Genomic DNA, 72,089 nt, shown 5'->3' with positions numbered 1-72,089 from the left:
ACATGGGAAATAGCTGACATGCTCAAAATATCCAAATCAACTGCTGAAAATCATTTGCACCAGCTTGGTTATGTTAATCACTTTGATGTTTGGGTTCCACGTAAGTTAAGCAGAAAAAGCCTTCCTGACCGACCGTACTTCCGCATGTGATTCTCTACTTAAACATAATGAAAATGTTCCGTTTTTATTTTTTAATTATTACTTTAAAATTTATTTTATTTATTTATTTTTGGCTGCACTGGGTCTTTGTTGCTGCGTGCAGGCTTTCTCTAGTTGTGGTGAGCAGGGGCTACTCTTAGTTGCAGTGTGCGGGCTCTAGGTGCACGGGCTTCAGTTGTGCAATCAAATCGAGACATTGAGAACATTCAATGTTATACCACATGGGAAATAGCTGACATGCTCAAAATATCCAAATCAACTGCTGAAAATCATTTGCACCAGCTTGGTTATGTTAATCACTTTGATGTTTGGGTTCCACGTAAGTTAAGCAGAAAAAGCCTTCCTGACCGACCGTACTTCCGCATGTGATTCTCTACTTAAACATAATGAAAATGTTCCGTTTTTATTTTTTAATTATTACTTTAAAATTTATTTTATTTATTTATTTTTGGCTGCACTGGGTCTTTGTTGCTGCGTGCAGGCTTTCTCTAGTTGTGGTGAGCAGGGGCTACTCTTAGTTGCAGTGTGCGGGCTCTAGGTGCACGGGCTTCAGTTGTTGTGGCTCGCGGGCTCTAGAGGGCAGGCTCAGTAGTTGTGGCACACGGGCTTAGTTGCTCCATGGCATGTTGGATCTTCCCGGACCAGGGCTCGAACCCGTGTCCCCTGCACTGGCAGGCGGATTCTTAACCACTGTACCACCAGGGAAGTCCGACACGTTCTGTTTTTAAAACAAATTGTGACAGGTGATGAAAAGTGGGTACTGTACAATAATGTGGAACGGAAGAGATCATGGGGCAAGCGAAATGAACCACTACCAACCACAACAAAGGCCTGTCTTCATCCAAAGAAGTTGATGTTGTGTATATGGTAGGATTGGAAGGGAGCCCTCTATTATGAGCTCCTTCCGGAAAACCAAACCATTAATTCCAACAAGTACTGCTCCCAATTAGACCAACTGAAAGCAGCACTCGACGAAAAGCATCTGGAATTAGTCAACAGGAAACGCATAACCTTCCACCAGGATAATGCAAGACCACATGTTTCTTTGATGACCAGGCAAAAACTGCTACAGCTTGACTGGGAAGTTCTGATTCATCCACTGTATTCACTAGACATTGCAACTTCAGATTTCCATTTATTTAGGTCTTTACAAAATTCTCTTAATGGAAAAAATTTCAATTCCCTGGAAGACTGTAAAAGGCACCTAGAACAGTTTTTTGCTCAAAAAGCTAAGAAGTTTTGGGAAGATGGAATTATGAAGTTGCCTAAAAAATGGCAGAAGGTAGTGGAACAAAAGGGTGGATACGTTGTTCAATAAAGTTCTTGGTGAAAATGAAAAATGTGTCTTTTATTTTTACTTAAAAACCAAAGGCACTTTTTGGCCAACCCAATAATAGCTGATTAAATGATAAAATGGTTTCTTTGCTAAGTATGATCCTGAAAGAAAGTTAACTACTAGTGCTAGAGATGGAAATAAGGAGAAGCTTAAAAGGTGTTGAAAAGTGATGAATCTTGATGAGAAAGCAGAATAACTAAAAATAGTAGTTAATATTGACTGAAACTCTACCAAGTTTATTATATGCTTTTCAAAAGTTTACTCTTCATAATAATCTTATAAGTAAATACTACTGCTATTCTTGTTTCATAAACACTGGATCTGAGACTTAGGTAATTTAACAAATATTCCACTTAATCTACCCTACAGTGGACACACGAATAAAGTTTTGGTATATACAGAATTCTGCAATGACTGGGATCCATAAGGCAAACAAACAAGCCTACAATATATTTGGTAGAAATAAGTTAGAAACAAGAAAGGGCAGTAAATAAGACTCCTTTAACCAAAAGTTCTAGCCTGTGCAAAATCTATCCAGAGATCAAAAACCAGTAAAAGCTAATGACAGCAAGGAATTGAGCTATACCAATTTATAAGAGATTAAATAATCTGGTGGTATTTGCAAGCTTATGAAGTTCTTGGGTTCTCTAAAAATTATGAGTTTACTACAGTTATTTCTATCTATCCAAGTGAGCAAGAAAGATGATGACCATGCAAGATCGTGTATCTTATTCTCAGTCATGTGCACACATTCAAGTCCCTTACCTGCCTTGAGAGCCAGATGTGGAGGAAGAGGTCCTCCCATGGTTGATGGTAAACCTCCACCAGTATCTGCTGTGCTGTCAGGTGCATCAGTAATTGGGGGCGGAGGGGGTGCTACCTGCAAGAGGAAAAGTCAAGGCAGTGTCAGTAATTTTGCCTTCAGAGACTATTAAATTCTTTTATTCTTAGAGGAGGTCCACGTGTCACTCCTCCTTTCCTCATATTAACATCTTTGTTTTTTCAGTATTATAAAACTATTATGCTCTCATTTCAGGCACAAAAGGATAGGGTAGTAAAATATTCATAATTTTCCATCTGGAGATTACATAATTATGTAGATGAATACAGTTTTTCCACAAAAAGTGGGATCTTTTTTCCACACAAAGTTTATGCTGTATAGTTAATTTACCTTTTCCACTTAATATCTTTTTAAAAATAAAATATTTATTTATTTATTTGGCTGTGTCAGGTCTCAGTTGCGGCACATGGGCTTCTCTCTAGTTGTGGTGCTCGGGCTCTAGAGCGCGCAGGCTCAGTAGTTGTGGAATGCATGGGCTTAGCTGCCCCGCAGCACGGGGGATCTTAGTTCCCCCACCAGGGATCAAACCCGCATCCCCTGCACTGGAAGGCAGATTCTGAACCACTGGACCACCAGGGAAGTCCCTCCACTTAGTATCTTTATAAATATGTTCAACTTCCAAGAAGCATCTGTTAAGAGATGTCTACGTGGTAGACATTGTTATGGGTACTGAGAATAAAATAATGAACCAACCAGATGTTCTGTAGTTACAGAGCTATATTCAAACAGCTATATTCTAATTCTGTATTCTTACAGAGCTAAATAAACAACAAATAAATACACAGTATGTCAAGTATAATACAATACTACCAGAAAAGAAAAATAGGGACTGTGGGAGATCACAGTCTCCATGTTAACAGACATTCAGATTGTAGCCAATCTTAAATCATAAAACAGCATTGCCGTAAACTCTTTGTACTCTGGCTTATTTCTTTTGGGAAAAATTCACGAAAGGGAACTTCCTGGGTTAAAAGGCATCAAGATTTTAAAAAGCACCATAGCGCTCTACAGAAAGGCTGACTTCCAAGCTTGCACTCTATATGAGAACATACTTCCCCACAGCCTCACCAATCCTCGGAATTACAGCATACGTCTTACATCTTTACCAGTATTAGTTTTGTTTTGCTGTTATGGAGACCGGTTATTTTCATTTACATTTTCTTTGCCCATTACTCTATCTGGATAATTCATCATTCCCACTAATTTCTAAGAATTTAATATTTCAGTGCTATTCACTGTGTCATACAAGTTGCAAAATAATTTGTCCTTTTCCTTTTAACTTTGTTAAACGCTGCTTAACATTATTTTGCTTTTGTTTCCACAGTCAAATCTAGTTTCTGCTGTGACACCTCAGTAAAATGGCCTTTCCTATCCTGAGACCTGTTCTACGTTATTTGCATACACACATAGGCACATGTATGCATATACCATCCCGCCCCATCTTGAAACTAATATCATGCAAATTTAGTTACTGCAAACTAAAAATAATTAAAAATCTTTATTAATATATAGTAGGAATAGCTAATACTTTTAACTTCTTCAAATTCTTCAGTAATAATTTTTCCTAATTACCCTTTTCATCTAATTTACCAAATATTATGTTAAATTTACAGAACTTACTCAGGGAGAACAGACTTCCCGACAATGAGCTGGCTGCTGTCTTACAATAACACCCCCACTGGCTGACATCTTCCAGTAACATGTGTGCCCAAATATGTGGCTCTACATTTCATCACTCCTCTATCTGTTGAGACAGTTCGCCACAGATATCTCATGCTTCTTCAAGTTTTATTTAAACATTTTTTCAAGGATGCTTGGAGAGCAAATAAACCTGCAAGAAGAAGACAATATCTTCCTCCAGGGTAGGAGGCAGGTTTGTTTCCTAACAAGGATGATAAAGACAGCTGGCAGGTTTGCCAGCAGCCCCCCAACACTGGGGGCTTTCCTAAGCTCAGGTGCCTCAGCTGTGATACAGACCCACTGTGTACTCAGCATCCACCTGGACCTACTCCACACCGTCCCCCAAGGGGTTCAGGGACAAGGGGGAACTGAGGCAAACATGAAGAGTATGGTGCCTACTATCCCATGAGTAACATCCTTTGTCTCTGACTCAGAAGTCTTGTGTCTTCTGCCAGTATCTATGAAACTGTGGCAGTCTGAATTGTTAGCTTGCAAGTATGGTAAAATCTCAGACTCCTTAAGAGTTCTTGATGCTATCCTTCAGTGAAAATCCATTGCACTGTTGTTACAGGTCCTACAAACTACATACGTACAAGTTCTTTATAATTTTTACTATTATAGTAAGATATTTGTCAAATTAAATTCTTTATAATATTTACACCTCATTTCTTTCTACATATTCCTTTTTATTTACTGCATTACACTGAGCAATGGTGGTGACAGTGGACACCTTGGTCTTGTTTTAACTTTACAGAACTTCCCCTAGCGCAGGGCATCTCCAACTATCTGCGATGAAGAACTGGCTTTGAGTTTTTTCCCCTAATCCACTGGGAACAATATTTTTGTAAAGTATACCAAAAATAAATTCCTAGAAATATGAAATAGAAAAACATAATTTTCTAATTATTAGATTCAACAAATACAAGTTTACTGTCAAATCATTAAGTATTTCTAAATTCTTACTCATTTCTGTATTTACCTCCTCACAAACTGTAACAAACACCTTGAGCAGCACTTTGTTTTTAGTACAGTGTTCACTATTATTTTTAGATGATACCTTTTAGCATGTCTAGGAAGTATTTTTCTACTCCATTTCCTAAGTACCTTATTAGTAATAAGCACTTAATTCTGTCAAATGTGTTTTTTAAAACCTCTATTAAGTTGATCACTGAGTAGATATTTCTTCTAGACTCATCAATATGATATAGTAAAAAAGTCGAATTACAGGGTTCTGACTCAGATCTGCTAGAGGTGTCATAAGATATGGTATGTGCACCAAATTACTTTTCTCAAATATGAAACATGCTGCATTCTCAAACCCAGCTAACCACGTGAGTTTTTGATAAAGGACTGTGAATCTACTTACTTTTTTCTTAATTAGACGTGGGATGGACTGTTTATCTTTTACAAAGAACATCAAAAATTTTTACTTATCACTTTTATTAATACTTTTTACCTTTCTAATTTCAGCCATTTCTGATTTTGCCTTTATTAATTTCTTCCTGTTTCATCTGGTGTATTTTTCTGAACTGAAACTTATTAACCCATTCATTTAAAAAACTATTCCTTGTATAAAAATAAAAGCATTCGATGATGTTCCTTTGAATAGAATATTCCTCTGGCACTCCAGTTTTGATAGACAATGTTATCTAAACAGTCTGTAATTATAATTTTAAATTTTTCACTTAGAACTAAGAATTCAAATTTCCAAGTGTCTGGAATTTTTTGGTCCCTTTGCCACTGTCTCCCATTACCATCTTGGTTTTACCAATACATACATTAGCATTTCTAACGCTAGACAGACTGATACACTGTGAATTGATGTTTCTTTGTCTTTGCTGCTTCCTTCCTTAAAGTTTGCTCTGATATTAATATTGCTACTCCTACTTTATTTTGTACTTCGTTTGCCTGGTACAGCTTTATTTATGTCTTTATTTTTAATCTTTTTGACTGAAAGATTTCTTTATACAGATAGCATAGGGCTTGAGGCAAAGTACAGCCTGCTCCTGGGACACCGTTAATAGCCAGGTCCCAGCAAAAAACCAGTGAGCAGCACTGGTGCCACAATGTTTACTTGTCTTTCCTCTTTCCACCACCTTGCCCACTCCAGGGCCACAATTCCATTCTACCTCACTCTCTATCTACATCAACTTAAGAAAAAATTTCTTCAAGATTGAGGTTTTTTTCAGTGGGACAACTTCCTACTTTCCAGTGATGGGGAGTATTATGGATTAAACGCCTGTGTCTCCCCGAAGTTCATATATTGAAATCCTAAGCTCCAATGTGATAGTACCAGGAGTCGGGGCCTATGGGAGGTGATAAGGCCATCAGAGTGGGGCCCTCCTGAAAGGGTACAGTGCCCTTATTTAAAAAAAAAAAAAAAAAAAAAAAAAAAAGCAAAGCAGAGCTCTTTCACCAAACACTGAATCAGACAGAACCTTTCTCTTAACACTTCCCAGCTTACGTGTAAGTGTGATAAATAAGCCACTCAGTCTATGGTACTTTGTTATAGTAGCACTAAGACAGGGAACGATTTCCTTTTTTACATTTACTGATCAATTAAGATTAAGATGCAGAAAAGGGTATTAAAAGGCGTGTCATCGTGCATAAACTTGGCTCTGCCCTAAGGAAGGTTTAACGACATGAGAAAATGTTTATTATATTAAGATAAGCGAAAAAACGAGGTTATAAAATAGTATACGCAATTTGTATTCTATCATGTTAAAATGCACATTTAAATATCTAAATAAAAACACAGATTTTAGCGACACTGGCAATATTATGGTTTATTTATGTTGTCTTTTTTTACAGTCTTTATGTTTTCTAAAATTTCTGCAATGAACATGTATTAAACACTGTAAAAAATGTTATTTTTTTAATTCTAGAACTAATAGTAAAACATGAACTACCAATAGATAAGCAAATAGACAATTCAAAGAAGGAAGTTAGAAATAAGTCTACTTATTAATAACGAAAGAAACACAAATTAATACACTATCATTTTTTCTCTCTTAAATAATTTTTAAAAAGACTACCAAAACTACTAAATCTGTTGATATAGGTGATACACTGAAATGTACAATGGTTCAAGCATTCTGATAATCTTGCAATATTACATTAAGAATTCAACACAGACTCACCTACAGATTAATGTGACCAACCCCCCACCCAACACAGATGACAAAATAGGTTCATTATTTCAGAGGGCATATTGTTCCTATGAATAAATCAAACAAAATCCCCATCAAAAACCAAAAAGATTTTCATCTAATAGAAGGAAGCAAGGCCAGAAAAACTGTTCACTGTACATAATTTAAAAATTCAAGTTTAGGAAAAGAGACAAGTTGTACAGGGAAGTTTCATAAATTCTCACTGCAGTCACTTTTTTGGGGAAATGCCTGTTTGTTTAAAGTTGATCTATTGAGGTGAAAGGTTTTGTTCAAGATGAAGAAATATACAGCTCCATGTCAAGTGTTATCAAAAGATTATGGTTTAGTCTAAGTAAAAGTTAAGGACTGATGCATTCATTACAAAAAAGATTCAAAAGATTCAATTCAATGCCAAGCTTACAGAGTAGTATGAACAAAGGATGGGGTAACCATGGTATGGAATACTTCAGGGTTTAGGACCATACCCTACTAAGTGAGGGAATGACAGAACACAAAATTAAGGAGCAGTCGGAGAGACAGGAAGAAAATCATGAAGACTGGGTAATAGAGAAGACAAAGGAAGAGTGTGTTGAGATGGTGGATGTGAAAAATAAAGCTGAACACCGATTAGGTAAAAAAAAGCAGGCGGGGGGAGTATTCAGTTTACATTAAGTACATTTTTTTTTGGTATGGCAGAAAATACCACACGCAAAAACAAAGATATAAAGGACAAACTGGAAAAGAAAATATTTGTAACATATCACAGATAAAGGATTACTATTGCTAATATGCAGATAACTTAAAAAATAACAGAAAAATGGGTAAAATATATGAACAAGTTCATTGAAAAAGAAATGCAAACGGCCCTTAAATGCCAAAAGATCTTCAACTTCACTCAAAATAAAAGGAAGGCAAATTAAAGGTATACTGAGATATCTACCACAGGCTGACAAAAATAGAGCAGTGGTGAGGTGGTAGACTGAGGTTTCTCTACCCTGACACTACTGACATTTTGGACAATTAATTCTTTGTTGTGGGGGATTGTCCCTGGCCTCTACCCACTAGATGCCAGTAGCAGCCCACCCCTGTCCCCTTGGTCAAAAATGTTATCTATATATTGCCAATGACATCCCACCCCGGTGGGGGGCAGCTGCCCCTGTTGAGAACCACTGGAAATGACTGAAATGGTGAAAATTGCAAAATAATACAATTCCTATCCTATGGAGAGAGAAAACTGTAATAGCTTGCAAAATCACATGGGCATATATCCTTTGATCCAGCAATTCCATTTCAAGGAATCTCTCCCACAGACAGATTAGCAAAAATACAAAAATTCATATGCATACATATGCATAATACATGGGCTATTCATGTCAGCACTGTAAGTAACAGTAAAAAATTAGTACAAAATTCCACCAACAGAGGCTAGTTGAATAAACTATGGTACTATGGAAGTGAAAAACAGGTAGGTAAAGAAAAAGAAAAGTGTACACAATAAGATAGTGTTAATTTAAGAAAGAGTTGGGGTAAGGGACATTAATATATACACATTTTTTTTTTTTTGCTTATAGTTAGAAAAAGGTTGACCAAAATCTATAACAAAAACAAAAAACTGGAAGACAGGAAAAAGGATGGAGGTGGCAGGAACAGAAGCCAGACTTTTCTAAATATACTTCTTTTGTTAATTTAACATCAAAACTATGTAACTATTTAATTCAGTTCTCCAATTTTAAAAGGGTGATCCCTAAAAATCAAAAGCAAAATGAAACAGATGAACCTGAGTATAGAGATGACAGTATGATCACAAACAGGAATCATTTCAAACTTTAAAGTGCAGTAATTTGTATGTCTATAGTAGGATACACCCTAAATATGAAAAGAATTACAAAAAATGTTAAACTTTTCAGTAATCGTATTATTGGTGGTAGCAGTGGAATTTATAGTGTGAGACCGTTGTACATGTATTATTGAATAAAGCAACAGAGTTATTATGTTGCGGCACTGCAAGGAACCATGGTTTTTGGATTGGGGGAAAATGGACATACAGATCTACACTAAAGTTAAGCAAAAGCCCTGCAATTCTGAATTTAAACTGGAAGCATCAGGTTGAACTCAAAATATACCTTGTCTTGGAAAAATTTTTCCCAAGCTGTGTACACTGAAAAAGCTAAAACAATGACCAATTTAGTAGTAACTTCTGGCACTCAGTTTGTGGCCTCTAAAAATCAACCCCCAGTGAAAAGAACCAGGGATCTTAAGAAATGGCTGATTTCAGATCTGAGATAGGAAAATTCAAGTTGAGCCAAACATATGGTATGCCACAAAGCATGAAAGTGATCAAAGACTAAGGGGTAAGGTTAAATGAACTTAGAAATCAATGTGAAAAGGGTCCTACTGGTCCAAAATGGGACAACTTAAAATAAACATCAACAATAAAAATAATGGATTAAAATGTTATATATTTGAATCAATGAGTTCATAATAATTTTGGGAAAAAACCTAGCTGGTAACCTTTGGAAGATGCTAGGGACAAACTTATTCCTTTTAATTGCTAAAGGGAAAGAATCAAAACATTTATCTTGCTTTTTCTGTATAAATTATACCTCAGAGTGACTAAATTATTGATTAGGAGAGGTTCTGTTTTTGTTTTTTTAAGGCGGTTTCTTGTTATAAAAGTATTCCAGCTAAAAATCAAAGGAATGTGCTAATGAAATAAATCTACACGGTGATATCAATGGCTGCTAACGTCATATTATGCACCTCCTCCTGATGGAAGTACAGACCATCATCTTTGGAAATTTCTTGTTCCTGCCCCTCTACCCTAATCAAATCTGAATCTGATCAAGTCTCTAATCTAACTACCAAATATGGGAAATAGAGGAACAGAGAAACATGTTTTATGATACCAGAGGGATATAGCTGCAAAATCTAAACTGTGGGAAACTAAAGAATAAATAACATGCTTTCTTCAACAAATTCCAAAGAAAAATTAGAGACAAAGGAAGAGGGAGAGAATCTAATGATTAAAAGACTAGATATCAATCAATTGTAGTATATGGACATCATTTGGAACATGATTTAAATAACCTATTAAAAATGGATTTATGAAATAATCAAGAAAATCTGAAGACTGAGGGTATTTGGGAATATTAAGAAACTATTCTTCAATTTTTTTTTTTTTAGGTTTGATAATAGAATTGCTATGTTTTTTAAAGGATTATCTTTTAGGGATACAAACTGAAACAGTAACAGATGAATGACAGGATGTTTGGGATTTGCTACAAAATAATCCAGAAGGAAGAAGATAGATAGAAATTATAGAGATGAATCATGACTGGCCATGCTGAGAAGTGTTGCAACTGGATTATGGGAACAAAGGGGTTCATATCATTCCTATACTTGCTTTGATACACATTTGACATTTTCCACAATAAAAAATTTAAGTAAACAGGTCATTTTCGCAAGTGCATTCTGTTGAGTGAAAAGGCAAGTGAAGTGACACAAACAGGGTTTGGCAGGGATGGGGAGGTGAAATAAAGATGATATTTAAAAGTAAAGACTGGCTTGTGATATAATATTTTTCCAAATTCATCCATTCATCATTCATTCATTCATCTAACCAAAAAATATTAAATGCCTGCTACATGGGCCAGGAACTATTCTAGATGCTAGAGACACAGCAATGAACTAAAAACAGACAAAAAAAATCCTCTGCTCTCATGAATTTAATACTAATATGAGGATCTAGGGGAAAAAATTAGGTTAGAAGCGGGTTTTTCAATCTCAGTATAACTGACATTTTGGACTGGATAATTCTTTGTTGTAGGATGCTCTCCTGTGCACTGTAGGATATTTGGCAGCACCCCTGGCCTCTACCTACTAGATGTCAGAGTCACCACCACTCCCTTCCAGTTCTAACAACAAAAATGTCTCCACAAATTGCCAAACATCCCTGCGGGACAAGATGACTTACAGTTGAGAAGCAGCGGGCTAGAAGTTAGTAAGTTCTATGAAGAAAAATGCAACAGTGAAAGGAAATAAGAAGTACCAGGGTAACAGCTGATTTGCAATTTTAAACAGGATGGCTGGGGAAGAGCACTACAGGCAGAAAGAATAGTTAAGTACAAAAGTCTTGAGGTGGAAAAGATGCCGGCATATTTGAGGAACTGCAAGAAGGCCAGTGTAGCTGGAAGAAGTGAGGGAGAAAGCAGAAAATGCATATTCAGAGCATTTAATGGGAAAAATCTGAATGTGCTAAAATGCTAACAAAAAAAAACTGAAAGTAGGATATTGTTTATGGTATGACCAAGTAAGCTCCTACTAGACTGACTCCTGCAGATAACATGAGCTCTAGGAAAATGAAAACAAGAACTAAAACACCCTAAAACCCCCTCGACTATACACAGGCACTAAAAAGTAAACAAAAGCTGGCAGATTCTGGAAGGAACTTGAAATGAGAAAGCAAGAAATAGCAAGGGTATAATTCCTGTTTATTATGCCTTTTAGCTATAGGGAAGACCATGTGAGGCAGCTAAAGCTCAATAGAAAACCCAGTCTTCCTGGCCTGACATATCAGAGGATAAGAATTTGGGGAAACCAAAGCTGCTAAAAAGTGGGAAAGGAATCCTGGAAAAGAAAGGAGGAATCTCAAATTCTGTATATAAACTCTCCCCAAATCTCTGGCTAACCCCTGAACTACATATACACAGGAAAGACTCCAAGCCTCCTAGCGTAGGATCAGAAAACTGAAGTGAGATTTGAGCTATCACTCAAAAGATAGTGTTTGCAGTTTGAGTCCAACTAAATTAATTGCTTAACAACACAATAACAAAATAAATACTCTTTGGAAGAATAACATTATTTAGAGTCTCTACAGCATAATATTCACAATGCCCAGGATATAATCTAAAATTACTTGACATACAAAGAGGAGAAGTCTCAAGAGAAAGCACAATCAACAGAGCCCAAACCTGAGATGGCCCGATGTTAGAATTAGCAGTCAAGGATTTTAAAGCAGCTATTGTAACTATGGTCAATGACATAAAGGAAATTCACAGTCATATTATGAACATATGCTTATAATGAATGAAAAGGTAACAAATGCTACCAGAAAAATGAAATCTGTTAAAAAAAAAAAAAGGTGATAATTCTAGAAATGAAAAAATATCTGAAAAAAAAAATCACTGATGGACTTAACAGCAAAATGGAACTGAGAAAGCAATCACTGAACCTGAATACACTGATTATCTTCAACATATATTGAGCATACATATATATGAAATCATCTAATCTGAAGAGTAGACAGAAAGGAGGAGAAAAAAGAAGAGAGCCTCCAGGACCTTTGGGATAATATAGAAAGTTTAACATACACGTTAACATAAGAGTCCCAGAAAAAGAAGACAAAAAAATGAGGCAGAAAAAAAATTTTTTTAAATAATAGCCAAAAGCTTCCCAAATTGGGTGAAAGACATAAATTTACAGATTCAAGAATTTCAGCAAACCCCAAGCAGGATAAGTACAAAGAAAACCATGCCTAGTTATATCACAGTGAAACTGCTAGAAACCAAAGATAAAAAAATGAAAGCAACCAAAGAAAACATTACATATAGGGGGAAATGAATTGATTACTGCTGACTTCTCATCAGACAACAATGGAAGTAAGACAACAACAGAACGTTATCTTTAAAGTGCTGAAAGAAAAGAAAACTGGCACCTCAGAATTGTATATCCAGTGCAAATATTCAAGAAAGAAGGTAAAATAAAAATATTTTTACATAAAAGAATTAAAGAGAATTTGCCACAGGCAGACCTACACTACAAGAGGGAGGAAGAGGCTAAAAGAAACAGAATAGGTCATAACAGATGGAGCAAAGGCCAATAGCTTCAAACATTTGAAAGATATTTGCAACATTCTTTTCATAGCCAGAAAGAGTCTTCAAGGTCATCTTGTCCAACCCCTTCATTTTATAGATGGTTCAACCAATCTAATTAAAAATCCTGTAGTTGGGGCTTCCCTGCTGGCGCAGCGGTTGCGCGTCCGCCTGCCGATGCAGGGGAACCGGGTTCGCGCCCCAGTCTGGGAGGATCCCACATGCCGCGGAGCGGCTGGGCCCGTGAGCCATGGCCGCTGAGCCTGCGCGTCCGGAGCCTGTCCTCCGCAACGGGAGAGGCCACAGCAGAGGGAGGCCCGCATACCCCCCAAAAAAAAAAAAAAAAAAAAAAAAAATCCTGTAGTTATCTAGTGGTACAAGTAGACTAGAAAGTAAGACTCAATTTCTGGGTAAAAGCAATGGAAGGAAAAAAAAACCCGTATTTTTACCTTTATAAGCAAGTCAGAATACAAAAACTCAGTGAAAAGTGTTTAAATTGATAGATTATTCCTAAAGGTTTCATAAAAACTGGATCTTTCATCTACTACCTAAGGCATCTACTTAAATCATAATGTGAATCTTTTTATAATATCAACAATACCTGAATTTTTGTGAAAATTCAAGTTTTCATTTTTTAATTAAATGACAAAGTTTATTTCTTAAAAACTGTACTAGAAAGGGGTTTTTGCTGCATACTCCCAATATAATTAAAATGATCATGGTATCGAAAATACAAGAATGATAATCCATTGCACCAAATACTATTTTGTCTCTACTATCTAAGGGAATGTCAATGGGAGGAAACGTATCTTAAAATGTTACTGACTTTGGGACTTCCCTGGTGGTCCAGTGGTTAAGACTCCAAGACCCAATGTAGGGGGCCCGGGTTCGATCCCTGGTCAGGGAACTAGATCCCGCATGCCCAACTAAGGATCCTGCATGTTGCAACTAAAGATCCCACGTGCTGCAACTAAGACCCGCACAGCCAATTAAGAAATATTTAAAGAAAAAAGTTACTGATTTTTATATTCTGTTTACAATGTTATCTTTGTAAGTACACAAAACACAATAGGCTCTGAAAAATCAGTTTTGAATGAATGAAATATATAAAACCTTAAGACATACAGATTAAAGGGATCTCCACAAGTCAGGTACATAATGAGAATAAAATCCAAATCTTCAGGAAATCATCCTAGTTCTCTGAGAAAACAAAATGCCAAGGTTCACTCTGGAACACATTAGTATACTATTTGAAAACAACACTGAAAAATTATCACCCTGGGCCTCCATACATACTGGATTAGCATAACCTTATAACATATGTCTCAAGTGCTTGGCCACACTTACCCCAACAGCTGGGACTTCTTCACTCTTTACTTCATTTATTCGAACCAAATAGTTAACAAAGTCTCTGGCAGCATTGCTCTGTGCATCCTTTTTATTGGTGGAATTACCCATGCCAGTGTAATTATATCCTTCCACTCGAACCTTTAACAGTCAAGAAAAAAATACCTTGAGAGACTGACTTGCGTAATTCTGGTATTTAAAAAATTCAAAATTCACTAGTCCATTAAGTGACTACAGTTAACTGTTGGAAATATACTCTATAAACACACTGAAAATAACAAACTTAAGAGAATTCACCAGTTGTCTTATTAAAAAAAAAGCTTAATTCGTGTTGTCTAGTAATAAACTAATCCAAAAACAAGAATGTTAACTTATGTGGCTCAGATATTCTCTTCTCACGTGACAGAATGTTCCAGTCTATGGCCATTACCACCCTGAATGTGCCCAATCTCGTCTCATGTAACAGAATGTTCCACATTAAAATCTGACTTTATAAGACCCAAGAACAAGCTCTCTATTTGTATTTATTTTAAAGTACTCTGACTTGAAGCAATCAAGAATTGACCTACTTTCCATGGAAGCAACCTAAATACCCATTGAGAGACAAATGGATAAAGAAAATGCTGAGTGCGGCAACAAAGACCCAACTCAGCCAAAAATTAAATAAATAAATAAATAAATAAGTAGACAGTCCTCTGTGACTATGAATGGATAGACAAATGGATAAAGAAGATATGGTACATATATACAATGGAATATTACTCAGCCATAAAAAGGAATGAAATTGGGTCATTTGTAGAGATGTGGATGGATCTAGAGACTGTCATACAGAGTGAAGTAAGTGAGAAAGAGAAAAACAAATATCGCATATTAACACATATATGCAGAACCTAGAAAAATGGTACAGAAGAACCGGTTTGCCGGGCAGAAACAGAGACACAGATGTAGAGAACAAACGTACGGACGCCAAGGGGGGAAAGTGGGGAGGGGCGTGGTGGTGGTGGGATGAATTGGGAGATTGGGATTGACATGTAAAGAACCTGCTGTATAAAAAAATAAATAAAATTCAAAAAAAGGAATTGATATACTTTCTACTGGAATTAGTAAAACTACAAACAGCTGGTCCAACTTTTCTAATCTGCACTACTGGTACTGTGGAAGCTGTGGAAGAGTCACGTTCTAATTAGAATAACTTACCTATCAGATTTTTTTTTTTTTTTGGCGGTACACGGGCCTCTCACTGTTGTGGCCTCTCCTCCGGATGCGCAGGCCCAGCGGCCATGGCTCACGGGCCTAGCCGCTCCGTGGCATGTGGGATCTTCCCGGACCGGGGCACGAACCCGTGTCCCCTGCATCAGCAGGCGGACTCTCAACCACTGCACCACCAGGGAAGCCCTATCAGACTGTTTTAAAAGTAATGCTCAGGGAATTCTCTGGAGGTCCAGTGTTTAGGACTCTACACTATCACTGCCAGGGGGCCCAGGTTTAATCCCTGGTCGGGGAACTAAGATCCCACAAACTGCGTGGTGCAGCCACAAAACCCAAAGAACAGAAATGCTCACTTAAAAATGATTCATAATGAAGTAGACATAACAGGCAAGTCACAGTAAAGAAGATTCCCCAATGTACAACACATTAACATTTTCAAACAGAAAACACTGTTCTTTTAATAATAAAATAAGCCTCAAAAGTCACATAAATGTAAATTGTATTTTTTTAGTACCTCACACATGAATTTCTGCCTGTTTTTGTTCCCCACTGCTCTAATTTCATAGGTTGGGGTCATCTTCCTTTTGCCACACCAGGCATACAGAAAATTTTTAACATCACCCATGATTCAAGTGTCTTCTTCAGACCTAAGAAACAAGTTAGTTAAAAACAGCATTATTTATAAGAACAAGCAATGGAAATTACCAACCTGGAATTTACTGAAAATCTAGGTTAAGTACAGAATATTCTATCATGCTGCTATTAACACTGCCTATGAAGAAATTTTAATGACATAATTGTAAAGTCTATGACACATTATAAGAAAAAGCAGGATACTGAAGTATGATCTGAACTACACAAAAAGTATACATACGTAAATCAAGCAGGAAAAGACATATCCCCCTAAGTGTTATATTCAGGTAGCTACAAGTGGTTTTTATCTTTTCTTGAAACACATTTTATGTAACATCCTACTTTTTACAAGAGGCACTTTGTGTGTTTTAACTAATTTAATCCTTACAACAATGGATTATACACAGTAGATCCTACTATATCATTTTTTTACAGAGGAAGAAACTAGGGCATAGAAAGTTTTAGTAACTTTTCTAAGTTATCCACTATGGAGGCCTAAATTCAAACCCAAACTACTATATTAAGAAATGGTCATCAATCATTTTGTATATAAATCCAATAGTTTATCCTCATTTGGATTATGTCTCGTAACAGACTGCCTTCAAAGTTGTAGGCAATATATTATGTTAGTAAGTCCAAATACAGCACTTAAACTGGAAACAGTAATCAATGAACTTAAATATTCTGTGCCAAATCTCTCCTTTAGGCCTTGTTATTCATAAAAATTTGAGATTATGTCTTCTTGAAGTGCAACATACCATACTTGTTGGCACTCTCCCTCTACTCCAGGTTATAAGATAGCAAAAGATATGGAGCCTGAGTTACAAGCAAGGTATCTGAGACTAAATTAAAAATCAGAGAAAATATGCTACGAATTTAGTTTGCTGTGATGTGAGAAGAAACCCCACTGCTAGCATTCTGTCTTCTGTTAATGTTTAGTGTATTTTGCTAGCACCTAAGTCTTGTGTCATCCAACCTGACCCTAGTATAAAAAATTTATTCTGTAGTCAGAGGTTAACCCTGGGGACATTCTATTAATGAACGCTGATGATGTTTATCTACAAATTCCAACCATGAATAATTAAAAAACAAGCCCTCAGTGTGAATGAGTAGCATGAAATATGAAGGACTACACTATCAAATTCCTTCCTCCCTCGGTAGTCTCATCTAACTCCATAATATTAAATATCAACTATATACTAATGATGCCCAAATATATATTGAAAGTTCAGTTTTTTCTCTTTAAGCTCCAAAATGAAGCTCATCCAACTGCAGCACTAACGGACCCATCTGAATGCTAACTTGGGATCTCAGTTAAAGCAGAATTTTAAATTTCCTCCCAAACTTGTTCCTCTTCCCGCCAATCCCAGTGTTCCCATCTCCCTAAATGGCACCGCCATCCACCAAATTACTCACGTCACCATTTGGGAATTTCCCAGTCCCTCAAGATCCTCCATAGCTATCCCTTGTAGAGCCCTTATTATGTGCCAGTCGGTATCCTTAAAGGAGCATCTATGTGAACTATTTTACTTAACCCTTACAACACTGTATAGATAAACATTACTACTATTCCCTTTTTACAGGTGAGTAAACTGAGCCAAAGAATAACCTGCCCCGGGAGACAGAGCTCCTAACTGGGGGACCCAGAATTCCAAGCCAGGTAGTCCTGATCTACTACTGATTTACTGCGCACTTCTGCCTCCAAAACATGTCTCCAATCCATTCGCTTCTCTACCTTCTCCCTGCTACCACTACTGCCCACCTGGAGTACGGCAAGAACGTCCTAAATGATTCCCATTTCCACCCTGGCTACCACTAAATCCATTCTTCTCTTAAATTCTCACCACACTCCAGTCACATGGCCTCCTTTCAGTTTCTTTCGGATCCCTGCCAGTAAACACTAACTAATCCCTTCTGCCTCGGCAGTTCTGCTTTTCCTACGCGTCTTCATAGCTGATGCATTCTCCGTCCGATGGCCGAGAGGCTCAGAGATCTACCTCCTCCGAAAAGCCTGCCCTTGCCACCCTATCTAAAGTAGCTCCCTCACTTTACACTAATTCCTCATGATCTTTTTAGCGAAACCTGCAGACATCTGTTTCCTTACTGCCACCCCCGCGCCACGACCGCAACCTCTGGGAGGGAAGGGCAAGGACTGTGCCTATCCTGTTTACTCTCTGTCCACAGCAGCCGCAGGACAGCACCCAGTATTTGTGGCATAGGCCCTAGGCGTGGGTGGCGCCTCGGCGGGCTCACCCTCGGACGATTCACCCCCTTTCACTCTGCGGCGACAGCGACAGCGCCACCGCGGCAAGGCGGAGGAGGAAGTGGGGTCTGGAGGCTCCGGAGACGGGACCGTGACCAGCTGCGCGGAGAACCCGGGAACACCTCGCGGCCCCGAACAGCGCAAGCGCGGCGCGGCTAGCAGCACGCAACGCGCAATCCGGGAAACCGGCGGGGCGGCTCCCCCTCCCCCTCCCCGCCCCCGCCGCCCGCGCCTGGCAACAAAGCCCGGCGGTAGAGCCGCGAGGCCCACGCGGGGCCCACCGGGTGACAAGGACGCCTTTCCCTTACCGGCGTCCGCTTCCTGGTACCTGAGAGCACAGCCCTCTTAGGACCGTCCGTGGCTTCGGGCTTAGCGACGGACAAACAGCGAACGCAAAGCCGCACGCACAGAATCGGAAGCTGCAGCAGCGGCGGCGGCGGCGGCGAAATGGCTCCGATCGCGGCGCCAAGGAGGGCGGGGTCAGAGCGCTAAGCATGCGCAGAAAGCGAGCTTGGGACAATAGGCGCCCAGAGGGAGGGGCGGGGCTGCAGCTACCAAGCGGCGAGTAGCGTCTCGTCGCCTGCGACATCCACTGCGCCTGGCCCCGGGCGCCCCAGCCCTGCTTCCTCCTGTAGTGCAATTCCTACTTTTGAAAGTTTTTTGCGAGTTGGGAACCTGTAGCATCTTAATGCAGCAAAATGTTTTGCAGCTTCTGTCATAGGGACCTGTGGTAGATGAGGTGCCCTTCGAAGCCAGAACTGGAAATATCAGGTGCTAACTTTATAGGGTTGTTGAGGCAATTAAACAGGATGGCATGTTAAGGGAGCTTATCATGTGTATGTGGCACACAATAAGTGTTCGGTAGGTGGTGGTGTAGTGAGTCAGATACTCTAACGTGAACGTCTCCTGAAAGACAAGCTCAGTGAAGGCAGGAACCCTGCCTGGCTAGCTCGCTGCAGTGCTTGGTACATCCAGTGCTCAGTAAAAACTAGTTTAATGAATAGACAAAAACTGCAAGGTTGTTTTTGCTCACATTGGATAGCCTCTTGTCTTCAGTCTTTGGAATAATTTGGATTCTTAACTATTGTAGTAGTCACTGTTAAGTTTTTGAACTCTAGTGCTTCCCACGGAGGCAACAATAGAAAATATTTCAAACTGGGGTTGTTCCACAGAATCCAGACTAATCAATTATCTGGCCCCATCATACCTACCATCCTTATATTTCACTTCTTTCGCTACGTTTTTTCCCAACTCTTCTAGTTTACTGTGATTAATCCCTTTAAAACTCTGTTGCTCCTATGATCAGAATAACAGCATTCTCAAGCATTACTCATTCTTTTATTTTCTCCATGTGTTTGCTCTCTTCAACTAGGAACAAAATCATTCGGGGAAACAGGTTAATCTTTTGTTTCTTTGTCCCTTCCAGGGTGCTTAAAGCAGCAGGTTTTTTTTTTTTTTTTATGATGAGTGAAACCCAACTAGCAATTGCAAGTGTTTTGTAGTAGATAATGAACACAGCATTTTTATTACCAACTTTTTGAATTCATTGTCTGGTAGACTGATTATATGTTTCATTATTTTTTCTGGGGTTTTCCCTTGCTCTTTCAATTGAGAGTAGTTCCTCTGTCTTTTCATTTTACTTAACTTTCTCTGTCTCTATGAATTTAGGTGAAACAGTTAACTGTTGTAGTCTTGAATAGGTGTTTTTATGTGGGAGCATCCCTATGCAGACTGTGTGCCCAATATGTCTGGTGGGAGGACTGGATTTCATGTGGACACCAGCCACATCTTTTCTCAGGGTGTGCTGGCCACTATCACCTTCATAGGGGGTGTGACTGGTGCTGGAGGAGCTAGATCCTGTGCCCGGTGTGAGGTGGGACTTCCTCTCTGTTCAGTGGCTGTCACCACACTGTCAGGGGTGGGGTCTGCTCCGAGTTGCTGGAGCGGAAGCCCTGAGGGTCGGACTCAGGCTGGCTTTGTTCTCTTTAAGTGTATGTTTTTACTCCTCCCCACACTGAAGTCTTTGTCTCAAAGGAGGGGAGTGGTTAAATAAATGGGGCTCGTGTGCTTACAGATGTTCAATGTGCTGCCTTTGTAGGCATCTACAGCTCTGCTCAGAAGCAGCCCAAAGTCATGTCTTTTCCCCAGTTGTGGCCATCCCACATCTAATGCAAAGTTACGGTATGGAGTGGTCGGGGCCAGCGCGTTCGCCAGGCTGGGACTGAGGGTCATAGTGGTTTAAGTGGCTGGGCTGCCAAGAGAAGTCTGGACTGCTTCTGTGGTGCTGTTTGAGTGAGTGCCAACAATGGCCACTGCTGCCCCTCCTGGACCACACCCCAGGCCCCTGGGTTACTTATGCATCCCTAGATCAAGTCTTTTCCCAGGTCCTGGCTGCCCTAGGTCCATTGCCAAGCTGTGGTGTGGAATAAGTGGGGCCAGGGTGTTCTCTTAGCTCAGACTGGGGAGCATAGCAAGGAGGCAGCCGCTAGGGCAGACCTCTCTCCACCGTGTCTGATGGCAAACCAGCACCTGCGCACTCACGAGTGGAGTCTAGGCTCCTCCAGCCTTTTTATCTGTCCCAGTGGTCCTCCAAGCAGCCAAAGGGGCTTATCCTTCTGCGTAGGGCCCCAGGACTGGCATGCCCAGTGTGTGTCTCGACCTGATCACTCCTCAGGGCTAGTGTCCACCTGTGCGATCTCCCTTTTCCTTAGTCCCCTCCCAAAGTCACAGGTCCCCACCCGATGCCTTTCTTCCCATCCTACTGTAACAGGGAAGAGCCAACCCTGACTCCATGTGGGATCTGCTTCTTTAACCTCTGCTTTTTGTTGCCAATTGTTCACTAAAAGGGTAATGGCCTGCCTCAGGGAACCCTGCCCCTCTGCCTGTTAAACCGAAGTGCCTTTGTTTAGGGAAACATCCCGACCCTGTCCACCTGTGAATGGCTGCTAGAAAGAAGAAATTAACGCATCCCCTCCCCAAGGCTGGCCATTCCAGGGGATATTTGCAAAACTTATGGCCTTTTTACTTTACTTCCTCACCTCCTCCCCCTCTCTGTTCTATAAAAGAAACTGGCATCCAGACCCCGATAAGATGTTTTTTTGAGACACTAGTCTGCCAGCTTTCCGAATAAAGTCGTATTCCTTGCCTCAGCACCTCATCTCCCGATTTATTGCCGTGTCGTGTGACAAGCCGAGCGAGCTTGGACTCGGTAACACTACCTGATTACATGGGAATCTTTCTTGCAGCCTTAGTTGCACAGGAGTTCTTCCGCCAGTTTCTGGTTAGTTTTCTGTGAGACTTGTTCCACATGTAGATGTGTTTTTGATGTATTTGTAGGGGGAGGTAAGCTCCACATCCTCTTACTCTGCCATCTTGATCCTCATCCCATGGTGGGAATATCTAACCATAGAAATAGGCAAATGCTACAAGTCTGGGCCCTTTCCCCCGCATCCTCTGCCAGAGCCAGTTGTTAACCATTTACCAGCTCACCACTGGCCTTGGTCTGGGCAGGTCCTTCAGCTGCCCTGGGTTTAGTCTTCCCTTCCCTTGAGCCAGGGGTGCGGTGGATGCTGGTCTTCCAGCTCCAGCCTCCTGCCCCGCAGCCTGGGAAGTCGATGGTGAGTTGTGCTGCTTCTGAGCTGCCCTAGAGTCTGTGTCCTGAGCAACACGGTGGTTGGGTATGGAACCTACATAGTACCCAACTGCTGAGGTTCCAGGGCTTTCCACACTTCAAAGAGGACTTCAGCGGTGGCTGGGAGACCCTGGTCCTTTGGGGCTGGTGACATTTGCCAGCTGCCCATTTTCCTCTGAGCTTTGCATTCTCCTCTAAGGATAAGACTCCTGAAGCAAATCTTCTCTGAGCATCACCACCCCTCACATTTGAGGACTTTGGAGTTCCTCCGAGCACAGCTCTGCTCTCATGTCTCCGATCAGTCCGTCTCAGACTCCTATGCAACTTCCTCTATAAGCACACCAGATGCCAGGCTTGCCCAGGTTCTGTTCTTAGCACTCTATATATGCTCTGCCTGGACAATCTTATTCTTCCCATGGTTTCAACTACCATCTATGTGTTGATACCCTCTAAACCTCTATCTCCTATCCAAACTTTTTGAACTTCAGATCAATATATATAAACGCTTGGTGGGCCTCTCTACATGATGTCCCACAGGCTTTGATTCCTGGGTGTCAATTCTGATTCTTTTATTATTGTGGTAGGCAACCTTCAACATGGCCAACAATGATCCTCTCCTCCTGGAATTCATTCCCTGTGTAGTCCCATCCTACAATGTCCTACGGTTGTCCTTTTTGACTAATAGCATACAGAAGGGGATGGTAGGCTACTTCTGAGATTGCTTTAAAAGACTGTGGCTTCTATTTTGAGCTCTGGCTCTCTTGTGTGCCATCTCTCTCTCTCTCTCTCGGATCTCTCAGATCTCCCTTTCTGGGCGAAGAAAGCTGCCATAATATTGTGAGAAACTGAAGCCTCTGGCCAAGAGCCAGCAAGGAACAGAGGCCTGCCCACAACTATAGGTAAGTGAATCTAGAAGCAGATTCTCCAGCTCCAATTGAACCTTGAGATGAGTAAAGCTCTAGCCAATAGCTTGACGGCAACCTTGTGACAAACTCTGTGCCACAACCACCCAGTTAAGCTGCTCCTCGTTCCTAACCCTCAGAAATTGTGTGAATTCATAAATGTTTCCAGGTTTAAGCTGCTAAGTTTAGGGGTGATTTGTTACATGAAATAAAGAACAAATGCAAGTACAATCGTCCATCGGTATCCACAGGGGGATTGGTCCCAGGACCCTTGCACGTACCAGACTATGCAGATGCTCAAGTTCCTTAAATAAAATGGCATAGTGTTTGCATATAACCTATAGGATATCCTTCTGTATACTTTAAATCATCTCTAGATTTCTTATAATACCTACAATGTAAATGTTATGTAAATAGTTACCAGTATGTGGCATATTCAAGTTTTGCTTTTAGGAACCTTTTGGAATTTTTTTTTTTTTTGTAATATTTTCCTTCTGTAGTTGGTTGAATTCTTGGATGTGGAACCCACGCATACAGAGGGCCAACTGTGTCTTCCATATCTAGGTTCTGTTGATTCTTTCTAAATATTTTTCGTTCCATTTACCTGTTCCCAGTCTGTCTTCCAATCTACTCATCACACTGCTTCAAGAGTGACATTTTTAAAACAAAAAGTCATGTCACATACCTTCCTATCCCACACACACATAAATACTTCAAATCTTTCAATGATGGTGACTTTTTTCATCTATGCCTCTTTGATCTTCTTGTTCCTCTGAAATCACTTAGCAAAAGTCATTCTCTCATTTTGTTTGTTCCAAATAGTGATACATGGATCATTATTCAAGTACCCACAGATATTTTCCATTCCCCATCCTCTGCTGTTAGAAGCACAGTCAGAAATTCCCAACCTACAAAAAAATCTGAGGGTGGCACTATGATCTGGACTCCAGTAATAATAAATGCAAATTTCAATTTCAATTCTTGGGTTTCATATCATTTTTGACTTTATTTTGGCACCTATTGAGTTAAAAGGTTTAGCAGCAATGTAATGCTTCTGTTGTATAAAGAACATACACCGAATGCCTTGGATAGCTATAAAAACTAACAATAACTAACACTTCACTGTGCCTAAGATGTGCCAGACACTATTCTATTTTTTTTTTTTTTTTTTTTTTTTTTTTTTTTTTTGTGGTACGCGGGCCGGCAGGCGGACTCTCAACCACTGCGCCACCAGGGAAGCCCCAGACACTATTCTAAGACCTTCTTCATTTGTGTAATCCTCATAATAACCCCAGAAGATAGATATTATAATTCTCATGCTATCAATGAGATAAATGAATGGCTGAGAAGTTAAATAACACGTTGTAGGGACTTCTCTGGTGGCGCAGTGGTTAAGAATCAGCCTGCCAATGCAGGGAACACGGGTTCGGGCCCTGGTCCAGGAAGATCCCACATGCTGCGGAGCAACTAAGCCTGTGCGCCACGACTACTGAGCCCGTGTGCCACAACTACTGAGACTTGCGCGCCTAGAGCCCGTGCTCCACAACAAGAGAAGCCACTGCAATGAGAAGCCTGTGCACCGCAACGAAGAGTAGCCCCCGCTCGACACAACTAGAGAAAGCCCACGAGCAGCAACAAAGACCCAACTCAGCCAAAAGTAAATGAAATAAAAATAATAAAATAAATAAATTTATATTAAAAAGAAATAATGCTGTAGTCACACAGATAGTAAGTGGTGGAGCTGGGACTTGAACCCATACAGCCTGAGGTCAGACATAGAAGCATAAGGCCAACCCTGCCTCCCACAAAACCATGTTATACTGTTTGCTATTTCATACTATATTGAACCCAACTCTCTACTACTCCTTGGACTGGAATCTTATGGATAACACTGGCTAAGAGGTGCTGTTGGACTCAGTAACAAAACCAGTCCCTGAAATCACTTTGACCTTCCAACCATCTCCAATGAACTAATCTCAGATTTCCACTTCAGAAAAGATGTTAAAAATCAGCTTTTAGTATTGTGATAAATAAGATATTTCACGTCATTACTTTAGTTTTAACATTAAATGCTAAATTCAAAGATAACAATAAATTCATAATATTCCAAAATTTTACTTTTGTTTAAAGGCATTATTAGCAACCCACTGCTGTATAACATTCACTCATTTCTTTCTTTTTAAAAAAAAAAAACAAAAAAAAACTAAGTTTTCTAATGGTTTTCCTTCCTTTAGAATGCCAACACAAACAAATTAGTGTGATGTGACTTGCATTTAGGTGCACTCTGCACAGGCTTCCCAGTTATGTTGCTAAACACCTTTCCCTATTTTCCATTTATACCTTCTTCAAGATGTGTTAAAGTGTTGTTTAATAAGGGACCCTAAACAGAGGATATCCACTCCTGAGCTTCTGGCACATCCATATGTTCAGATTCAAACTCATCCAGGTAACCAGATGGCTAAGGGAACCATTAAAGAAATGAAATATGTTCTGGGCCAACTTGTTGGCCTGAATTCTCCTAACTCCATTTTGAAAGCTGCTAAAACTTTATATGAGCACTATAGTGGTGGTGAAAGTCATGATTCCTGTTCATCATCCAAGACTTTGGAAAAAAAAATAGGGAAAAAAATGATTTGCAGCTACTCATAAACTGTCAGGTATCACCTGTAAAATATATTGGACTGTTATACTCTTGATTCTCTATGGAAATCTACTCCTGAAGACAACTTCACGCTGAAATGTCACTGGCAGAAAAATTCAGTGGATTATCCTCAAAAGAAAACTGTAAAAAACCACTAATGACACTGTATATATTAAATTGTAGAATGGTTTTCTCTTTTGTGCTTCCCTGATTGGTTGCACTGGGTCTTAGTTGCAGCAGGCCAGCTCCTTATTTGCGGCTCACAGGCTCCTTAGTTGTGGCACACATGTGGGATCTAGTTCCCAGACCAGGGATTGAACCCAGGCCCCCCGCACTGAGAGCACGGAGTCCCAAACACTGCACCACCAGAGAAGTCCTTTGTTTCTACAGAGTTGGATGTTAAAATACATAGAGCTAAACTCAGCCCTTGGTCATTTTGTTTAACTATCTTTGTGTTCAAAAGATCTCATTAATCATGTTAAAAGCTCTCCAAGCACTAATTTCAGAAGAGCAAAAAAAGAAAAGCAGAGTTCATTGATTAGTGGATATCCAATATTTATCTTCACTGAAAAATTAATTTGGCTTTAGTATCATTAAGTAGGGATATGACATCCTCAGAACCAAAGACTAACAAAAACCTCACTTTTCTTCTTTCAGGAAATTAACGGCTATAGAAAAAAGTTTCAGTGAGGTAGAATATAAGCTCACATAAGCCATTGTGGTTCAATTTCTAATTCAGATACCTTACTCCTAAAGGTGAGAGAAATATGAGAAAACAGTGTGTGTTATTCCTGGGCAAAAAAGGAGTGAGGAGATATAAAGAGAAGGGTAGCAAAGATAATTAAATCCACTGATCATTTCAAATTCTTATTTTGCAAACATTTTCTTTTTAATTTTTAAAAATTAAAAAATAGAGTAAACTGATATGAATTTCAAATACTTTTCCTCTGCCAAGGAGCAGACTAATTAGATAAGAAACAAAATAAAATCTTAGGTAGTTATTAGACTGGATAGTCCAGTTTAAAATCACTAAGGATTGACCATCAGTACACTTTGTTACTGAAAGGCATTTACCAGGGTTTGTTAGAGAGGAGACTGAGCAGCCAGTTATATAGTCCAGAGAAAGAAAAAAGTAAGAAGGTGTGTAGAGAAAGTTAAAGTTAAATCTTTAGGTCCTCCCTAAATCTCTTATCAGTGAAAAGTGACTGTGTGAAAATGTAACTGGGAAATAACAGTTAGTAGCCCCTGGGCTCACAGCAGTAGGGATGCTGGCTTTCACTTCCAATAATTCAGGGCACTGTTGAGGGACACTTTCTTCTCAGTGAGGAAAGAGGAAGTTTGTGGTGCCCAGAGCAGAGAGCTCTTTGGTTCTTTGAAACTTTGAGAAGTTCTCTATAGCAACAATTAGAGACTTGAATTCATCTTTGGGGAAGGCCTTTCCTTTGTTATGTGAAAACCACCCTAATGGCCCTTTAGTTATAGTAACTGAAGCAAGTCTTCACCTAACCCGATGTTTTTGGGGAAAACTGCGACATCGCAATTAATCCGAAAGCAGATATTCTAGAGTTAGACTGAGCAGCCAAGTGAACTGGTTTGTTAACAGTTGTGCATAGTTGAGTCACACTGTAATTTGGCATTAAAGTTAGTATGTCTGCCTAAATGCAATAGCTCAGAGTTGTCCTAGATTCCAAATGAATATTTATTAAAATGAAATTACATTATGGTGGTTTAAAATTAGAAAACTTTAAAATAGGATTAACAACCAGAAATCATGATAATGGGAGCTCCCAAAGGCAGATAGAATTAATCAATTACAATTTTCCTCTTGATTCCATATTATCCATTTATGCAAAAACTTCTCCACCAAAATTCTGTGAAATATTGAATGACTTAGGGCTCATAACTCCTTTTAGAGTTTTTGCCCCTTCACAAATTAAAACTTTTAAAAGATCATAGTAGGTATTTAAATACTTGTTGATTGATGCAAGATTTCATTTGCTAGGAAAGGTTAGTTCAAGCTCATCTAAAAAGTTTTTGAGAAATGAATGCAGTATTCAAAGTGGATTATATCTCAACGTACACACCCTGATTTGATAGAGAGGCCTAGCTACAAGCTTCCAAGTTTCCATCCTTTAAATCAGTGAAAGAAAGGAAATCTAGGCTTTTCAATTTAGCTTCTGCATTATCAGTAAACTCCCTGGAGGCTTTCTGTAGTGGAAGCCGGGGTGGGCCCATGGGAATCCCAGAGACAAGAGTCATGATGGCTTTGGTCTGCGACACTCCAAAACCTAGACAGGAAAAAATAAATGAGGAGACATGGCTGGCACTGTCCACTTTGCCACAAAAACTCGAAAGAAGAGATCATATTCTTACAGTGATTACTATAACAGGATAAAGTGGAACTAAAAGATGGGAACATTTCTTGTCAATATGGCAGACTGAGAAGATGTAGGAAATCCCTATTCCTGCTTTAAACATATAGAAATGCTGGAAACTTTTAAACAAATTGACAAACTGTAAAACAAAACAAAGTGAGACTCAAAGTCAACCTCAGAAGCAAGAAGGAGGAATGAGAAGTATCAGGAATAAAGAGGTCAGAGTAGTAAGGAGGAGCTGAAGCCAATGGTCCATGAGGATAATCTGATTCAGGGATACACTGTTGTGGATTGAATGATGTAGGACTTGGTCACTAGGTCACAATTTAGTTCAAACAAATCTAAGAAGTCCCTGAGAAATGCACTATTTAAGGTAGTTTATGACTCAATGCTGCTGTTTTAGACTAGGGCAGGAATGCAAGATGAAGCCTTGAGTCTGTATACAGCAAAGAGCTGGAATTAAACTCCCCATATAAAATTGGTAGCCAGCCTTCTATGAAAAGCAATAGAAAAAAAACTGGCCCACTGGCCTGAGTGGCAAGGAAGCATGACTTCTGCCAGGGTGTGGAAGGAAAAAGATCATATAAATGAAAGCCCAAGCCTGTGCCACATATGAATGCTGGATCCGTATTTGCATTATGTGCTTGGTACAGGAACCATACTAAGAAATATACCTAAAGACTGGTTAGAACTGATGAAACTATAGTGTCCTAGCAGAGGCAAATGTAAAATCATTTGATAGGACAACTCACAGCCTAGAGTACAATGGATTCTCCAGAAAACAGCTGTCTCTGAAGATGAAATCAGAGTTAAAAATTACAAAGCACACAAGGAAAAAGAAGCTGCATGAGAGACAGCAAATGCACAACTGACAAATTTTACATCCTGAGAAAAGATGATACAAAATTCTGAAAGAGGCTTCACAGAGATAAACGTAAGAATAGAAGCCATAGGCTAAGAGAAGGGCATATAAATAAAGAACAGGGAGATCTGGAAGAAAAAGCCAAAAAGAACTACTGGAAATTAAAAATATATAATCAGTAAAACTAAACAGTAGAAAACATAGCTAAAGATAGAATTAGTGATTTTGAAGGTAGATCTAAGGAAACAATCCAGAATATAGCACAGGAAGATATTTGTTTTCTTAACTGGCTATTGCTCTTGGATCAAAGGTATGAGAAGTAACTTTCTTTTACTAAGGTAATTTGGTTACAGGAACAATTGAGCATTGGGAAGAAAAATACTAGCTTGGCTCAATGTATAGAATATACTTTGCTAAATGCAAAATGGCCCTCCTAGGCTTATTATGAATGGTGGAAGACTGAGAGCTACCTTCATGATAAGGCTTTATCATGTTTAGTAAGATTAAGTCTCTCTTATATACAATAGAATATTACTCAGCCATAAAAAAAAAATGAAATCTTGCTGTTTGTGACAACACAGATGGACCTAGAGGGTATTATGCTAAGTGAAATAAGTCAGACAGAAAAAGACAAATGCTGTATGATTTCACTTATATGTGGAATCTAAAAAACAAAAAATGAACAAATATAATAAAACAGAAACAGAGTTATACAGTGCTGTATGTCAATTTTATCTCAAAAAAACTGAAAGAAAAAAAAAAGTCTTTCTTTGACTAAACCATGAAAACTCCAACCCCCAAGGAAGTCTGAAATGAGCTCTTTAAAGATATGTTCTTTTAGATCATAAAAACTGTCATCAAGAGGCCTCTTTTAAAATGCAAAAAATCTGGCAAAAGAGTAAATCCTTTCAGCTAATACCTTACAGCTATACTTTACAAAACTACTGCAGAATCACTGCTGGTATGCAAAGTGATCTCACATGTACAGGTAAACTTTTAGTTCTTTAAAAAACTAAAGAACTAGTAGTAGTTCAAAATCTACTTTAATGCACTTTAGGAACATATGCTAAACCCACGATTTTGTGAGAAGTCTTGCTTAGGACGAGGGAATGATATTAGGTAATAATAGTACTGGTGGTACAACAAACATGACAAAAATCATCGAAGTGGAAAAGCAAATGGGAAGCATTGTCTTTGAAGGATAAAGAGCTGGCTGAAAACCCTGCGAGAATGAGGGGCATAGTACATAATAGGTGCTTAGGGCTTGGGAGGAGTTGCCAGGAAGAGGCAGAAAGGCTCTGAAAGGAAGGTAGGAGGTCTAGGTCTGCCAAGAATAAACCTAAAACTTTTCCTGGACTTGACCCAGGTCCTCAGGAAGGGCCAATCTCTTGCAGAAGTGGAGTGAATAGTGGCATTTATCATTTGTTATGGGATAAGACTTAGGAGACTGTGGAGAGGTTTCTCTACTCAAATTCACTGTATTTCCCTCAAACTTTCCATTGTCATATTATTCAAACCTCCATCCATTTAAGCTTACTTGTGTTAATAAACTCTTTTTAAAATTGCAGATACTCTTGGGAGAGCTGTCAGTCATTCACAGTTTAGTAAGATCTGTATTCAAACTGCCTTCCTCTAAACACTTAGGCTTAAATCGGTTATAGTGTGTGGTAGTAGAATTTTAATGAGCAGAGGCAAGTAAAGGGAGGGAGTGTTGATGGTGTAGGAGAGAAGGGGTTAAAAAAAAGGTGTGTGAGCAGAGTGGGAAGGTGAACAAAGTGCTAAGATGGAGGAGAGAGATTTGTAGAAGGTTGCCAAGACCTTCCAACTAGGTTTACTTCACCATTTTATAGGATTGGCCCTGAAAGTTAGTATTAGGAATAAAACTTTGCTTGCAACTGATTAAAAGGTGTTCTTGTTGAACCCTCAGAGAAAGTGATGAAAGTCCCTCATCACCTTCTCTGAAACCCTCAGAGAAAGTCTATTTCCTTTACACTCTCCAGTAGGAGACAAAGCGGGAAACTTACCTAGTTTGACCACAAAGTTGATAAATCTCTGAATGCAAAACTGGAAAGGAACAAACAAATCTATGGTCAGTATTACTAAACTGTGATAATTTAAAGAATTTAGAGGTCAAATTGCAGAAACCTCAAACAAAAAAGTCCACACACCTTAGTTTTCTGAGGGTCTGCTGGAGTGGAGAAGAACAGCCAAGTGAGGATGACTGAGATCTACCCAGGATGAGGTAGGATCTTTTCATATATATAAGCTTTTATGAAATGAGCCCATGAAGAAAAGAAGCTCCAATGAAGGAATTGTACAATAGAGAGTTAGGATGGGGAAGTAACCTTTACCCACCTAGGTTACAGAGGTAAACTTATCAGCTAGTGCAGTTTCCAAACTGGGGTACTCTAACCTCTAGGGTACTTTCCAAGATACCTCAGGGGCACTTGGTCAAGGCTAAGATTTATGGCAATTTCTAGACCCTCAGCTTCCATAAGTGCTATTTCTAAAACTGATCAGAATAAGAAGTTGCACATAATGGAGGTGCAGCTTGTCCTTTTATATTTCCCCTTTCACAGTCCTTCTCCTACTTTTGAAAAAATAAAGACATACCTCTTATATCACTGCCTTGGGACACCTCTGGGAACCAAATAAAGGAGCAAATCAAAATGTTGGTATTGGCATCCACAAAGAGAGCTGACAGAGTGATTCCTTTAATTAATGGATAACAAGTCCTCTAAAGAATCATAGGGTTTTCAATTTTTTCCTTTCAACTTTGCTTTTAATGTTGTGATTCAGGTTGTCAGTTGAAAATCATTAAATGATCAAGCATATGACTCAAAAACTGCTCAAAGAACTGGGTGACATTGCTATACCAAAGTTTCTTCCATTCTTATCTACTAATATATATAAACAGGGTTTCACAGCACTTATTTCTATAAAAGCAAAAAACAGAAATAGTATTGATGCTGAACTTTAACTCATCCTAGCATTAAAGGATATTCATCCACAAATTCATGAAGCAATTCTTAAAAAAAAAGATTCCCATTCATCTCATCAAGAGATGCGTTTTCAATAACATTTTACTTTTATGTCGTTTTAATCAATTGTATACTAGTAATAAAGAAGTCAATGCAGAATAAAATTTTGATATCAAGCCTTACAAACATATATGCACATGTTCTTTTTTTCCCTAACACACAAAGTATGGCACATTACATTCAGAAGTCTCTACTTTGTTGCTTTTTTTACACTTAATATATCATGGAGATCTCTCCAAATGTGTGCATATAAAAGTATCTCATCCTTCTAAAGGGCTGCATATAATTCCATTAAATAACTCAAACATAATGTATTTAACCATTTCCTTATGGGTGGATATTTGGGCTGTTTCTACCTTTTGCTAGCATAAACAATGCTATGAGGAATATCTCTGTACATGTGTCATTTCACTTTGTAAATATAACAGATGGCATTTAAGTCCATGAGAATGATGGACTTCCCTGGTGGCACAGTGGTTAAGAATCTGCCTGTCAATGAAGGGGACATGGGTTCGAGCCCTGGTCCGGGAAGATCCCACATGTTGCGGAGCAACTAAGCCCGTGCGCCACAACTACTGAAGCCTGCGCGCCTAGAGCCCGTGCTCCGCAACAAGAGAAGCCACTGCAATGAGAAGCCCGCGCACCGCAACGAAGAATAGCTCCCGCTCACCGCAACAACGAAGACCAACACAGCCAAAAATAAAGTCCATGAGAATGACTAAGTTTAGCCCTAACTTTTTACTTATCTGTTTCTTCACTTGACTGCAAACTCCTTTAGGGCAGAGACCAGTTTTATTGAAATTATACATTCAGTTCAGCCCATGGTATATTAATTGAGTAAATGAGACCTGCTCACACTTGCTTTCTGTAAGAAAAACCAGAATGTGGTAAACTAAACTGCTTAACCAATACTGTTTTGGGTGAGATGATTTATTTGAGTAGAACTAAAAGAAAAAAAAGAAAAAGAGATGGAAATTGAATCAGCCAATAAAAGAAACCACTAAGTGGAAGGTTCCGTAACACAGCTGTTTCACAGTTTACTCCATCCTACGATTTTCACATCATTCAGCTCAGAACAGGTTGAAATTTTCAGAAATCATTTTTTCTGGGAAACTTAGGAAAAAGAAAATCGTATATGAAAAGAGATGGCAGGGACTTCCCTGGTGGCGCAGTGGTTAAGAATCCACCTGCCAATGCAGGGGACACGGATTCAAGCCCTGGTCCGGGAAGATCCCACGTGCCGCAGAGCAACTAAGTCCGTGTACCGCGACTACTGAGCCTGCGCTCTAGAGCCCATGAGCCACAACTACTGAACCCGTGTGCCACAGCTACTGAAGCCCGCATGCCTAGAGCCCATGCTCCGCAACAAGAGAAGCCACCGCGATGAGAAGGCCGCACACCGCAACCAAGGGTAGCTCCTGCTTGTCACAACTAGAGAAAGCCAGCACACAGCAACGAAAACCCAAGGCAGCCAAAAATAAACAAACAAATAAATAAATTAACTAATTAAAAAAAAAGAAAAGAGATGGCAGAGTCCACACAATTCAGACTTCATATCTTAACTTAAACCAAAGTCTTGCCAATGTTTAATCTAGTTGACATAGCTTCCTAAGTCCTTACGCTGTTCCTGCTTTCAGTTTCACCTGGTCTGGGGCTGAATAAAGGTGAATATTAAATAAGCTATTTAAACTTTAAGTTAAGTAGGAAGTAGATTTAGGCTTGCTCAGTGTTCAGGGCTAAAGGGTAGGGATGTATTTAATCACTCCTGGCAACTGCTTCCTCCTGTTCTCTTCTTGGTTGGAGCTCAGGTCACTCCCTCAAACCTCCAGGATGCTTTGTGGTTTCTGCTCTGTAATTTCTGATTGCCCTGATGGTGGCCTGTCCTGTTCAAAAGATCCCTTATCTAAACTTACTGGGACTGACCACCTGCTCTGATCTTGCTTATGCCTTTCATTCTCACTCATTTTCTTGGGACACTCCTCTCAGTCACTTTTATGATCCTGAAAGTTCCTGGGCCTCTCGGCCTCCAGAAGTCTCTCTGTAGTGCCTACCCTATTTCTTTCCACCTTATTCTCTTTACCTAACGTATACACACTACCAGCTGTGGGACTGGTTCTACCCTTTGGTGAGGCTCTTCCTTCTCTGGACAGCTAGGCTGTCCTCCCTGTAACATTAACAGCAGCCACCGTTTCCCCCAGGGGTCTTCCCTGGGACACTTCAGATCCTGCTGCTTTTCTCTTCCTATTTCAAAGCCAGTGTCTCCTTTTGGATCACCTACTTGGCTCTTGTTTCCCGCCTGGTGAATGTTTTCAGTTCTCAGCACATTTCCAGGGCAAAGAGGACTGACCTGCTCTGACTTTGGATTAAGTCTCCCCTTTTTATTTATTTATTTATTTTTTATTATTTTTTGCGGTACGCGGGCCTCTCACTGTTGTGGCCTCTCCCGTTGAGGAGCACAGGCTCCGGACGCGCAGGCTCAGCGGCCATGGCTCACGGGCCTAGCCACTCGGCGGCATGTGGGATCTTCCCAGACCGGGGCACGAACCCGCATCCCCTGCATCGGCAGGCGGACTCTCAACCACTGCGCCACCAGGGAAGCCCAAGTCTCCCCTTTTTAGATCACCAGCCTCATAGCTTCTTTATATACTCTGGTGACTCAGGTGTGAAGTTCTCAAGGGGATGGCATGTGGTCATTTCCCCAAAAATCTATGACCATTATTTCACAGTCATAAAAATACTTTGAATGTAGACTAAAAATAAGATCATTTCTAGGAGGAACAGAAAGGAGTCATTCCTGTATGGGGCCTGTCCTGATGAGACATGCAGGAAACATGGATAATGGGCACAGGTTTGGTTTTAAACAAGAAAAAGTAAGAAAAAGAAGGAAAATACAGAAAGAAGCAGCTAGGCAATCTTAAGGAGGGCAGGTGTGGTAGGAATGCTGATGAGAGAAAATAAGAATTCTCAAGTGGGAAAGAAAAAAGGCTGTGATTTATATGAAGGGAAAAGAAAGCTAACCTGATGGTTCAGGGCCGAGGAGAAGTCCTTCCGTTCAAAAGCCTCCAACATCTGGTTTGTCTTTTTCCCCAGGTAGTTATAGGTACTGGAAAGAAAACAGCACATCTGCAGGATCAATAACTTAGCGAGAAGGTCCAGCTCTTCAAACCCCTCTAATGCTCAAAAGGGGAAAATCTACCAAGCCTTCCAGAAGTCTATTTTTAGGCCCTAATCTATTAAAGGATCAGGTGTCTTCAGTTCTGAGTTTTCCAGCAACACTAAGCAGTGCAGAGTTCGCAGAGAACACCAAAAGGAATAAAGAAAAGGGAGAAAAACAGAAAAAGGGTGAAGTTAGAAAAAAGAAAAAAAGTGAAAGACAGAGGTGTATTTGGCAAAGAGTGATTGAGGGCAACACCTGGCCCAGGGCACACACCGAGGTGCAATGCTAGGTAAGAACTGTGGATAAAATGTAGTATCTGAGGTGGGTCCTAAAAACCCTATGCTGACGAACTGGGTGAATGTAGCTCCACAGTAAAAGGGGCAAATACTAGCAGATTACCTAAATTCTTTGCCAAGTTATATGTTACCCAGAGAGTAGTTTCTAATAATAATATTAATATTGATAATAATAATACGAGGACCATTTATTGATTATTGTATTCCAGGTGCCTGACATAAACCATGTCTAATCCTCTCAAAGCCCTGTGAAGTAGGTGTGGTTTCCATTTTGCTGTGAAGAAACTATGTCTCAAAGAAGGGCTACAGAGTTGTCGAGAAGCTTTCCATCCCTTCATACTGCTTATTCTATTACATTTCAAAAAAAATGGAGATGAGAATGTTATTTGATATCATAAAATGTTCTTGCTGACTTAAAAAAGAATCTCTAACTCTACCAATAAAGACAAATATCTTAAACTAATCACTGAATTCGTAGAGAAACCAGCAAGGTAGAAGGTTCTAGAAATTCAGAACGAAGATGTTTCCCCAGTTTCTAATGACTTCTCCTACAGTAACTCAGGATCAGAAAAGAGTTTTATCTTGGTGTACCAGGAACAGAATATTGTTGGTACTTCATAAATGTAGTCCCTGGAGTCAATACAAGGCATTCCGAGAATGTGAAGTTCACATTATCTTCTCGTAAAAAAGTACAGAAGAATAAAATATAATCATTGAGATAAGTTACCTGCAGATGTGAAACACCCAAAGTCGCAATACTTGCGTGAATGTCTTAAGGGGTTTCAGAATACTCTAATTTGAATCCCAGGGGTCTCAGATGTACCCTCATTTAGAGAGGAATGTGATCATAATTAAGGAGAAATGAAGTGTAATCAAATGTACTTTGCTTTCACATTCTGTTGACAGAATAAAAATGCCTAGTATGGAAGCCAGAAAAAAAAAAAGTCTAAAAAGTAAGAATTTCCAAGGTCAGCAGATCCAGGCATTCAGGTTTCCCTGAAGGAAATGGCCTGTAGTGATGATGGATGTTGCAGGCATCCTGGCTCAGTGAACAAACCATTACTTACCATTACATCCAACCCAACTACTCTTCATCACAGCCACGCTCACCAAGATATGCTATGAGTATTACTTTGCTTCCCCTGTACTTTTCCCACAGGGAGGAAATACACTTTCAGTTAAAGTACATAGTTCAGTCAATCTGCTTGCAGGCACATTGCTACTGAACTAGGTTAACATGTGCAACGGACATGCTAAATTGAACGTCCCTAGGCCTTCTGCTGAGCAGACATCAGGCCACATGATTCTACCTTCCTAGCTGCAGCTGACTGGACCTTACATGGACCCCTGACTTGGCAGTGCTATCTAGTGATATCCTGAGATGCCCCATTTGGGCACCATGACTGGCCACGTGCATGCTGAAGCAGAGAAAGACCATCTGGAGAGAAAGGCAAATAAAGGGATGTCCAAAGGACCACAGGTGGAGAACGATCTGCCTTGGCTGTTGAGAGCTTTGCAGTTTTAGGTTCTCATCTTCTTCTCTGAGACCTCACTGCACTTCCTCCCGTTGGGTTTTATGAAATTTCCCAGTATTTTATAATAACTTACCTTCTTTCACATAAGCTAGTTTGAATGGCTTTCTGTTATTTGTAACCAAATAATTTCTGATAAAGAAGTTCTGTGCGTGCTCTCAGCTTCTGTGCCTCACCGCTAACTGCAACAGATGCTTCTTATAAGAGTGACTGAGTCGCTAACAAAGTGCTAAGCCCTAGTTCATTCCTTTTCACTAAGAGAATGTGGCAAAGAAAGGCAATTTCTATTAGAAAAGGTGTACTTGCAAGAAATACAGCTGCGCAGGCGATGATTGCCTCTGTGGGGGATTTTACACTAATAAGCATCGGGAAAAATGAGTCCTGCTTACCTGCCTACTGCTCCAGTTGCTCCCATCACCAGAGCGCTCAACAGTTGCTGATCAGAAACAGACAAAGCGTATTAACTTTGATGAAAAAGAGAAGAGAAAAGATGCAACTATATAAGCGGCTACATCAATTGCTGCAGAGGGAAACTAACCTGCTGGGATATGCCAGGGGGGAAGCTTACCTCATCCACCCCAAAAAGGAAAGCAAACTGTTGCTGGCGATTCTGATCAACACATTGCCCGAAGTCTAAGAGATCTGTGTCACTGAATTTCAGCCCTTGGAAGGTGGGGATCTTATCCTGAATTCCATCCAACAACTCCTCAGCACGAACTGTTCAAAACAATAAATGTCTCATTCACCTGTACACCCCCAGAAAATAACACAGAACATCTCATCTAGCGCCACACATCTGCACTGAGCTGCCAGGGGCTGCTCTCAGCTGCAACTGGCTGCAGATTAAACACACTGAACATAATCACTTGCCCTTGCCTCCTAGTTCCTCTGTACTTATCAAATTGTAACCCTAAATCTTCCGTTCCTTGAAGACAACAGATGGATATTTATAAAGCACAACTTCTATTTTTTCTTCGAAGGAAGTTAGAAAGGAATGGCATTTAAAAAATAACATCCTAATAAATTTCATCTAACTGTAACAATCTTCTTGCCGGAGAAGTACGATAATGATAAAAGAAAACCTAGAAGAAAAGTGAGAAGAGATCAGAGTACCTTCCTGTGTGCCAGGTGCTGAGAACACAGTAGGGTACAAGGTAGACCCAATCCCTGTCTTAGTGGGGTTTACAGGCTCTGTCTTCCCACATAAGACGGAGGGGTGTGTGTGACAGACACAAGTTGTCTGCTACAAGTACGTAGGGGTCAACTCATCTTTCATACTTAAAAATCTTCCATTATAAGGTGGTGTCAGTGATTGATAAGGGCTGACTTATTTTTGATAACAGTGACTTATTTTGGAGCTGTTGGAACCATCTAGTCGACAGTCTTACGCTTTTGTGATACAGGGTGAGGTGGGGTGAAGTCGGGGTTTCTTAGTGAAATAGGGTACGATGTGAGAGGTGAAGGTGAAGGAACATGAAAAGAAGCAGTACTTACTCTTTACCCCTGTCAAGGCAGGAATGTGATAGTAGTAAAATGGCAGTGCAGGGGCAGCAGCGGCCACCTCCTTTAGGAAGTTAATCAGGACATCTGAAAGAACAGCAGGAAAAGTCATGGTGTGAACAAGTGTAAAACACTGGCTTTCCCCAGTAAAAACTGAACCTTGGGACTTCCCTGGCGGTCCAGTGGTTAAGACTCCATGCTTCCAATGTAGGGGGCATGGGTTTGATCCCTGGTCGGGGAACTAAGATCCCACAGGCCGTGCAGCCAAAAAAAAAAAGAACCATCTAATGAAATGCAACCATCCTTTTTGGAAGCCAAAAATTCTTGACCACTCTTACCATCTCTGAGACTGCTACTGCAATGTCTTTGAAATTCACTTTATTCAAAGTTTTATTTTCCTCTCTGTAGAAAGGCCAAAATAAGAGGATCAGTTTCCTACCATACTAAAGAACTATTAAAAAACTGGTGCAAATCTTCCCACATATTAAGAGAAGCTCATGAAATACGCTTACAAAATCAGAAGCCCATCAGGCTTTTCCTCTTACCCAGAAGGGTAAGTGTGGTCAGTGAACAGCAAAGACTTTGCATTAAGATCAGAATAAAGTTGTAACAGTAAATTCTACCACAAAAAGATAAACAACATCTGCTCAAAATGGGAAGTCATAAAAGTAGTGGCACATCTCAACCAGAGTTTGGTACCTTTCCCTTTTGGAGAGAAATTCAGATATATCAGAAGACAGTTCACTCTGGTTTACTGAGGAACCTGGGATTTTCTACATCATCCAATTAGAGCTTCAGCGGCAACATTACTACAGATGATAAATAAATCCAGCAGAATTGCTTACATCTGGATGCCACTGACTAGTGGGAGAGAAGCTTATGAACACATCTGAATACTGTGATAATAAATATTTTGACAAAATTATTGTGTATTATTTGTTATTTTTCATTTGTCTTATGCAAAACGTATTTATGCAAAATTTTTTAAAACCATGTGAAAAAAAACTTTAAAAATGTTCATTCTAAATTTCCCAAATAGCAGTATTTAAATTATTTACCAATATTAACGACTATTTTACTGATAACAGGTAATATTTCATGATAATTTTGACCTGTTATACATTTAACTATGGATTTATTTAATCATGCATGTGAATAACATCTTGTCTGTTTTTAATCCTTTTAAAATTTGTACTGCATTTTTGCTAATCAAAAGGATTAAAAAGACTCAGTATACCTGGAAACCACAAATAGTTTCCACAGAGAAAACAATAATTTGATATTTTGGAAGACAATGGATATTTCTGTGAAATCTCTTTTCAAATTCATCACTTACTCAAATTTGAATAATACATGTAGTCTCAAAATGCCCATTACTTATATTCCTCTTTTTTTGAGAAAAATGGTCTCATGCTTTGCCATGTGACTCTGACACTCTGTGCAACTGATTGGCCAAAAGTGGACACCTGACCCAGACACAGGCACCTGTAGGTTGACCCAGGGCTTGGTGGATGACCTACTCAGATTACTTGACAAAAGAGCTGAAGTCCTTGAATGGAGTCTTTTCTTCTCTTTTATGGGTCCAGGGAGGATGAATATTCTGGAGAACTACTGTACCATTGCAACTTCATGCCTCCAGTCCATAAGACTTTACTTTCATGAGTTAAATGCAACCATTTGGAATGAAGGCATAAAGAAGTGGACCATGTACAGCACTGTGCGTTTTGACCTATCTACCTACCTTTGTTCCATGGCTTGAGAAAGAAAGGTGCAATGACAGCGATGCCATCGGCTCCTATTTTTGCTGCATGTTGGGCCTTTAAAAGAAGAAAGAAGACCATTGGTCACAATTCTGATGTGTGTGAATGTGGGGTTTTCTCCACCTCAAAAGGCAATTCTCAAACACCAGCTGGGTTTCCTACAATTCAACTCAACTCTGACACTATCTATCTGGAGATACAGGTTAAGGGCTCAGTCCTACAAGACTAGCTCCCTACCCCCATTTCAAATGCCAGGTTATCATCTGTGCTCCTGACCTATGGGCTATAAATTAGAGGTTCCAACAAGCCCCTCCTTGGGTCAATTAATTTGTTGGCGAGGCTCACAGAACTCAGGGAAACATTTTACTTACGAGATCACTGGCTTTTTATAAAAGGATATGACTCAGGAACAGCCAGATAGAAGAGATGCATAGGGCAAGGCATGGGGAAAGGGCACAACACTTCCATGTCTTCTCTCAGTGCGAGTGCACCACCCTCCCCAAATCTCCACAAGTTCACAAAACTGGAAGCTCTCTGAAATCTGTCCTTTGGCATTTTCATGGAGGCTTTACTACATAGGCATGATTGATTATATCATTGGCCATTGGGGATTGGTTCAAATAGGGTTGATTATATCAACCCTAACTGAAAGTTCCAACCCCTTAATTTTCATGCCTGGTACTCTTGGCAACCAGCCCCCGTCCTTAGGTGCTTTCTAAAAGTCACCTCATTAACATAACAAGAGACACCGTTATTGTTCTCATCTCCGGGAATTCCAAGGGTTTTGGAGCTCTGTGCCAGAAATGGGACAAAGACCAAATATCTATTTCTTGTTCTAGATCACAATTTCACCAACATCCTGGAGTAAACGATTTGTTATATTCACCTACAGCTTATATACTAGAGGTTAACAACAAACTCTTCAAATTTGCCAACTGATGTACCACTAGACAGTGGAAAATTACCACATGTAATGATAAATGTCATTACCAGGAAAATCCCAGGTTGCAAAGTAGAGACCCCTGGTGAAGATGAGCTGTGTATTTAATCTCATTCTTCTGCAGACTTTGTCAGTACAAAAAAAACTTGCTTAGGAGACATGAGCAGTTCATTTTGATAAACTATAACTGTTAATTATAGAGAAACTTGCAGATGTCATTTCTCTTCTAGTGTTCAGCCCACTGGATGATACTGTCTTTCCAAAGATATAATAGTCATGTTTTAAAATTTATATTACAGATTGGAAATGCAGTTGAGAAAGGCTGAGAAGAAAAAATTATACATATCACAGAAGATACATTGCACTACTCTTCTGATATTTACTCACATTCCTTCAGAAAAAATGAACATTTCCTCCCACTGGGCCCTCATAATATTTTTTATCTATTTCAAGTACAGTCCTTAAACCTAACACATTGTGAGGTAGTTGTGTATCGTTACTGGTCTGCAACTAGAGTGACTTCCCTGAGGGCAGAGGTCAGATCTTATTGACTCTTGTGTTCAGGTCAATCATGGTGCTGAGCACATAGCAGGACTCAGGAGATGTTGTTGATTGCTTTGAAACATGCCCCACTACCTAAAAGGGAAAAACGGCTTTCCTCTGAGACTTAAGCTAGTGATATCTATATCTAATAGATGTGCTTAACTTTCTGCAGAAGTAAAGTAGGAGAGTCAAAAAGAGATTGGGATATAGTCCAAAGAACAATCAAGACATTGGATAGGATTTTATTGACACGGGATTGGAATGTGATATATTTGAATCATTTATTTAGCACCTTGTTTAGGACAAGAGTAGTAGGGTAACCTTAGCTGAAAGGAAGGAAAAGAAACCACTTCAGAGACAGTTAATGGCAGTGTCCATTCAAGCATCATCCAATGGAGAGTTATGTCTAAACAGATGCCAATATTACTGTCTCCTTGGCAAGATTATCCCACAGCAGGGGATTATCCCTATAGCAGGGGATTATCTCTATACTAAGATTATCTTTATACTACTATAGTGTTGAACCCCATGGTTGACACTGTCTGTCATGTCATGACATGACAATATTTTAAAACTCACATTACGCATAGAAGAAAGCAATTGAAAAGAGAAGGAAAAAAAAAAAAAAGATTTCCTCCATTACGCTACCACAGTTGAAAGACCTACTCTTATGAAGAACAAATCAAGTGTAAAAAGGATAAATCAAGTTTCCAATTTCTGATTCTAGGCTTACTAAGCAATCATCTAGTAACGTCTTCCCTAGCGGCTTTGCCTTAGAGTGTTGAATTGCGGTTTTGCAAGTATACATTCCATTTCTAAATTCAATTAATAGGAAACAGAATCAAACAAAACCCACAAGAAGATGCTGGGGTTAGATCAAGTCACTGCGCTCTTTGGAATTAGAATATCTAAATTCTGAGGACATGGTTATGTGGACAAACAATGTCCCTGCCATTTCAGTAAACAGAGGATGCTTGGGCCAAACAGCCATCAGCCACTGCAGGCACCAGGTCGGTGCGACCTAAGGGGAACTCAGGATGGAGAAAAACATGCATATCAAAGGAATGGTTTCAATAAGCCCGATCTCTTGCACCTTCCCATACAAGAAAACACTAAAATCATTAACCTGAGATGCGTGTTTCTGTGATTAGCAATAATCTTTTGATGTTCAACTACATTTTTTTTTCAGCCAAAAACTCCTACACATCCAGGCTCCTCCCTTACCTCTTTGGAACAGTCCCTCAGAGCTTGCTGAGTGGCTGTATCCCAGGCTTAAGTCCTCAGTAAGTCTGCTGAATAAAACATAATTCTCAACTGTTAGGTTGTACATTTTTTTTCAGTCGACAGTCCAAGCTACATCTTTGTGCTCTCTTTTCTTACTTGATTCACAAAGACCTCAAAACCACCACACGGTTTACTTTTCTGCTAGCAACTTTAACTGCTTCCTCCCTCGCCACAGTATTACTCCACCGAAACTGCTCATCTCTAAACCCAGAGCAATCCAGTCTTTGTGTTATTGTTCCTATGTTCTGGTTGAAGAGTGTACCTAGAAGGAAATCTCCACACGTGTGTGGAGTGGTGGTATGACAAATTTATGACTTACAACTTGGTTGGTTTTTAGCACCACTGGGGCAATCCTTTTAAAAAAATTAATTACTTTAAAATTTATTTTTCAAAATTGTGACCAAGAAAAACACAATACTGGGAGTTCCCTGGTGGCCTAGTGGTTAGGATTCCAGGCTTTCACTGCCGTGGCCTGGGTTCAGTCCCTGGTCAGGGAACTGAGATCCTGCAAGCCACGCGGTGCGGCCAAAAAATTAAAATTAAAAAAAAATTCACCATCTTAGTCATTTTTAAGTGTACAGTTCACTGCTGTTAAGTATATTTACATTGTTGTGAAACAGAACTCTAGAACTTTTTCATCTTGCAGATCTGAAAGTTCTGGAAGGAGCTGTCAGCAGGAACTCCATTTTACACTTTAGGGCTCCATCCTGTTAAACTGTGAACTGTGCTGACCCTGCTGACTTAAACAAAAAAAAAAACAAAAAAAAAAACAAAAAAACAACAACAACAAAAAAAAGAAGCTCTCTGTTGAGAAAGGCATCCTGCGGAACTGTGCAGAAGTGTGCCTTTACTGATAACAATTGAAACACACTTGATGATTCAATAAATTGTAACAGGAAAAAAAAAAAGAATACATACCTTCCAGTCACAACTCTTCACAAAAAACTTTTGAAAACTAAGTGTGCCTCTCTGTTTTCCTTTAAAAAGTCCTGCCTTTTGTTTCCCAGAGGGGACACTGTTCTGGTGGCTGCTGGAATCTGTGCTCTCTGAATTGTAATTCTAAGACTCCAAATAACCATAAATTTGTTTTCTATGTCTGTGAGTCTGTTTATGCTTTGTAAATAAGTTCATTTGTATCATTTTTTTAGATTCCACATATAAATGATATCATATGGTATTTGTCTTTCTCTGACTTACTTCACTTAGTATAATATTCTCTAGGTTCATCCATGCTGAATTAACAGATATACACTACTTTATATAAAATAAACAACAAAGACTTACTATATAGCACAGAGAACTATATTCAATATCTTATAATAACCTATAATGGAAAAGAATCTGAAAACGAATATATATATATATATATCTATATATCTATATATATATATCTGATCCTGCAAAAGAGAAAACGCTGTTGCATCACTTGAAGTTTATAGTTACAAGAAGGGCTGCACTATTGTGGTTTATGCTGGTTTTAATAGTTAGCTAATATCTAATCTCAATCTCGGCGACTTCCCTGGCGGCGCAGTGGTTAAGAATCCGCCTGCCAACGCAGGGGACATGGGTTTGATACCTTGTCTGGGAAGATCCCACACGCCGCAGAGCAGCTAAGCCCATGCGCCACAACTCCTGAGCCTGTGCTCTAGAGTCCACAAGCACAACTACTGAAGCCCGCGCGCCTAGAGCCCGTGCTCCGCAACAAGAGAAGCCACCGCAATAAGAAGCTGCGCGCCGCAACGAAGAGTAGCCCCCGCTCGCCACAACTAGAGAAAAGCCCACGAAGCAACGAAGACCCAACGCAGCCAAAAAAAAGAAAAAAAATCTCAATCTCAAGACTACTAAATTCTACAGTGGTCTACTAAAAATTAATCTAATCAGGGATCTAAAAAAACGTCCAGGGAATAAAATTAAGGTTCAACCAAGCAATAGAATTTTGAAGGCAATAACTGCTTAATCTATGTATCTACATATCTGTATCTATATACATATATATCGATATAAAACTGAATCACTGCTGTACACCAGAAACACAACACTGTAAATCAACTATACTTCAATTTTTAAAAAAAGACCCCTAATAAATGCATTTCTTTGTTTTACAGTCTGTTTCTTTTTCGCAGACGACAAACTCTATACCCATTAAACAACTCTTCTTTCTCCCTCCCCCTAGTCCCTAACGGGACTAACTCTAATTCTGTTTTTATGAATTTGACTACTTTAGATACCTCATAGTATAAGAAGAATAATATAGTATTTGTCTTTTAGTGACTAGCTTACTTCACTTAACATAATGTTCTCAAGGAGGTTCACCCCTATTGTAGTATGTGACAAGATGGATTTGCTTCCTTTTTAAGGCTGAATAACATTCCATTGTATGTATATACCACCTTTTCTTTATCCATTCATCTGTCCATGGGCATTTGGGTTGCTTCCACCTCATGAACAGTGCTGCTATAAACATGGGTGGGGACAATCTTTTTCTGTTTAAGTTTTCTCTTCCATTCTCCAGGCAGCAATTCTCAGTTTTTACCACTTCTCATTTCTGAACCCCATTTCCATCTCCTTTATGCCCAGCAGATGGCCTTGCCTTTTACTTCCTAGAGAAAGCTTAGGTTGGCTCAAGTTCTGTTCCTTACCTGCAAACTAGGTAGCTCTATACCCATCCTTACTTTGCCCAAAAGAAGAGGTGCCTCTGTCTCCTATTCAACACTCTGCTACAGCAGTTATCACCTTGGGCTACTCTCTTTATGGCTCTGTGTCGGCTTCCCTGCAGTCCTACACCTTATACTCTCCAGCATCCAATATTTAGCAAAAATGATATTGATTTTAACTCCAGCATAAAGATGGAGGCCCCTCGAGTGGCCTCTCCCAGATGGACCCACATACATACCAGTTCTTGTGACTCCTTCAAGCTCAGTGCTCCCACATGAATTACTATCTGATCCAACCTGCAAAAGAGAAAACACTGTTGCATCACTTGAAGTTTATAGTAACACGGAAGAGTTGTGCTACCTTGGTTTGTGCTGGTTTTATCAATTAGCTAATATCTGACTAATCTCAATCTCAAGACTACTGAATTCTACAGTGGTATACTTAAAATTCATCTAATCAGGGATTTTTTAAAAATGTCCAGGGAATAAAATTTAAGTTTCAACTAAGCAATAGGATTTTTTTTTAACATCTTTATTGGAGTATAATTGCTATACAACGTTGTGTTAGCTTCTGCTGTATATAAGCGATAGGATTTTTTTTTAACATCTTTATTGGAGTATAATTGCTTTACAACGTTGTGTTAGCTTCTGCTGTATATAAGCGATAGGATTTTTTTTTAACATCTTTATTGGAGTATAATTGCTTTACAACGTTGTGTTAGTTTCTGCTGTATATAAGCAATAGGATTTTGAAAGCAGTAACTGATTAATCAATGAATACTCAAGTACCTTATTTTGACTATGCATGGTTAGAGATACTGCATTTGATGGTGACAATGTGCATGAAAATAGGTGTAAAGCTGAGATATTTTTGGTTGGAGATAAAAATAAAGAGGTTCCTCAAAGAGTACAACCAGGAACCAGCCATACGAGAAAGGAATTCACCGTGAAAAGTTTTTTCCTATCTTGTATGTCCTCAGAATTTGGCCATGAGTGAGGTTTTCTCCGAGACCTCAGTGTTCATCTTTGGAGGTGCTTCCCACGGGGCCCCGTGGGAAGAGGCCACACTTAAGACTGGTCTTCTGAGGGTAGGATCAATAAAACTCAGCTGTGAATGCAGTCATGCTGGTGAGTCTTCCAGGCACTCAGAGTGACACACATGCTGCCCTCATGGGATGGTGACACCACATCCCCGTTAAGACCCAAGCATTGAGTCCTCCTGTGATTCTTGACTTGTTCTGTCTTCGGTAAAATGGGACCTAGCTGGGAAGTGCTATGATCAGGTCTGCATTTGTTAAGGATAACAGAAGACTTCTGAAAGGAGAAAAGGTGGCTGGCTGGTCTGTTTTACCCTCACCAGCAGCTTTATTGCATGACCTCCTCAAACCTTTCACTACCCCTATCTCCTGGCTTAGGTTAAAACAATCATGCATTCCCTCCTCCTCTCCACTCGGCTGCTGGGTCTGTGGCTTTAGTACAAACTTGTGATTTCCCAATTCAGGAGAACGAGGCTCCCAAAAGCCTTCTGGTCCCCATGACTTACTTCCCTTTCCAAGTCACTGCAGCGGCTGCTCCAAATCTTGACTTTTCTCCTCAAGCTCTAAATTCCACCCAAATCTTGGCAGATGCCCTCGCTTCCGAGACACCAAAGATAAAGATTCTTCTACACACAGACTCCCTCCCTTCTCCTCCTCCTCCTCCTCACCTCTGCGTTTAGCTGTGTTACTTCTATGCGTTCCTCCCAGCTTCTTAGCTGTCTCCTAAAGCTACTCTGCTTACATTTGGGTTTATTTCAAGCCTCCGTGGAGACCTGCCATCAAAGGCATCAGGTCTCCACTCTCTTTAATCTCTTCTCCAATGGCACTGTCCTTTCAGCGTGGAAATGTGCTCATTACTTCCCTGCTTTAAGAGAAAAAAAACTATCCTTCTTTTAATCTTGCTTCCTCTGCTCTAATCCATGATTCCTTCTCTCCTTCTCCTCAGCAGCAAAATTTTTCTGTGTGAGAACAAGCTACCCTCACTGGTTCCTCTGCCATGTGTCTGCAGCATTCTAACCTCACTGCAGCTGCTTGTGACAATGACCCGACTGGCTCTGCTCTCTGAGGTTAGCTGGTCATTTCCTACTTTCTCAATCCTACTGACTCTCACAGCATCTAATAATTATTATAACAAATGTTATAATGAACACAGCAACCACTGCAAATAATTACAGTGAATTCTTATATAATACTTAGTACTATATGTGTGGCACTGCTTGAATCCTCACCACCGCCTCAAAAGATAGGTACTATTAGTGTTCCTGTTTTACAGACAAAGCACAGAGCATTTAAGACCTGCCTGAGTTCACAGAGCTACTTAGAGGCAGACTCAGGACCCAACTCAGGCAATCCGGCTCTCCAGGCCCTGCTCCTAATTTCCACACTCCCCTGACGCTCTCTGAAGCCATCCTTCCTTCCATGACAGGATTTGCTCTTCACCTTCCTCTGACCCTTCTGAGGGTTTTCTGTCTGTGCCCACTTCACTATCCCTCCCGGTTCTGGTGCTTTTCTTCATGTTTACCCTTAGCCTTCTTCTTTCCTCACTCTGCCTGTGGTCTTTAAACTTTTGGGGCCCAGGATCTGACTGAAAATTAGCTGAAAACTGAAGATCACCAGAAAGTGCAAACATGGACACGCATTCACACTTGGCGTATAATTTCAGAGTATCCAAGTTGCTCTAAAGCCATTTAAGGGTCCCCAAAGTGGGCAGGGGCTTTGCACTGACAACCTCTGCTCCAGGCTCACTTGAGACTTACCTCCGATCTTTGCCTCCACCTAAGGCACCGTCAATCCCCCTACTCTGATCCCTGTTTACACTATTTATCGGAAGGATCAGTGTTAGTTTTCATGGTCTGACATCTCCAATGGATGGTAAGCAACCTGAGGGCAGAGATCCTGTTCTGTATCTCCAGTGCCAGCACAGTGCATAACACACGATGCATAACAGTGCAGAACAGACCACAAATCAAGCTTGGTTAATTGCCGTGCTTATTGAATTGATGCTGTCCTATTTGTTTCACCGTGGCACAAACTGAGTGTTGTAACCAAATACAGTAACTCACTGAAGTTCAGAGGATGCAGAAAGCTCCCTAAGACTACAAGGGGAAGCACCACAGAAAGCATGCTGAGTCACATGCAGAGAGAACTGTAAGGAGGCAACAGGCGGATATAACCACCAGGACCCACCCTGAGGTGGGAAGGGGTATGAGCTGCTCAGCAGAAGGGCTAGGAGCTCAGCGGCCAGTCACCAGGGCCCTCCTCCACATCCCTTCAGGCCAAGGACAGGGAACCGGAGGGACTGGCCTGGTAGATGAAACAAGAGGCAGTTTCCAGTTTCCCGATGGGATCTCTGAGAGCCTGTGTGTCTGGCTGCCCTTCCACACGGAAAGGAAGGGCGTTCCTCTGCCTCAGCTCCTCTTCCCACAAGCTGACCTCAGGCCTGATTTGTGGTCGGAGAGCAGGGAGTCTGTGTCATCTGAGGTATAGCTGTGGTCTACGCAGCTCTTGCAGATGCATGTGTTTATCTTGATGGAGCCACTCACTTGTTCCTCCCTTCTGTCACCCACTCCTCCGCGACCCGGCAGCGCTCTGAGATGCTCAGGGACAGGCCTTCTCCTGTCGTGCCATTCACTGTTCCAAACAGAGAGTCAGTCAGTGGGACCAACCGATACCTCCCGTTCTTCCAGCACCAACGCTGGCAGTGCAGGGGCAGAAATCCCTGCTCAGGAGGAAGGGACACGGAGAAACACCAGAGGACAGAACCTGGGTGGGTGGGGTGATGCCATGTTTCCATTTCCACCTCAGACTCAGTCTTTTTTCCGTCCTCACCTTGTCAAAAGGAGTGGGAAGGTTAAGTATGACTTGTAATTTACAAATCTCATTGTTTTCAGGGATAGAGAGTATTTTAAATGGAGACAGAGGTAACTGCCCATGTTTCAGGTAAATCTCCGAGCACGCCAGCCAGTTCTATATTTGGGCTTGAATGGCAGGAAAACCAATACCATTCAGTACTGGGATGTCAAGGTGGTCAGAGGTGGCAGTTACTTATGAAGACAGTGGTGTGTACTACAGATCTAAAACGACCTCTGTCTATAGACCTGGGTCCCTGGACTCTTTAAGCAATAGAAATTGATAAAAGGCCAGATGAGAATTCAGGCAAGACTTTACTGAGGCTCCTGCTGCAGCATGAGGGAGGGAGAACACGAAAGAGGTGTCCTTGCTCGCTCCCCAAGGCGGCGAGCTGGTTCCTTAAAAGGGGTAACAACAGGGGCGGGTCTGTGGGTTGGGCAGGAGGCGTAGCTTAGGTGGTCTACCCACCCCCTCGGTGCTGCACCTTAGAAGTGGCAGTTGGCTTGTGGCCTTTTTGAATCTTATTGTTCATAACTGCCCCCACTGCTCACGTGTGTGGTGATTTTTACTCCTTAATAGTTTCTCTGTAGTCTGTTGCTCTCAGAGACGTTTGTCCAGGTGTAAGCACTCCGGTAAAGGGTCCCAGGTCCCAGCCTATCTCAGGTACACTACCAAATTATATAATCTCTTGATCATCTTTTAGGTCTAAAACTGATGAGACTAAAAATCCACAAATTTTTCATGGCTTAGCCAGGCTCAACCATAACCTGTGACACAATAACACTGTCACCTCCTAGCTAGTAATCTGGTGACAGCTACTTTCTAAGGACTGAGCTAGAGATATGTAGAGATATGTATATCTCTAAAGATGACTTACCAAAGATATTCTTCACTCCCTGTTCTTCTACAAGATAATCCACATACCGACCAATGACTGAGAAGTTGATTTCTCTGAAAGACAGGAAGAAAAAAAATTAGACAAAAATGTGTATTTATTCTTTTCTATATTATTCAGTTCATCCCCACAATTATAAACTGCTCTCTCTTGTTAACAGTTATTCAAATCCACCTCAGCAGGCTGAAATTCTTAGCCTGCTCTGAATAACGCTTGGGTCTCTTTCTTCCCTTGAGTCTCGTCGTTTCTCTACTCAGCCATATGTGCCTCACTTACGTGAGAAAAGCACTATGAGTTATCTACAAAGGTTTTATGTTTAAACTTCATCACAAGTAATACTTAAAAAGTAGTTAATTATCTTTTGCCCTTTGGGGGCGGAGTGACGGTTGGGGGCATGGTTAGACGAGAACTTAACATTTTCCATGTGGCGAGAAGCAATCATTTCTTAGGCTTACAAAATAAGAAAATTAAAACTTAGTAATTTAAGAATTTTAGCACTTAATATTTGTCACAATAAATGACGGCTTAAAGCCATTTATATGTGTTAGTGTTAAACTGAAGAGGGATAATAGTTGAAAAGGAACTTTGTCATCACTGCCTTTCAAAGTGTTATCTGCGGAACAGCAGTATCAGCAACTGGGGGAATCTGTTGGAAATGAAGAGTCCCAGGCTGCGCACAGTTCTCCTGGTTAGAATCTGCACTGTAACAAGATATGCACGTGATCTGCATGCACTGTGCCGTTTGAAGAGTACTGACCTTGCAAAGATCTGATGCTTAAAATCATACTGAGTTTAAAAATCTAGAAACTGACTCACAGATCAGATAAAGTGACCTGTTCTCAATCAAAATACAGGTGGGGGGACTTCCCTGGTGGCGCTGTGGTTAAGAATCCACCTGCCAATGCAGGGGACACAGGTTCGATCCCTGGTCCAGTAAGATCCCACATGCTGCGAAGCCACTAAGTCCGTGTGCCACAACTACTGAGCCTGCGCTCTAGAGCCCGCGAGCCCCAACTACTGAAGCTCACGCACCTAGAGCCCGTGCTCCACAACAGGAGAAGCCACCGCAACGAGAAGCCCGCGCACCACAACTAAGAGCAGCCTCCGCTCGCTGCACCTAGAGAGAGCCTGCACGCAGCAACGAAGACTCAACGCAGCCAAAAATAAATAAATTTTTAAAAAAAATTATAAAAAAAATACAGGTGGGGAGGATGGAGGATGGAGAAGGAAAATACAAAGCAAAATGGTGGGGCAAGTGTGTGTTAAATGTTGCAGAATGCATGGTTGCCAAGAACACTCAGTACTAGTTGGCTAGTACTTTTGCATTTTAGTCAGCGGGACCAGAGAATCCTAATGTAATTTTAACCTTATTAACATTCTTTTCATCTTTACTTATTGTATTCCTTAAAAAACAAAATGGAACCAAAATATCTGATGCATATAGAAAACAAAGACATCAAAGTGTGTATGTCAAAGGGAATAGGAACAATGGAGATAAAAACAAAGAATGGATAGGCAACCACTGCCCACAACACTCAAAAGACAACTAGTCCAAGCTGCCACTTGGGAAAAGGTAGGTTTTAATGTAGTTAAAAGGCCTGCAAGGGGAGCAAACTCTCTCCATAATGGCTCATGCCTGAAATATAACATAACACTGCCCCTCCCTGTCCCACTTGCTCAAATGCCAAATCTTTGCTTATCAGTCTCACTGAGCAAGACTCCAAGATGGGGGAGTTTGCTGCCTAGACAATCCATCTCAGGACCCTCATTTAGGTCAGCTTGAGCCACTCAACTTCTTGAAATCTCTCTGCCTCAGATATTTCTGACCACTTGGAACCACACCTTTACACCACACTAGCCCCTTGCTGCTTCCATCAGCTCTTCCCCACTTGGGACAAGCCCTGAGATGCAGGAACAATTAGCTGGGGCTTTGTTTGTATGACACTGACTTTGGTTTTGACCAATGATGTCCATCTACTCATGCAAGTAACTTCCCAATCACAGATTGGAAACGAAATAAAGTCTCTGGGCAATAGCTTGTGTTGGAGTCACAGATTCAAACACAGTGGCTCCTGTACACTTTCACTGAAGTCTTGACACCTCCCCAGTCCCACCCTGGCCACATACTCACACACTGAGAGCAGGTCTGGCCTCTTCAGCAAGGAGGAGCCTGCAGAGCTCCAGATGATTGAGGCCTGGTAGGCACTGTACTCAACTTTGATGTGCTTTCTTTCGGTTTAATCTAATGTTTTCTTATTTGGAAAGGGAAGCTAGAGAGCTTGTTTCCATTTCCAGAAGTGCTTAAGGAAGAAATTTAGTCTTTTAGGGTGCATGTGTGTATCCCCAAAGTAGACTCTAAACTCAGCAAGGACCCCCACTACCCAGGGGCCCTCTATCGGCCAGTCCAGCACAAGTGCTCAGCACTGCAGCTGGCTTCAATTAAAGGCTCAACCATTATTGCTGTTAATATTCCTCAGTGACAAATTCCTCACACCCTCAGCAAAGTCCATATCTCTATTATCATGAACATCACTTTGTAAATTGTTTATGCCCACCCTCCAGTCTGGAGCAAGAACTTCCTGAAGGCAAGAAGTGTGCCTTATAATCGTCTCATCTGCACCTGGCACAGCACAGACACTCAACAAAGACTAGTGAAGGAGCCGTGATGCAGGAATTTACGATGATGATGAAACACCCATAATCTCTGCTTTAAAAGCAGATTATCTCCACACTTGCAGGATGTGTTTACATTTCACTACCATATTAACTGAGCAAAGAAAATAGCATATATATATAACTAAAATATTGAGAAAAATACGACAAAGGCTGTGATTGGTTAGAAAGTGTATAGAGGTTCAGCAGGGGACTGATAATTCCACTTAGGGAGGCTGGGAAGGAGACTTCAAGGACGAGGTGGATCTGGAATAAGTAGGGTGAAATCCTATGATCCTCTTTCCCTCTGACTGTATTGAGAGCTGCTATTTGTCTGGCCCTACTCTGGTGTCCTCCTTCTAGAGAGCTGGCCACACCCTCAGGCAGATCTAGGTCAGCATGTGACCCCTCCAGCTCCTTCTCCTTCCTCAGAGAACTCCACGCTATTTTATGGCATCAGTGTAGTAGTGCTTTTGTCTACACTCACCCCCTCTCCCTCACTCCTTTAGGCCTTGCTGGATGACAGCTACGATAATTCCACTCAGATTAGGGGTGCTAATGGGTGATACATCATCTATTCCTTCAAGAAAGCAGTTTGTTTTTTCTTAAAACATGTCCCTAGCCTATAGAAGTGACACTAATGGTGGAATTCTGGGGCAGTGGCAGAGCCCCCCACTATGTCCTTGGACTTACGGCCTTTTGGAACTACCAAATCTCCTTAGAGAGATCAGAGGTTGAAAAGGGTTGGCCCTTAAATGTGTTTTGTTTGACTTTCACAACGTTAACATTTCTTTTCAGGTTAAAAAAAAAAACACCTTTGTTTGAAAAGCCAGACAAAGGAAATGCAAATGAAAACCACAATGAAATATCGCCTCATACCTGTCAGAATGGCTATCATCAATAAGAACACAAATGTTGGCAAGGATGTGGAGAAAAAGGAACCCTTGTACACTGTTGGTGGGAATGTAAATTCGTGCATCCACTATGGAAAACAGTATGAGGTTTCTCAAAAAAACTAAAAATAGAACTACCATATGACCTAGCAATTCCACTCTTGGGTATATACCTGAAAAAGACAAAAACACTAATTTGAAAAGATGCATGCACCCCAATGTTCATAGCAGCATTATTTACAATTGCCAAGATACGGAAGCAACCTAAGCGTCCATTAACAGATGAATGGATAAAGAAGATGTGGTATATATACAATGGAATACCACTCAGCCATAAAAAAGAACGAAATGTTGCCATTTGCAGCAACACAGATGGACTTGGAGGATATTACGCTAAGTGAAATAAGTCAGGCAGAGAAAGACAAATACTGTATGAAGCACTTACATGTGGAATCTAAAAAATATAACAAACTAGTGAATACAACCAAAAAAAAGAATACTCGCAGATACAGAAAACAAACTAGTGGTTACTGGTTGGAAGAGGGAAGGGGAGAGGGGCAATTTAGGGTTAGGGGGTTAAGAGGTACAAACTATTAGGTATAAAATAAGCTATAAGGATACATTGTACAACAAGGGGAATATAGCCAATATTTATAATAACTATAAATGGAGTATAACCTTTAAAAACTGTGAATCACTATACTGTACACCTGTAACTTAGATAATAAAAAAATAGAAAACCCGGATGATCTAACAAGGCCAGGCCCACATTTCCATACAGCACCAGCTGGCTGGGAAGAGCAGTGGCTGTCTGCTTTGGAGGCACAGAAGCCCCCCAGGTCACCTCAGGGATTTCAGATACCTGCCTGACTGTAGGTGCGAGGTTTGCAGCCCTTGACAGAAGATGCTCAGGGCTCCAGTCACAAATGGGCCCAGGGAAATCACCCAGAGGTGTTACCATATTTGTCACAAAGGCACCCCAAACAGCAGGGCTAGGGTGGCAAGAGGATGATAATTCTCTCTGGGGACTTTGCTCCCTTCCCTATTTTCCCACCCTACGCTACCTCCCTAGGGTGCCTGGGTTTATGTTCATTATTGCAGGCACTGAACCAGTTATTGGGCAGTCACTACAGAGAGTGGAAAGAATGAGATTGGGTAATTATTCTCCCCACTGGCTGGTCATTTGGGGCTTGTTGCTCCTGGAAGGTGAGAGATGGCATAGGCCAGTTCACTTGGAAAGGCTCCACTGGCTTTCCACTGCCTCATCTCTTCCTTCGTGAGCGCTACAAACACCTCTTAGCACCTATGGGGAGAGTGGCCCAGAACCAAACTCCATGCTTGCTGTAGACATTCTCATACTTTTTGTTTTGTAAACGTGAACAGATTTTTAACGCTTTAGTTTTGTTTGTTTTTTTGTTGTTGTTCTTCTTCTTTGGCCATGCCGCATGGCATATGGGATCTTAGTTCCCCCACCAGGGATTGAACCTGCGCCCCCTGCACTGGAAGCGCAAAGTCTTAACTACGGGACCATCAGGGAAGTCTTAACTACGGGACTATCATACTTAACTCCAATGTAATGTCTTAATTTCAGTTCTCATGGGTTCAGATTCTTTGTCTTAGGACCACGATTTTTTTAAAATAAAAGTACTGAACTTTTTTCATATTACAGAAGCTATATATTTTAGAAAGTACACGCAATAAAAGAGAAAAAAACCACCACTCAGGATCTCCCTAGAGATTCTTACTCTCATTAGTTTGATATTTTTCTATTCACAAATACACAATTTAGTATTTTCTTAAATAAATGTAGTCATATTGTACATTGTACTGTAATATTTTTTTCACTTAGCATTCCAAATTGGATATTTTCCCACATTCTCAGATATTGTTACTATACTGGCTGCACAGCATTTCATTGTATGGAAGAACATAATTTAGCTAAGCCTCTATTCTTGGACATTTAGTTTACTTCTAAACTACGTAAGGGGGGGAACGTTTATCAAATGATTTTTGCCACAAATTGAGGCCAGAGTAGGTGAATTGTGAAACTGCATGTAGATTATATCTCTTCTCTTAGCGTATAAGGATAACAGAACTTTTCTGAAGCAGCTTTTCAGAGAAAAATCCCTACTGCTGTACATTTCTTCTCCTGGTGCATCACACATGGTGAAAGACTTTCACTTTGAGAACATGAATCAACAGGACAGGTTCTTTTCATAACTGGCATGAGCTGGCATGCATATCAGAAAATCTGACATTCTGTCTCTTTGCCCATTACATGTATACTTCAGCATTCAAAATCAGATGGAAGTTATGTGCCCTTTTTGGCAAAATAACTACTTGGTTACTTCAAAATTCCTTTGGCAGAGAAGCATGCAGGGACAATTACTACCCCACCTTGCCGGAGGTAGAAAACATCTTGTCCTGGAAATCTGGGTCATTTAGTCTCCCAGAACAGTTACAAAGACAATAATCTATAGAACTCCAAATCCAGCAGGCCAGGCCCTTTCTGACTGGTTGGGTAACAGGTTTGTTGTTACTAGAGGGTGTTGTTAAGATTCCCATGGTGAAGTCAAGGGCATTTGAGGGAGAAAACACAACTTTTTTCTAGACATTTTGGCCAATCTGAAATGGACTTTCTGTTCTAACGACTGTGAATGTACCCAAAGAAAAGTGATTTCTTGAAACAACTAAGGAAAGCAAAAGTCTTTCACAGTAGTGTAGAAAAAGATGTGAGCTGGGATGGGTTGAGATAGACCTTCCTTTCCAGCTATGTGTTAATCTTTAGGATCTTGGTTTCATCAACGGCAAAAATAGAGATAACAGCTCTCTCACTGAGTTGCTGTCAAGATTTAAGTGGAATATGTCCATTAAAATGCCCAGCATGAAGACTGACACATAGTCTTTAGCCAATCAGTATTAGCTTCTTTTCCTCATGAAATAACAAAATTATTCACTCATGAAATAACCAAATTTACCACACACTGTGCTAGATGCTGAAGATACAAAGATAAATAAGATATGTGCTCAGTCCCCGTGTATGGTCTGGTACCCAACAAATATCTGCATAAGGTTAAGCAGCTCATAGCCTGTTGGGAGAGACAGGCATGTAACAAACAGTTATTGTAACAACTATCATAAATAATTGTGATGTAATGTGAAAAGGTAGGCACAGGATACTATGGGACCACAGAGGAAGGACTCTATAATGCTTTCTATGGAAAATGGGGAAGAATCACCAGTGGATGGTTTTGATGGATGAATAGATGTATCCAATTGGAGCAGAGAATGGAGAGGGTGATGGTAGAAAAAGGCAGAGGAAACAATGTGTAAAGGCACAGAGGGAAGAAAGGGGATGAGGTGTTTGGGGAAATAGAAACATAGCAGGAAAGGTAGACTGTAAAGGACTTCCTATGTCAGCCCAGGCTCCTGGGCTTTAACCTTCAGACCAGTTCATCCCAGACTTTTATGTGCTAAAGAATCATCCAGGGACACCGTTAAAATGCAGGCTCTGGTTCAGTGGTATGTAGCAGTGCCTGAGTTTCTGCATTTCTAGCAAGTTCCTATGTGATGCTGGAGCTAATGGTCTATGGTCTGTACGAGTAGCAAGGCTTAGACAAAAGGGAATTCAGATTCTTAAAGAGTAAGTCTAACAAATGATTAGATTTATTTATGAGGACTGGACTACAGTGCGGAGGACAGATTGGAGTTGCAGGTACTCAGGCATTCTTACTTAATGGAGATCACCACAATATCCCTAATAATATTTAACATCAGAGGACTTCAGACTCTTAGCATTTGAATGGGCCTTAGAGATAATGTGGTTGAACTCTGTCTCTTCATAAAATATGAGAGAAATTTACAAGGTGACAAGAGCTCCCCAGGGTCAGACAGCTAGTGGTATCAAAGCTGGGGGTCAAGAACCCAGATACTCTAACTAAAATCTATTTAACCATGTTTTTGCTGACAACTTCCCCACTCTAGGACATCAACTTATATTCAGAGTTGAATCATTAGAATTATGAAGAAAAAATGTTCAGCCATTCTGAATTACGGAGGCCATGGTTTACTCTAAGAGCCAGGTTAGGAAAACTCCTATGATGGCTGGTCACCAGGCAGAATTTCCAGGTGTTAGATTCCATGTGGCTCTTCTTTCTGTCCTGTCTCTTAGAAACATGTCAGAAATGCAGATTCCCTTGTGGGCAAGTGGGTTAATGGCCACCTGCTATTGGTGGGTGCGCCAAACCTGTTTCATACCTACAGGAATGTTTGGATGGAGCAGAAAGATGGAGAGAAAAGGGAACTAACAAAACTTACATGTCTACTATGTGCCATGTACTGACACACATTTTGATTTAATTTAAATTCTTACAAGGACCTTATTTAAAAAAATGCATTTTTATTTTTATTTCACACCTTAGGAAAGTGAGGGTCCTAGAAGAGAAAAGAATTCATGAAAAAAGAGGAAATTGTGTAATGGAGGCAACAGGGCCAGAGGTATTTGGGAAACAGAGAAGTATCCGGAAAAGCAGAGTCATTTTAGTTATATCTAATAGGCGTGGGTCCTGGTGTCCCAGGAAAATGGCAGGATAGAGAAAGCACAGCGACACTCCGCAGGTCCCAGATGAACAAACAAGACTTAGAAGAAGCCACTTCTAGGCTAAGAGGGGTCTGATTAAAACGGTTAAAGTAGCATCAACCAGATGTAGTGTTTTGAGCTTGCAAACAGGATCTTACTCCATAACAGGAAGTAAATCCTGTCTGTTCATACAATCACATGCCTTTTGCTTTATCTGCGCAACAAGTGGCTGACACATTGAGGAGGAGCTGACTTTAGTCTTTCTTAGCGCTTGTGGAAATGGAGAAGCAACAGAAAAAAAAATTGCTATTAACCATTGAATAATTTACATGCCATCTCAGCAAGAATTTTATTTAGACCGAGTAAAGATGTGGTTTTTCAAGACTCTTAGAAGCCAGAAGTCTTGAACTCCAATGATCTCAGGGAAAACTGTGATATGGTCAACTTTGAATGAGAATGGTAAAAGTCATAAGAAATTTCATCTACTTTAAAGGGGTAGGGTTAAGGTTTACAAAATTCAGTAACAGAAGACCAAAAATGTAAAAGCCTTACTTAAAGATACCTTAAATACCTCATCTTCCGTTTACTTCTTATGCCACAATAGCAATTCAAACTTATTGACCTCAGGACATACTGACCCCGTGCTAAACACCATTATGTGGATTATCCCATTTTAATACTCACAACTCCATGATGTAGGTATGACTACATTTAAGTTTTATAGAGGAAGAAAGGAGAAGCTTAAAGAAGCCAGAATTCTGACTGTTTTGGCAAACTGACTCCTCTAACAGGTTAAAATACTTAGATCCAGATGGTGGATGAATCCCCAACTTATTAATGGCAATGTCCGGCGGGGAGTTATATATTGCTCATGGACGCCCGGGGCACAGGACCCCTAACTGCTAGTACCAGCAAAGGGACTGCCATAATATTCACTGGAAAATGCTTGCTTGGGTAACAATTTCTCAGCAATCATCTGTTGTTACCTCCCTCTTGCAAGCTCCCCAACATTTAACCAATGTTGAAATGTGACTGTAAGACATGCCTAAGGGGGCCGTCTGGCAGCTACCTTCCCCACTTCTCCTCACGGTAGGACATTTTCATCACGTCCATGGACAGTCTAGAGACAGGATCTAGAGGCCAGAACTTGAGATCAAATCCTGCTAAAATGAGATTCTCCTCACCCAACTCCACTGGCCTTATTTGGGAAGGCCAGGGCTCTGCTGAAATGCAAGGAGAATTTGCTTTGTGGGGCTACAGACACTGGAAGTCAACCTGCCATATCTTACCTCGTCTCCTTCTGCACTGTGATATAGAGACCTCTTCTCTGACTTGGGGTCAGAGACAGTGCAGGGGCAGAAGCTGCAGAGTCTAATCGACCGCTGCTATAGAGACCTTCTGACCGTTGGGGTGGAGGGAGATCCCTTTAGTCCCAAACCATAGTTACCCATGCTCAGTCATTGGCGTGATGGTCGCAGCAACAAGACCTTGAAGTTTCTTCTTCGGGGAGGCCATTGAGCTGCTGAAAAAGTCTGGAAAACATACAGTGTAATTCCTCTCCTTCTTCTAGGAATGTTAATTAACGATAAAACTCCGGGGCAAAGTCTGTTCCCACAAAGTTTAGAACTGTGAAAAACGCTTACAAGTATACAAACACACAGAGCAAATGAGAAGAATGTAAAATGTGACAGCTTCATTTTATAGAGGAGGAAACTATATTTTAAAGACAGGAGATTTGGAGACAAGAAGAGAGCAATGTTCTGGGAAAATACCATTGGAAAGGCCTCCTGTTTTATCTATATGGATGACTGAGGCAATCTGAAACCTCAGAGAGCAGGGGTGAATAACAGCAGAAGAAAGAATATGAACCTAACTCAGCGAGGTCGAATATATAAAAAATTACTTATTGCTCAAGTTGAAATATGGTCAGGAGAAAAGAGACAGTCTTATCTCTTTCTATATCTTCATACTGTTAAGCAAGAATCTCCCCTAAAATCAGTACTTAAGTCTTAAGGCTTCAGTGTGATCTACAAGACTATCTTCAGATTTACCTAACTACCCTTTCATATGCTGGTTTTGACCAGTTTTTCCCTATTTTCCTAGCTCTAGTAAATCGCATCACAAACATTTATTCACCTCTCCCCGACTAGACCAAGCTCCCCCAGGACAGGAAACAGATTTCATTTGCCTTTGCTTTCTCTGCACTGAGTGCTTTGCTGGACATCTCGTGTTCAATTAAAAAGTGATGAATATATGGGTGATTGAATGAGGTGTTCAGATTGTAGCTCGATGATGACTTCCACAGACGGGGAGATCGCTGCTGAGACAGTGAACCTGGAAACACTCATTTGAGGCAAAAGCATCCCTCACCACCTGGCAGAGAGTGTACCTGTCCACAACCAGCGTAAAAAAAGCCAAGAAGTTGCCCGAAACAGGCCATGAGAGGCGACAGAGCATCCTGGTTAATAGCCTGCATTCCATAGGTAGACTGCCTGGTTCAACCCACAGCTCTTCCACTTAACTAGTTAGAGAAGCATTGTTATTTTTTGAGCTGTAGGACATGAAAATTCGAAGCCACAAATGCAAAGTCTAACAATTGAGGAAGAATATAAAATATAATCAGACAGTATTTGGTGACAATTGTACAAAAGATGTTTGGCTTAGAGAAAATACAAGAGAGGGTATATTATAGTTCTGAGGTCACTGGCACATTTAAAAACACAAATGCCCACTAGCAACTTATATCTTACCCACATAATGTAATAATTATGAACTATCTCATTTTGTTTGTTCTTTATAACTGTTAATCTCATCTCCCCAAATAGGAGTATAAACTTCCAGAGTACAGAGATCATTCCTTCTACTTTTTCTGTATCTCCCAAGAGTCCTGGCTCAGGTGAGCCCTTGAAGCTAGAAACAGGGCAGAACAAGGACAAAAACATGTAAGGGTACAGTGTGGCAAAACTTATTGCTTTTGTGAAAGGCCAACGATGATACCTCCCCTTATAAACAGATACATCCCTGGTGAGGCTTGCTCCTGAAATTAAGCCCAAATCAAGTAGCTTTGCTCTGTACTGAAGGGCAACAAAGGGGAATCTTATCAGATATATAGGATACTAGGGTTTCTCTGACTCTTCCTAGTTTGAAGATGAGACTAACTCCTGTTGGAAGTTTTGGAAGAGAAATGTAATCACCTGGCCCATGGGGAAAATGCAAGGCCAATAACACAGGCCCAGTCTACCCCAGAGGAAGGTCTGAGCATCAAATGAGGTTGATGTGCCCTCTGCACATCTTCACTTGGCCTTTCTGCATGCATCTCAACTCGAGAGCCCAAAGCGAACCTGCCGCCTGGTCTTCTAAACAATTTCTTCCTTTGCTCCTTATGGTAGAGGGGTTAGAGCACCAGCTCTGGAGTCAGACTTCCTGGCCCTGTATCCTGGCTCCATCACTTACCAGCTGGGTGACTTTGGGACTGTTATTTAACCTCTCTGTGCTTCAGTTTCCCCTTCTGTAAATGGGGATAACAAGCATCATATTTCACAGGGCTGCTGAGAGAATTAAATTACTTAATTCTTGCAGAGTGATGAACAGCAGTGCCAGGCACATAGTGAGTACAGGTTCAGTCCCCTCCATGAAGTCTTGTCTGCTGACCATAGGACATTAGCAAGTAGCACTCCTTTATCAGCACACTCTTTCCTGTCATCTCAGCTCCACTGGTACCCCCCTCCCCAACCCTGGCTACTCTTTTCTATTCAGAGACTAAGTCATTTCAGTTCCAACTGTTATCTTCTTTCCCTGCAATCCTGCTCTCCCACCTTACTGCCCCTCTCCTAACTTACCCTTTGTTACCTCTTATCTAGACCAATGGGCCCAACTCCATGTCCAAGGGGCCCGTAGGGACTCAAGAAGGTTCAAGTGATAAGAGTCCAGAGAGCTAGGTTCCACATTAAAAGTCTCCTAAATTGAAAAGTACTAGGCTGTACATCCTAGATTTCCATATTCTTGTGCTTTTGGCTGCATTTATTTCATATTTAGAGCAGTTACAAGGATATTCTTAGGATGGTCAAAAGCTTGGACTGGCAGATAGATAGACAGATATAGATATCCATATATCTCAAATTAAGTGCACTTAAATACAGTTTGATTGGTTAAAGATATGGGGCCTGGGAATCACTGTCCTAATTCCAACTCTCTTCTTCAAAATAGTCAGGCTGCCAGAGTAACCTCCCAGTAGCTCAGACATTTCTGATCTTGCTTTTGCCCTGCTGGAAAAAGGCCAATTAACTTCTTCCTGGCTTCCACAGAACAAATACCAAATTCCATGGTCTGCGTCTCCGTACAGATGTCTTCACACCTGAAGTGCACTAGCCCAGTTGGTCCCCACTGCTACCTACCTTGTGCTGGCTTGTCCAGCTCTCCCACCCGGAATGGCAACATCTCCCACTTCAGCTCCTTCGGTATAACCAACTTTCAGAACTCACTTTAAAAACTAGAGAACATTCTCTGATGCCCTAAATGAAAATAACTTCTTACTCTTCAGAATTCCCTCAAACATTTGCTTTTCATTAAAAACTTTACATCAGAGATAGTAGCAAGGTAGTTTTGGCTCGTCTGGCGTGTAAGCCATCAGGGGGCAAGAACAGCTTCAAAAATCTGTCTTTGCACAGAGCAATACACTAAGTAAACGAGCAAAGACTGCTGGCTTTGTAAACTGTGAAACTGCTACAGGAAGAGATGGGTTAAAAAATCACAACAGCCGTAACTGAGAATGATCCAGATTCTGTAAATTCGAGTTTTAAATAAAAACTGGGTAACGTTATGCTTTCAAATTCTTCATAGCTTGTACCAAAAACAAATAGAATGTTCTCCAGCCTAAGGCTTAATGTGAATTTAGTATGTTACTACTGAAACACTTGGGCAGGGCCTATTACTCTCGAAATCTTACACCTTTATCCACAGACAATAACCCTTAGTGCAAAGAATTCAGGTTGCCTGAGTCAAATTCTCTTAAAAGGGAAAAGTTTAAAAAAAAATCTCTGGGGAAGGCGGAGGAGGAGGATGCAGCTCTGGGTGAGGAATCACTCGAGAGAGGAATATTAATACTTGGAAAGGAAGAAACAAATAGAGAACCTAAACAAACAAACAAAAATGCAGAAATACAATTTCCCATCAAATGAAGGGACTGTATCACACTTAATCACTAAACTCTCTTCCCCCCAGTGGCTGCCTCTGACCATTTTGAAAAAAGGGTCCTTAGGGCCCGGCTCTGTGGTCTGGACAGAATCCAGGGGAGTGGGTCCCTCCGCCCCGTCCGTACAGACACTCGCCCGGGCCGGGAAGGTGTCGCGTTCACACTTCCTCAGGCTCCATTTCCCAGCTCCCCTGCCTTGCCCTTTGCGTCCGGCCGTCAGCGCCTCGCCCACCGCCGAGCCCACTGCCCTGGCCCTCTACCCCCGTTCCCTAACTGTCGGTCAGTCTCCATCCGTCCTTCCGTCCGTCAGTCCACGCCTGCGCGGCCGCGCTCACCCAAACGCCGCGGGTCCACCTCTGCCACTCCGCGCCGCGCTCCCAAGCGCGCTCTTTAAGGCCGGGGCCGCGCACCACGTGCCCGCCCCGCCCCCGGGCCCCCCGCACCGCCCCCGCACCGCCCCCGCACCGCCCCCGCACCGCCCCCGCACCGCCCCCGCACCGCCCCCGCGCCCCAAAGCTTTAGACAAAAGTGGAGTTCCCTTTTTCTGCGGAATGCCCGGAACGCCGGGGCCTGAATGAACGAGGGCGCGCAGTCCCAGCTTCCTGACAGTTGCGAGCATCCGAACTTGCACTTGGGTGCCCGCAGCGCGTGCTCACCCGCGGCTCGGCTCTGTTGCAGCCCCGCTTCTGCTGCTAGGCCTTTCCTAGCACTTCCGCGTCCCGGGCTCCTTTCCGTCTTAACTTTTCTTCTGACCGGGGCCCTGCAACAACAGGTATTTTGTGGTCCACTTGCAAGAACGTCAAGAGTTTTTCTAATATCAGGTGCTGCGTTAATCAGAAACACAGCCATAAACAAGTCCTCAGCTTTCTCTTGCTGATGTGAATTAACCTCAATTTTCCATAAAAGGCAATGGCTTTTGCTTGTTTCATTTAGAAAAAAATGAATTTCTCAAAGTGCTTTCTGGTTTGCAAAGTGCTTTTATATCCATTAGGATAATTCTTTCATTGCACGCAGCGCCAGAAATTAATTCATTAATAAAACAGTTCTGTGTGGTGGATACTATTTTCTTAATTCATATTTTACAGATGAAGAAGCATTCTCCCGTTTTATAGATCAGAAACGGATGTTTAGAGAGTTAAGTGATTTGCCAGAGGCCATAGAGCCAGTGATTGGTTGAGCCGTAGTTTGATTTCAGGTAGTCTGGGAGCTGTAATTATTATTATTATTATTATTTTGTTTTTGTGGTATGCAGGCTTCCCTCTGTTGTGGCCTCTCCCGTTGCGGAGCACAGGCTCCAGAAGGGAGCTGTAATTATTAACTGCTATTCTGTTATCCTGCAAAAAAGGAAGGAAGGAAGAGTCCTAGTTACGTCTGTTTGTTTTGTAGTGTTAAAGAGAATATTATATTCCAATGGGACAATGTTAGTATTTTTTTTCAGTCACACTTTAATATTTGCAAAATTAAGTATTTCAACACCCAAAAGACATAAGCCATTAGGGTTAATATTGTCAGCCAATAAGCCAGTATTCTGAATATATTTTATGTAATATTTTATAAATAAATACATGTTTATATAAATATATAAATGTTTATATAAATTTGGTAGTACACAGCAGTTCCTTATTATAATGTGTTAGGATTTGCTAAGAAGCAGATGCTGAAATGGGAGTTGATGTGCAGGAGATTTTGGGGGAGAGGGAGCAGGAAAAGGCAGGGAGAGCCTTTAGGTTGTCATAGAGGGCTGACACCTGTGGAAGGAGAGCTGGAAAGAAAGAGGGGAGGTAGAAAGAGTCTCCTTAGAATGGGGGGCGGCGCACATCCCAGTATCCACTATCTGCCCTGAAGAAACTCACAGCCTCTACCGTGAATTGTGGGAAAGGCATTTATTTAAAAAAATATAGAGAGACCTGTGCAAAGAAGAATCCCTGAGGGCAGACTCTCAGTGGGCTAGTTGAGTGGGTGTGTGTTTATGTGTAAGTGTGTGCATGATGAGGCAGGAGAGTGTTTCAGGAAGGTCTTCCTGGGGGCGGGGGGAGAGGGGGTGACACCTGAGTTAAGTCTTAGACAATTGAGTAGGCCTTAGAAGAAGGGAGAGACGACAAAAGGCTCACTGCTGGCCTAAAGTCCTCTGACACTTTTCTGATGAGTGGCAAGGGCTCTGTGACAGTTTATCTCTTGTTATCCAGTATTATTTAATCACCTTTATTAACTTTTCATGCTTTTGTTTCCTGCCCCCTAACACCACTGTGAGGTGCTCCAAGCAGGCACCGGGTCCTATTTCTTTGTTTTTCCCACAGTGCAGAGAGCAGTGTCTGTCCACCTGCAGGCCAGGAGTGTGGGGTTTGGAGGCATTGACTCCCTTCAACTCTCCTTTGTTTTTTTAAAAATATTGGGGTTCCACATCATATTTTGTTCACTATAACTCAGGTTTGAAACTCGGTGATGTAGAGGAAAGAGCTTGGGGGATACAGAGCACTGTAATTGATCAGATTGGCCACATGTTCCATCCTTGGAGCAGGATGTGGAGCCCCATCACAAGGCTCCTGAACTGAGGTAAAGGGTGATGTCCCAGAAAGGTTACCCTCACCTTCTTGTGAGGTTGCTGAAAGGTTCTAGAACCAATTTGAGTGTATATGTGTCAGGGAGGGGGTTTCCCACAGTAACAAGGAGCAGTTCCCTTACACCAGCTGGGTACCCTGTAATTTAACTCAATTCTTAACACTGTTTACCCAGAGCATCAGATTCCACAAGGGTTCAGTCCTCCCCTCCACTTCAGCTGCCACTTTAGACCTGGGCTGTTACCTGTGCTTCTCACCAACTGGCTGTAAATCAGAGGTTCCCATGACCCCCTCCTTGGGTTGGATTAATTTGCTAGAGGGGCTTATAGAACTCAGAGAAACATTTTCCTTACTAAATCACCGCTTTATTATAAAAGCATACAACTCAGGCACAGCCAGATGGAAGAGATGCATAGGGCAAGGCATGGGGAAAGGTTGAGGAGCTTCCATGCCTCCCCAGCTGACCGCTCTCTGAGTGAAACGGAGCAGGGCCCTGTGGGCCTCCAGGGCACGGAGGCCTCATTTTGTCCCCCATTTCTTATAGACCAGCCTCCAGCCTCCATGACCTTCCTGAGTTCCAAAGGGCAGATTAGAACAGTTGCTAATCAAGGGAGAAGCAGCCAAGAAACCACCTGAGGCAAGATTAAAGGGACCAGAGAAGCTCAGCAAAGGAGATTTTGGGGGAGAGGGAGCAGGAAAAGGCAGGGAGAGCCTTTAGGTTGTCATAGAGGGCTGACACCTGTGGAAGGAGAGCTGGAAAGAAAGAGGGGAGGTAGAAAGAGTCTCCTTAGAATGGGGGGCGGCGCACATCCCAGTATCCACTATCTGCCCTGAAGAAACTCACAGCCTCTACCGTGAATTGTGGGAAAGGCATTTATTTAAAAAAATATAGAGAGACCTGTGCAAAGAAGAAACCCTGAGGGCAGACTCTCAGTGGGCTAGTTGAGTGGGTGTGTGTTTATGTGTAAGTGTGTGCATGATGAGGCAGGAGAGTGTTTCAGGAAGGTCTTCCTGGGGGCGGGGGGAGAGGGGGTGACACCTGAGTTAAGTCTTAGACAATTGAGTAGGCCTTAGAAGAAGGGAGAGACGACAAAAGGCTCACTGCTGGCCTAAAGTCCTCTGACACTTTTCTGATGAGTGGCAAGGGCTCTGTGACAGTTTATCTCTTGTTATCCAGTATTATTTAATCACCTTTATTAACTTTTCATGCTTTTGTTTCCTGCCCCCTAACGCCACTGTGAGGTGCTCCAAGCAGGCACCGGGTCCTATTTCTTTGTTTTTCCCACAGTGCAGAGAGCAGTGTCTGTCCACCTGCAGGCCAGGAGTGTGGGGTTTGGAGGCATTGACTCCCTTCAACTCTCCTTTGTTTTTTTAAAAATATTGGGGTTCCACATCATATTTTGTTCACTATAACTCAGGTTTGAAACTCGGTGATGTAGAGGAAAGAGCTTGGGGGATACAGAGCACTGTAATTGATCAGATTGGCCACATGTTCCATCCTTGGAGCAGGATGTGGAGCCCCATCACAAGGCTCCTGAACTGAGGTAAAGGGTGATGTCCCAGAAAGGTTACCCTCACCTTCTTGTGAGGTTGCTGAAAGGTTCTAGAACCAATTTGAGTGTATATGTGTCAGGGAGGGGGTTTCCCACAGTAACAAGGAGCAGTTCCCTTACACCAGCTGGGTACCCTGTAATTTAACTCAATTCTTAACACTGTTTACCCAGAGCATCAGATTCCACAAGGGTTCAGTCCTCCCCTCCACTTCAGCTGCCACTTTAGACCTGGGCTGTTACCTGTGCTTCTCACCAACTGGCTGTAAATCAGAGGTTCCCATGACCCCCTCCTTGGGTTGGATTAATTTGCTAGAGGGGCTTATAGAACTCAGAGAAACATTTTCCTTACTAAATCACCGCTTTATTATAAAAGCATACAACTCAGGCACAGCCAGATGGAAGAGATGCATAGGGCAAGGCATGGGGAAAGGTTGAGGAGCTTCCATGCCTCCCCAGCTGACCGCTCTCTGAGTGAAACGGAGCAGGGCCCTGTGGGCCTCCAGGGCACGGAGGCCTCATTTTGTCCCCCATTTCTTATAGACCAGCCTCCAGCCTCCATGACCTTCCTGAGTTCCAAAGGGCAGATTAGAACAGTTGCTAATCGAGGGAGAAGCAGCCAAGAAACCACCTGAGGCAAGATTAAAGGGACCAGAGAAGCTCAGCAAGATTAGGAGACCACCTGAGGCCCTGCACACACCCTAATCTTGTCAGCAACCCCACCCGTGGGAAGTATTGTTGCAAAACTCCTCATCAAATCCTCCTGGGTCGGGACACACAGTTTTTCGAGGCAGGAGTCCCCTGTGTCCCCCTTTGCCTGGCAAAGTAATAAAGCTGTTCTTTTTTACTCCTCCAAAGCTCTGTCTCCGCATTTCTATTTGGCACTGGTAAACAGAGGCCAGGTTTTCAGCAACACCAGCACCTCCGTGTGTTCACCAACACAGAAGGTTTCCAAACCCTGTCATTTGGGGTTTTTATGGAAGCTTCATTACACTGGCAACAATGATTAAATCATGGCTATTGGTGACTGAGTCAACCTCCAGCCCCTCTCCTCTCCCTGAAGATCAGGGGGTTGAGACTGAAAGATCCAACCCTGGAATCACAGGTTGGGTCTCCTGATAAGAAGCCCCCATCCTTAGGTGCTTTTCAAAAGCCACCTCAGTAACATAACAAAAGACACATTGATTGCTGTCATCACTTAGGAAATTACAAGGTTTTAGTCGCTCCATGCCGGGAACTGGATGAAGACCAAATATATATTTCTTATTATAAATCACAATATCACAGTTGCCCTTATCAGAAAAGAAGAAATGGATTTCAGGCAGCTAAAATACTGCTACATTAGGGCACATTCATGAAGGAAGGAGAGCGTAAGTTGGATCTTGAAGTGTTGCTATCCATTGTGGACCAGAACAGGTCTGTCCTTAGGTGAGCCAGAGTTGTTTCCATTCAGTGTAAAGAACGTATAACCAGGTTATAGTTATGAGAATTTCTCTTGGAAATTCTGGCCATGCAGGTATGTCAGAGGGGCTGGTAGAAAAACTGGAGTTCATTGTGCATCTTGTCAAATGCTTGTTCTGCATCTATTAGATGATCATATGGTTTTTAGCCTTCATTTTATTAATGTAGTATATCACATTGATTTGTGGATGTTGAACCATCCTTGTGTCCTTAGAATGAATCCCACTTGATCATGGTGTATGATTCTTTTGATATTTTGTTGAATTTGGTTTGCTAATATTTTGAGGATTTTTGCATCCATGTTCATCAGAGACACTGGCCTGTAATCTTCTTTTCTTGTGTTGTCTTTGTCTGGTTTTGATATCATGGTGATGTTGGCCTCGAAAAATGAGTTAGGAAGTGTTCCCTTCTCTTCATATTTTTGGAATAGTTTGAGAAGGATAGATATTAAATCTTTGAATATTTGGTAGAATTTACTTGTGAAGCTGTTTGGTCCTGGACTTTTGTTTTCTTGGGAGCTTTTTGATTACTGTTTCAATCTCTGAACTAGTGATCAGTCTGTTCAGATTTTCTATTTCTGATTCATTCTTGGAAAGTTGTATGATTCTAAGAATTTGACCATTTCTTCTAAGTTGTCCAATTTTTTGGTGTATGGCTGTTCATAATATTCTCTTATAATCCTTTGCATTTCTATAGTATCTGTTACTTCTCTTTCATTTCTGATTTTATTTATCAAGGTCTTCTCTTTTTTTCTTAGTGAGTCTGGCTAATAGTTTGTCAGTTTTGTTTATTTTTATGAAGAACCAGCTGTTAGTTTCATTGATCTTTTCGGATGTCTTTTTATCTCTATATCATTTATTTCTGCTCTGATATTTATTATTTTCTTCCTTCTACTAATTTTGGGCTTTGTTCTTCTAGTTCCTTTAGGTGTAAAGTTAGATTGTTTGAGATTTTTCTTGTTTCTTGAGATAGGACAGTATTACTATAAAATTCCCTCATAGTACTACTTTTGCTGCATCCCATAGATTTTGGAATGTTGTATTTTCATTTGTCTTCAGGTATTTTTTGATTTCTCCTTTGATTTCTTCATTGACCCAATGGTTGTTTTGTAAGCATGTTGTCCAGTCTCCACATTTTTGTGACTTTTCCAGCTTTCTTCTTGTAGTTGATTTCTAGTTTTATACCTTTGTGATTGGAAAAGATGCTTGATGTGATTTCAAACATCTTAAATTTGAGACTTTTTTGTGTCTCAACTTATGGTCTATCATTGAGAAAGTTCCATGTGCACTTGAAAAGAACGTGTATTCTGCTGCATTGAGATGGGATCTTCTGTAGAAATCTATCAAATTCACCTGGTTGAATGTTTCAGTTAAGGCCAGAATTTCCATGTGGACTTTCTGTCTGGATGATCTATTCATTGATATAAGTGAGGTGTTAAAATCCCCTACTATTATTGTGTTGCTGTCAGTTTCTTCCTTTAGGTCTGTTGATAATTGTTTTATGTATTTTGGTGCTCCTTTGTTAGGTGCATATATAATCACTGTTACATCTTCTTGATGAATTGTCCTCTTTATTATCATATACTGTCCATTTTTGTCTCTTGTTACTTTTTTTGGCTTGAGGTCTATTTTGTCTGATATAAGTATGGCTACACCTGCTTTCTTTTGGTTGCTATTTGCTTGGCATATCTTCCATCCCTTAACTTTTAGCCTGTGTTTATCTTTAGGACTGAGGTGAGCCTCCTGGAGGTAGCATATAGTTGAGTCTTGTTTTTTATTCCATTCAGCCACTCTGTGTTTTTTGATTGGTGAATTCAAAACATTTACATTTAGGGTGTTTTGGGGTTTTTTTTAACATCATTTGGAAGCTTTTTTCCCTTAATAAATTTATTTATTTATTTATTTATGGCTGTGTTGGGTCTTTGTTGCTGCGCACGGGCTTAGTTGCTCCTCGGCATGTGGGATCTTCCGAGACCAGGGCTCGAACCCGTGTCCTCTGCATTGGCAGGTGGATTCTTAACCGCTGTACCACCAGGGAAGCCCTAGGGTGATTATTGATAGATGAGGAATTAGTACCACCATTGTATCTTTTGTTTTCTGATTGCTGTATACTTCCATGTGTTTTTGTCTGTCATTTTGGTTTGGTGGTTTTCTGTGATATTTTTCTCAGTTTCTAGAGGGACATCTCTTGAAGGGAGAAAAGTCCTGTGCATAAACTTGGTTTCAGAGAACCCTCTGGGGTCACAGGAAGGGAAGATGTTGAGAGCAGTCATGCTTAGTGTCTCCTGGCTCAGTCCTTTGGTGAACATCCACTGGGTTCCTAGAGAGAAGGAGCTTGAAGGAAAAAAATCAATTGAACAGAAGAGATGTACTTCCATACTTGTCCTTCTTAAGTGGGGATCTGTGATTCCAGTTTTTTAAAATAAGAGTTTTATTGAGATATAATTTAATAGTATACATTTCACCTATTTTAAGCATACAGTAGTTCAGTTGTCTTTACTATATTCAGAGAATTGTGCAACCATCACTACAGTCAGTTTTAGAACATTTCCAACACCCCCCAACAACCTGTACCCATTAGTAGTCACTCCCCATTCCCTACCTCCTCCCTGCCCCCAGCCCTAAGCAACCACTAATATTTCTATTTCTATAGATATGTCTGTTTTGGACATTTCATATAAATGGAATCATTACAGTATGTGGTCTTTTATGTCTGGCCTCTTTCCCGTAGTATAAGTTTTTAAGTTTTCTCCATTTTGCAGCATGGTTCAATTCTTTGTTCCTTTTTATGGCCAAATAATATTTCATTGCATGGATAT

General features: G+C 41.0%; 2 protein-coding genes across 5 annotated transcripts in view; both read right to left on the bottom strand.

Moving 5' to 3' along the window:
* The window catches only part of DHX9 (DExH-box helicase 9), a 57,984-nt gene extending 39,029 nt beyond the window's left edge, over nucleotides 1-18,955 (bottom strand). The window contains exons 1-4 of the mRNA XM_007110962.4: nucleotides 18,796-18,955; nucleotides 16,106-16,238; nucleotides 14,383-14,523; nucleotides 2,261-2,375 (exon numbers count right to left, since the gene is read on the bottom strand). Of these exons, the coding sequence (XP_007111024.1) occupies nucleotides 2,261-2,375; nucleotides 14,383-14,523; nucleotides 16,106-16,216 (367 nt within the window). The 5' untranslated portion in view covers nucleotides 16,217-16,238; nucleotides 18,796-18,955. The remainder of the gene's footprint in view (nucleotides 1-2,260; nucleotides 2,376-14,382; nucleotides 14,524-16,105; nucleotides 16,239-18,795) is intronic.
* A 3,175-nt stretch (nucleotides 18,956-22,130) lies between these two features.
* Nucleotides 22,131-64,112, bottom strand: NPL (N-acetylneuraminate pyruvate lyase). 4 transcript variants are annotated; one of them, XM_028488412.2, is made up of 13 exons: nucleotides 64,038-64,112; nucleotides 59,959-60,043; nucleotides 50,370-50,443; nucleotides 49,186-49,273; nucleotides 45,845-45,902; nucleotides 40,166-40,241; nucleotides 38,419-38,511; nucleotides 37,493-37,641; nucleotides 37,314-37,360; nucleotides 34,958-35,042; nucleotides 31,067-31,164; nucleotides 30,923-30,962; nucleotides 27,864-27,949 (listed from the first exon to the last, which is right to left on the bottom strand). In XM_028488412.2, the coding sequence occupies exons 2-12, from the start codon at nucleotides 60,024-60,026 to the stop codon at nucleotides 30,923-30,925; spliced, it is 876 nt and encodes a 291-aa protein (XP_028344213.1). In that variant the 5' UTR covers nucleotides 60,027-60,043; nucleotides 64,038-64,112; the 3' UTR covers nucleotides 27,864-27,949. The 4 variants fall into 4 exon arrangements, with proteins under 4 accessions (XP_054940032.1, XP_007111023.1, XP_054940033.1 ...); XM_007110961.4 differs by lacking the exon at nucleotides 31,067-31,164 and having other exon boundaries at nucleotides 27,343-27,949; XM_055084058.1 differs by lacking the exons at nucleotides 30,923-30,962; nucleotides 31,067-31,164 and having other exon boundaries at nucleotides 27,829-27,949.
* Between the last annotated feature and the right edge of the window lie 7,977 nt (nucleotides 64,113-72,089).

The sequence above is a fragment of the Physeter macrocephalus genome, chromosome 4, assembly GCF_002837175.3.
Source record: "Physeter macrocephalus isolate SW-GA chromosome 4, ASM283717v5, whole genome shotgun sequence".
Classification (NCBI taxonomy): Eukaryota; Metazoa; Chordata; class Mammalia; order Artiodactyla; family Physeteridae; genus Physeter; species Physeter macrocephalus.
The sequence above is the reverse complement of the archived record's forward strand: the minus strand, read 5'-3'. Positions and strand labels throughout refer to the sequence as shown.

Bases quoted from the DNA above. Each gene is read 5' to 3' on its own strand.
- NPL (XM_055084057.1), bottom strand. From the start codon at position 60,026: ATGGCCTCCCCGAAGAAGAAACTTCAAGGTCTTGTTGCTGCGACCATC. The intron at 49,274-50,369 runs GTAAGTCATCTT...TGTTTGGAACAG, and splicing joins GGGAGTGAAGAATATCTTTG to TGAATGGCACGACAGGAGAA. The intron at 22,449-34,957 runs GTTAGCTTTCTT...GTGTGCTTATAG, and splicing joins CCTCGGCCCTGAACCATCAG to AGGAAGTTGCATAGGAGTCT.